At 43.2% G+C, this 60,948-nt stretch overlaps 1 protein-coding gene across 6 annotated transcripts; it reads left to right on the forward strand.

Annotated features, from left to right (window-relative positions):
* Positions 1–10,435: 10,435 nt before the first annotated feature.
* Positions 10,436–60,617, forward strand: INTS6L (integrator complex subunit 6 like). 6 transcript variants are annotated; one of them, XM_054388791.1, is made up of 19 exons: positions 10,436–10,546; positions 10,638–10,715; positions 31,188–31,337; positions 32,502–32,591; positions 32,901–33,084; positions 34,883–35,011; positions 37,696–37,859; positions 40,122–40,274; positions 42,053–42,185; positions 48,996–49,090; positions 51,638–51,853; positions 52,435–52,558; positions 53,152–53,294; positions 54,109–54,321; positions 55,352–55,367; positions 55,845–56,237; positions 58,961–59,054; positions 59,586–59,622; positions 60,379–60,617. In XM_054388791.1, exons 1-19 carry the CDS (start codon positions 10,436–10,438, stop codon positions 60,493–60,495), a joined length of 2,640 nt encoding a protein of 879 aa, XP_054244766.1. In that variant the 3' UTR covers positions 60,496–60,617. The 6 variants fall into 6 exon arrangements, with proteins under 6 accessions (XP_054244766.1, XP_054244765.1, XP_054244768.1 ...); XM_054388790.1 differs by lacking the exon at positions 60,379–60,617 and adding an exon at positions 49,844–49,954 and having other exon boundaries at positions 59,586–59,960; XM_054388793.1 differs by lacking the exon at positions 55,352–55,367 and having other exon boundaries at positions 54,109–54,211.
* The last annotated feature ends 331 nt before the right edge of the window (positions 60,618–60,948 follow it).

Raw genomic sequence — 60,948 nt, forward strand, 5'->3', positions numbered from 1 at the left:
TTAGAACTGTGCTTCTCTCTGTGCTTGTTTTCCTTCTGATCTACATTCCACTCCCCCCCAACTACTTTTCAAAGTGCTTTTCCTTTATCTTGCTCTCATATATCCATTCTCCTACCATTTTCATTTCTCTCCTGGCTGTGTTCCTTAATGTGTGAGCACTGAGCACAGAATCATAGAATGGTTTGGGTTGGAAAGGACCTTAAAGATCATCTAGTTCCAAACCCCCTGCCATGGGCAGGGACACCTCCCACTAGACCAGGTTGCTTAAGACCTTGTCCAACTCAAACACTTCCAGGGAGGGGGCAACAGAGCTGTGAGCTGAGCAGGAAGCTGCAAAGCATTGGCACTGAGATAGTAACCCTTGAAGGGCACAGTCCAGTATCCATTACTCTCTTCCCAGGAGAACCAGGTTCACAGGGGTGCCAAACAACTTAGGACCCCCCCTTGCCTTAGTGTGAGCATACCTCTTGCCTTAGATTTTTTGTTTGATGTGTTCCAAAGCTGAGGGTACAAGTGCTGTGGAAACCTTGACTTATCAGTAAACTCCTCACAAATTTTCACTGTGCTAGAGCCATGCTAGGCTTTTGTGGTCTTCCCCCTGGAGTTTTTAATCCTGTTTCATTTCTTACATTTAAGTGAAGTCTATGCTCAGCACTCATCACCCCCTGTCATGTCCTTTTCCCTTCCTACTTCTCTACCACTTTCTTGTCTTTTCTGCCTTGCTGCTGGATGCTAAAATGAGGGAAGAGGAGGAAAGGGGAGATTGCAGCAGCAAAGGGTAGAGCTGCTGAGGGGTTAGGGGAGAAGCTGTCCTTGGCTTGGGGATGATGTGGAGTGTGCATTGTGCAAGGCTGGAGAAGTGTTGGGGTGACAAATGAGCATGTTGTGACATGGGGGAAAGCTGGCACAAACTCCCAGTTCAGTTGGATTTTCTTTGCAAACACAATGAGTTTAGCTGAATAGGGAGTTCTTGAAGTTTGAAAATGTTCCTAATTCTGTTCTGAAACTGTTTGGAAGAGGATTGGCATTATTATAACCTTTAATAATTATAATAATAAAAGGCTGGGCATAATTGTACATGCTTGTCTTTTATAAATGTTGCATATAAAATCTTTCATTGCAGTTCCTAATTTTTTTTTTCTTTTGAACATGAAGCTGAGTGACTTCAGGGTGGAGTTTCTGGTTTTTCTTTTTGTTTGTTTGTTTTCCCTTGCTGTCTGAGGTAAATTGTTACTTTCACTTGGCCCTGGGGAGCCCGTGTTTGGTTGCCTTGTCTTGCCTTGTTTTTTTTCTAGATAGAACCAAATTATTATTGAGGAACTTTTTGACCTAGACTGGAAGACAGCTACATTTTCAACCCTTTGAGTATGAGCTACAGAGGCTTACAATAAAATACCAGACCACAGGATTACAATTTTCCTTGTTTTAACCTGAGCTTTGCACTTACCAGCTAATGCAATATTCTCTCTCTTCACAATTATAAGTGTGGTTGCTCTAGGGAAAATGAGGGGGAGAGTTGGATTGCAGAGCTCTGCCAGAAGCATCTCCTGCCTTGGAGGAAGCCTGCTAGGAGATGGAGAAGAGCTGAGCAGAAGAATGCAAGAGGACCGTTTGCTGCTTGTTGCCGACGTGCAACGCCCAGGCTCGCAGCTCAGTGCTGAGCAACAGAGACTGCTGCACCACTCCTGGGAACAGCCAGTGGCACACCCTTAGTGATGATGAAAAAAGCCACACACTCCATCATCTTGACTTGGTGTCTCCTCCTAGCTTTGGGAAAGCAGCTGGGTAAAAGTTTGAAACCCAAAAGTTTCACCTAAGCTACTGTGTTTATTTGCTGTTGCTCACACTGTCCCCCACGGACGTGTTTTAATGCCTTTTAAAATCTGTTTTCAGTCTCCACAGCCTCCTGAGGCACTGACAGCCACAAGGCAATTATAGGACAGTATGAAAGTGTACTTCCTTTTGGGTGTGTTTGTTTTAAACCTGCTGCTTAATGACTTAGTTGGATGCCCCCTCAGCTTTTGTACTGCAAGAGAAAGTGAACAATTATTCCGTGTGCACCTTCTCCACTCAGCATTTTAGGATGCTACCATTTTCCTCTGCAGATATCTTTTTTTTTTTTTTTCCCAACCTGAGGAGCTCTTGTCTATTTAATTTCTTCTCATAGTGAAGCTATTCTGTATCTCAAAAAAAGATAAATGTGGGCTTTTTTTTTTTTTAAACTCCTCTCTTTCCTCTCAGACCAAAGTGTCAAGGAAACGTTACACAGGAATGTCAGAGTTAAAAGATTCTTTGGTACCTCTTTGTGCCAAAATAATTAACTTCGGACTCTTGGAAATTGCCAAAAGCTTCTGAAAGGACGAGAAAACTTTGTCCTTGCAGCCCTGTCCAGTTTGAGGTTGCTTTCATATCCCAGACTAAGTGAGAGCATGCAGCAAGTAAAACAGGAGAATCGTCTGGATTTGAGGTTCTCCTTTGCTGCTAACAACCCTTCGAACTTAATACACAAAAACTGAGTTGAGTGCAAGGAAGTGACAAAATTGGGACCTAAGAGATCAGGAAGTTCAGTAATTCAGTCTGTACTGAGCAAGGCCAGCAGTGCTAAACAGGAACAAAGACAGCAAGTCCTGAGAGAGTGGAGTATTTTTTTCCTTAGTCCAGAACAAGCACAATAGCCTCTCCTCATGTAAACCTTAAGAGACAGAAGGGTAAAAGAGAGAAGACATTTTTATTTTCAATTTCTGGTATAAATACCTCATCTGAGAGAGGCAAATGCCTTCAGATCCAGGCATAAGCATTTACAGGGAACACCTTGCTGTCTTTTTTTTTTCAGCCTGACAAAGTCACGCAGCTCTTCCACCGTGTGCCCTTTGTTTTCCTACCCTGTCATGTTCGAGCTGACTCTTCAAGACTCTGCACACCTACTTCTTGCTTGCTGCTGTGTCTCAGCTCTTTGCATTTCCCATCTGGTTTGTGCTGCTGGCAGTGCTGCTCCTGCCATCACCTTTTTCCAAGCCACTGCAAAGCAAGCTGGGCTTGCAAGACAAGGTTGTGTCCTTGCCTAAGCTCTTCCTGCAAACTTGTTTGGGGTTTTTTTATTATTTTCCTTCCAAACACCTAGTAGATACCTCAGGAGATGAGCCTTCACTTCCTGTTCTTCATTATTTATCTTCACAGAATAAAATAAATATCAAAGAATGAAAGGATCTTTGTTTTATTCTCTTGTGCACTTGATTTTTGCTGAGTTTCCTTCTAACCTCAACAGTGCTGCTTGGGCTTTTCTCTCCTGTCCTGCCTTGCTGTCTTGTTACCACCCACTCATTAGATCATGTCTGAAATTAGCTTGCAAGAACTACAGGGCAGGGTTGATTTTTCTTGCCTCTTTAGTGAGGGCTTGGCACAGTTTTTAATAGTTTTGGGGAAATGGGTAAAAACAACAAGAAAAAAGCCCTTGTGCAGCTAGGGAATCCATGGTAGGAAGGAGGATACTGGTGAAAACCTTTAGCAGAGGCAGGGAAAGCTCTCATGGAGATTCTGCTCCAAGTAAATAATTCTGTCCACTTTTGTAACTTTCTGCAATGATAAATAGACATTAGGATGAAATTTTGGATTCCTTTTGGGGGAAAAATATCTGGTGAAAAATGCCTATGGTAAAATGCAACACTTTCATTGCACAGTGTTTGCTATGAGTAGTAGCTTCAAGGGGGGGGTTGGCAACTAAATGACAGTAAAATAAACAACTGGTGCCATGACAGTGTTCAGCTTCAGTGAGGTGATGATGCTGATCTGTTAAAATGATGTCAGGAATGTTAGCACTCATCCCTAAATAATAAATCAAATTTCCAGTTTGGAGTTGTTTAGCCTGAAAAGGAGAAGCCTGTGAGGGACTCTTATTAATGTTTGCAAATGTGATTGTCAGGACGAAGGGACCAGGCTCTTTTCAGTGTTGTCCTGTGATAGGACAAGGGGCAATGGATACAAACTGCAACCCAGGAAGTTCCACCTCAACATGAGGAAAAACTTCTTTGGTGTGAGGGTGCTGTGGCACTGGAGCAGGCTGCCCAGAAAGGTTGTGGAGCGTCCTTCTCTGGAGACTTTCAAACCCCACCTGGATGTGTTCCTGTGTGACCTGTCCTAGGTGATCCTGCTTTGGCAGAGATATTGGACTCTCTGATCTCCAGAGGCCCCTTCCAACCCCTTCTGTGATCCTATGAAATCAATTTTAGGTGCTCTCAGCACACACTTAATGTCCTACGGAGTGGTATGCCTCAATGTTTCGGACATTGTCCCTAATCTTTTTTGAGACAGGAGGTACCAGCAGGGCATAGTTGATGTTCCTGGTGGAGTTAAACCATGCTGAGGGCTAAAAAATGACTGAAATCAGCTGAAATCATAGGGCTGAGGCTCCCTGAGACTCATGGCAAAGTCTGGTCCGCTTTGGATCGGGCACAAGCAGGATGTGGAGTGCATGGTCAGGTTAGATAAACTCTCTGTGCGAGATACTTTGAACTCTGTAAGAGAGGATTTCTCTTGCAGGCAAGCCATGTATGTAGTAAAAAAAGAAAACACCCAAACAAGCCAAAAACGGTGTCCAGAAATGAAAGAGCCAAGCAGGACTTTCTCTTTATGGTGATCCCTGTCAGTTCAGAGCAGGTGCTCTTTGTCATGAAATAAATGCTGAGAGGTAATAGATGAAGCAGTGGTGACTTCTCAGTCCATGACACAGATCTGTGTACCCCAACCTAGGAAAATGACTTTCCTGAGCAGTCCCTGTTGGCTGCAATCTATTCAAAAGGTGTGGGTTTGGGTGTCACTTCTGGTGACAATAAACTCTGCTTATGACTCTTCCTCTCAGACACCCAGGCAGAAGGATGTAGTTTACTGCAGAAGAGGCAATTTTTTAGCGTGTCTTTGTATTTTACCTTGTAGAATGTCATAAAATCCAAATCTTGCTACTTTGTACATTGATGTAATTCATATTGTTGCTTTCCACACAAGTAACACTCTGGATGTTTTTAAATAATTTTTTTTTCCATAATGCCTTTCCTCCAAAGATCCCAAGCTGATCTGGCCCAGTTCCCAGGTACAGCTTAGCAACACTTAGCATAAGACCAGTAAAAGGAAGTAACAGGGAATTTCGTGCAGTTCTTGGCTGGCTCTCAATTCAAATGCACCTACAGGTCGGAGCATCCCCAGCTCTTGAGCCCCCACTTCCCGTGGCTGTGACTGCCTGGTGCAAGTCTCTCTTGTTTCAGCCAGAAATCCCTCTCCCTTTCCTTTCTTCCCTCCCCCAGAACAAGCTCTGCTATCTCCCAGATCTTATAAGAGAGAGATAATAAATCTTGATGTGGATGGGATATACAGGGTCTTTGGGCTGGAGGAGCCTCTGCATTAATCTGTTATTTGCTGTTTGGTTGGAAAGTTGCAGTAAGCTCAAGCACAAGCACACACTTTCAGTTTTGCATCTCCCTGCATCACTTTAATGTCTTTTCCTTCTCTTCATACTTGGAGTAACTCATCTCTCCAGTCTGCTAAATTTACCAAGGAAGGTTTCAGTTTCTTTTTCAGCAGTCAGAATGATTTTCAAACATTGATAGTGAATGTTGTTTCTCCTGGACTTTGAAACCAGCTCTTGTGTGGAAAGCCTTGCCTGTCTGGAAATTTGTTCCAGCGTGTTTTGCTGTTTAAAGTGCTGCTTTATGGATTCATTTTATGCCTCCTCAGAGACATTTTGTCAGATTTTTGTTTATCTGCTGTTACTGCAAAATGCTCCACCATCTTAGGCACCCAATCACTTCCTCAGCCCCTTTTCAGGGGACTTCAAAACAAAATGGAAATTAAACTGTGTCTTGTTACACAGACTGTGGTGATCTGGCTCTCACCTTTGGACCATGGGCAGTATTAGCTGTGCTCACATTAAAAAAGGTACTTCTGTACTGTGTACAACAAAGGGTTAATTCCTGTGTTGGGGTGAGGGAGAGCAAATCAGGCTGGCTGGACTCTGCTCCTTTGCTAGTAGGCCTCTTTTTAAAGTGCATGGAAGACATGAAAAATCTCAAGAGTTGCCTTGACATATTCCTGAGCATACAGCTTTCTCTCTTTTTTTGTGGTTAAATTTGACAGTTATAGTGGAGTATTTATGCACAGTCAATAAATCAGCAGAAAACCTGCTGCAGTCAGGGCATGTATCTGTAGTCTGTTCCTTATCCTTTAGCTGAAAATGGAATTCTTGAATTGGCTGAAGCCTGTGAAAAGGACTTCAGGTGCACATCTCTCCATGGGAGACTTACAACCAAGTCTGATGGCCCACAGTAATGTGGGATTTGCACCTCAGCTTGTCTTACTGTCCTCTAGACTGCAAGCTCAGACTCCTGAAAGGCAGTGGAAAAGCAAGTTTTGGATTAGGCTCCCAAACTCTCTCTTGTCTTTAGTGGAATGATTGCAGAAAGGAGGTGGAGCAAGTGGAAGGGGCTGAAATCCTGAGGAGGCGAGTTAGAATGTTGTGGCAGTTTGTGTGGCAGTTTTTACTGCAGTTACAAACTAGCAAAACAAAGAAAAAAACCCAAACCAAACCAACCAAACAAAAGCACTGCTGAGCAATATCCTGAAGAACACGGCTTCACTTTTTTATTTATTTATTTTCAGCCTGGCCTTTCTCTAGTGTCTGTCTTAAGAGCAGCTAACTGCTGATGAGTGAGAATATTTAGCCTTGATGCACCACACAACATCAAAGGATTTGAATTTGCTCAGCTCCTGCCATCTTGAGTATCAATCTCTGCATTCCTGCTCTGCCATATAGTTCGTAGAGCTGTGGAGAAGTTATTATTCAGCACAGTTTCTTCTTACCTGTCATACTGAAGTTCAGCTGTACACAAATGCATTATGTAAATAGGAGATTTCATCTTTCTGAAAGGGACAGTAGAGATCTGTGACTGGCTGAGAGCTAAACACTCCTGCATTCTCATTGTGGTACTGCAAACTGCAAGGCAAGTCCCTTAGCTCTGGTGGCAGCCCCTTTTTCTGTGTGATAGGGATAATACCTCCCAATACAGGATGGATCAATGAGTGTTTTTACAGTGATTTAGCAGTGACCATTTTTTGTTCTGGCTTGAAGCCTTCTAAATCAAGCAGGAAAGCCATCAGGGCAGCTATAGCACAAGCTCAAGATAGGGAGCCACAGAAGCAGGGGGAGGTTTGAAGGGTTTAGCTGTTCATCCAGATTTTAAGCAGATAATTTCTGACTAAGGTATCAAGTGTGGCCTAAATTTGGTGCCAAAGCTGACTTCCTTCAGTGCCTAGAGGAGCATGGCTAGTATCTTACAGGTATATTATATTACTTCTTCAGGTCAGAAAGCAGCTAGGTGAGGGGGAAAAAAGTAACAAATGAAGCAATATAAAAGAATTATTAAGAAGAAGGGAAAATTGTTAGAGCTAAAATCCTGTCAGAAGCAACAGTTTAAATCCTAAACTGTGCCAGGATGAGGAACAGAAACATAACTTACCAAGACAACAGGGAAAAATACCACTGATTTTTGGTCAGAAAGTGACTGAAATTGTTCTTCCAGAATAATGTTTCTTTTTACTGTGGGATAGAATATCTACACAGGAGCTATTTCAAAATATTTAATTAGAGGAGAACTTAATCTGTAGGAGCTGTTCTGATTAATTTCACCACAGAGACAACTTCTTTAACTATCGCAGTGGAAGAAATGAACATGAATGTAATTCCAATTAAAAAACAAGAAAAGTTTGAGCTTTATAGATGTAACAAATGCCTGCTGCCCTAGCTGCCAGGTAGTCTGCACTGCACACACAAGTTGTATGGAAGAGCGCTGAAGAAACACTGACTCTAGCTGCATTCATGCACAGTAGGCTGTCTGTCATGTCTGTTTTCAGGAATAATAATTTAAAAAAAAGTCTCATTAAACTAAATAAATGTCTTGCATTGTGCCCAGAAAATTGCTAGACTTCAGCTCTTGTGGTGTTCAGCAGGAGCAGGCTTCAAAAGCAAAACCTTCAACAGAGAAACTTGCCTGCTGCTGCCCTTAGAAAGGTCAGTCTCTGAAAGGGGAAACAAGAGAGTTTCATCTTGACCTTTAAATACTACGTTTGGATGTGAGAGAAGTGGCTTTTAGGTATCTGGTAGTCTTGAATTAAAAAAAAAATCAAAACAAAAAAACCCCCACCCCAAACAACTAAACATGTATAAAGATATGAACTCCTAGTTGGTTAGCATTTCATACAGCCTGACTCGAGGAAACTGTGGGACACAGGGCCTCTAGGCTGCCAGTTCAGTTTGGCTGAGGTCAGCTGGAGGCACAAGTTAGTGTCTGATCTCGTCTGGTTGATGTGAGAGAAATGCATAGGTAGCCCCGTCAAGTTCTCAGCACTGGGACCTAGAGGCATTAGCTGGCATCTTCTACCAACACTTTAGTTTCCATTCAGTCCTTATCAAGTCTGTTTGTGTCCAGGAGTTGCTTTCCCAGACTAACATGCAGCAGTACAAAAATAGGGTATCTGCACTTTTGTCTTACTCGAATCCCGCTTCTTTCAGTGCAGCTCCATTCATGTGCACTAATCACTCGGGTAAAAAATATTTATCTGTTTATCTCACCTGGCATTTCTGCTATGACTGTTGAAATTCTAAAGCCTTGATAACAGTTGCACTTGCACAGATGCAACTAATGGAGTGGGCCTGGAGAAACAGAATGAAGTCTCTCAGTCTGACAGTGGTTTTCTTTTTTGGTTTGTTTGTTTTTGTTTTCAAAATGAGCTGCTTTTCAACTATTAATTTATCCACTTTTGATTCATTAAATCATTTTATAATGCTATAAGGAAAATACTTGCAAAGCTAAAAATTATTGAAAAGACAAACTTCTTTCTAAAAGCAAAATAGAGGTTTGCCACTGTCCTGTACTCAGCTGTTGAGTTGTGGTGACAAAAAGAGACAAGTACATCCCTGAATGATGTGAATTTACATCTCTGATTCAATCAAGGTAGGTAATGGTATTTTTACATTCATAATGCTTTCTAATGGGGATTTTAGAATTCAGCTGTTGTCTTGTGAAACAACAGTATTGTCCAAACGCTTTACAAAAACAGTGAAAACTGAGACTGACTCTCTGCCTGCTGGTCAAATGAACGACAAAAACCACCTGTAAAAAGCTTTTTGAATGTAAAAGAGTTGGAAAATACTATCAGTTTCTTAATTATCCTTTTAAACGATGATTCATGTTGACAGTGCCACTTTTGTAGGTTTTTTTGGATTCGATTCTGGAAGCAAACAAGCATTCACGAGCAGACATAGTGCTAAATAGTTCTCCAGACTCGTTCCACTTATCCAGTTACAATCAGTAGTAGCTGCTCAGGCCTATGTGCATACAGGGGCCCAGGCCAGCCTGCTCAAGGGCTGAGGTTTTAAATCAGAGCAGGACACCTTGATCTCTTCTTTCAGTATGAGACTTTTTATTTCCACCCTCTTTTTTCACCTGAGTGGTAGGAAATAACGCAGGGGGTTATGTATATTCAGTTTTGCCACATTTACTTTGTTGTCACCCGGCCCTCATCCAGGTGGTGGGTGCCCTGGCAGCGCTTAAGGGCAGCGTTAACACCTAAAGCTAGCCGCTGCCCGGGGAGTGTATTACCTGACTGGGAAACAATCCTATACGGAGGGCTGGGGATTTAGTGCTTATGTGAAACCTCTGAAGACCAGAAACAGAGCGATTACATCACCAGGTGATTAGCAGAGCTGCTTCGCTCGGCTTTCCAGGGCCAGCCTACAGCTCCTGCCCACTCCCCTCAGGCCCCGCTGGGGCTCCCGGGCTGCCCAGGGCCATGTGGGGCGCTGCGCCTGGGCCGCAGCGAGGATAGGCCGCGGCGCGGGTATGAGACAGCAGCTCTAGCCTCTGCGCGGTAACTCAGCCCCAGGACTAACGCCGGTTACCGGGGGCACCGCAGAGGAAAGACGGCAGAACACGGGCCAGCACCGGACGCGGTCCCCACCCCAGCAGCCCCCGGAACAGGGCGGGGCGGCCCCTGGGGCGAGGGGCGGGGAACCCCGCAGAGGGGCGGGGCGGGGCGACAGGTGCGGCGCGCGCGCGGAGGGGTCGTTTGGAGGCACCTCCCCGCACCCCCCTGTCATGAATATGCAAATATGGGTATAATTGGCAGCCAATGGCGTGCGCGCTAGTCACATGGTGCTGGTGAAAGCTCGGGGAAGAGAAGTTGAGTCTCAGCGAACACAGCAGCTCAGTAGCGAGCCGCAAGGGCCGCAGCCGGAGCTAGCCGAGCCGAGCCGAGCCGAGCTGAGCCGAGCCTGGGCGGGTGGACAGGCGGCCGGCCAGGGGGAGTGAGTGAGCGAGCGAGCGTACGAGCTGCTCCCCCCCATTCACTCCTCCTCGCAGGGTGCCCGGCGGGCCGGGGCTCTGCCTGGACCATGCCGATCCTCCTTTTCCTCATAGACACGTCCGCCTCCATGAACCAGCGGGCGTATCTAGGCACCAGCTACCTGGACATAGCCAAGGGCGCCGTGGAGATCTTCATGAAGGTGAGTGTGGGGCCGGGAGAGGCCTCTGCTGCCGCCGTCCCCGGTCGTCCCCTTCGCTCGCTCACGCCGCTTCTCTCCGCTCTCTCCGCAGCTGCGGGCCCGCGACCCGGCCAGCCGCGGCGACAGGTACATGCTGGTTACCTTCGACGAGCCGCCTTACTGCATCAAGGTAATGCCCCCCCCACAGACCGGCGGCCGCCCCGGCACCCCAGCGGCCGTCGTGGCCCCTCCGCGGGGCCGCCTTTCGCGTGGCGGCGGCGCGGCGCAGCCCCCTCCGGCCCGGCGGCGGCAGCAGCAGCCTGTGAAGATGGCGGACATTTTGCTTTTGTATGGAGGAAAGAGGCTGAGGGCGCTGCTGAGATGGAGGAGGGGGGAAGGGAGGAGACGGACGGGAGCGTGATTCACCGCCCCGGCGTGCTGAGGGAGGCGGGCGGGCGGGCGGCTGCGCTCCGCCTCCCGAGCCGTTGCCCGCCTGCCTCCCCAGCCGTTGCTCACCCGCCTCCCGTGAAGCGGTGGCTCTGACGGAGGCCTCGCCTCAGGCCTCCGCCGCGGCCCCTCGCGTTGCTGTGTTCCACCCCCCCTGCCCCGTAAGCGGAGGTCTTGTTCCGGCCGGGCTGCGGGGTTAGGGCAGGCTGCGGAACCTTCGCCTGGTAGTGGCGGAGCAGGGGACGGCCACGGATCCCCCCCTGCCACTCTCCCCGCCGCTGCCGCCTCTGGCATGGCTCTGGTATTTGGACGGAGGCACCCGGGACCGTTTTGCGAGGCAAGAAGTGGCGGTGCGAGTGTTTGGGTTGAGGTTCGGTCCCCTCCTTCCCTCGGTGCTCTGCAGCCCCCACCGGTTTGGTGTATGGCGCTCGCCATTGCCCTTCGGGTGGGTATCTCCATGCAGGGTTGTGGTGAGCTGGACGTGGAGTCTGCCAGCCTGGATTCTTCTGCCCCTCTTTTGTCATTTCTGGAGGGTGAGGCAAGTAGGGCTGTGCCGTTCGTCACATCGAGTGTGCCACGAAGTTGTGGGACAAGGGAAAAGAAATGCTCTGGGTTCTGTGTCCCTGAAACTGTAGCCTTCAACTTATTGATGGAAACGCCAAATTTCGTTAAAGTAAATAAGCATGCCACAGAAGACATCGTGGTGATTGGAGCTTTAGAATCCTCCTGAATAGTCCTGGGTTAGGACTGTATTTCATATGACTAATACAGTAGTGGCCATAGTCGTTGGGCTTTTGACTCCTGCTCTGAAAGCTTAAGAGATTAATGTAAAAAATTCTTCCTGATCATCCCAGAGAGAAAAAGGGAATCCTCTAGATCCCGTAGCTAAAACTTCTGTAAGAGAAGTTGTACAGATAACTGTGCTCACTGATGCTGTCTATTTACATCTTTGATAACGAGGAAACTTAATTATCAAAGAATTATGAATCTTGGTTCCTTTCATCAGCTGTATATTTACACAGCTAAAAAGTATAGAATGCTCCTGAAGTGGCAGAAGTGATTTAGTGAGACAATGTTTGTTTGTTATTGCACCTTTTATTTCTTCAGGAGGTGTGGAAGTCATCCTGTTTCTGTGAGTTGAAAGCATCCTTCTTGAATTACAGAAACCTACTATCTGTCAAAAAACCTAGGTCTGTCTAGGAGGTTTTTTGTGGCCATTAATGCACATGTCCTTTGGCTGGATGCAAACCTCAAATCTTTGTTATGCCAGCATGAACTGCAGATTCTTCATGTGAAGGGTTTTTTTTTTCTCCTGCTTTTTGTCAATTATTTTACAAGTGGACCTAATGTTTGAGGAAGAAACCGTTCTACTGCAGTGAGATAGCATGCTGGTGATGTGATTAAAAAAATACTGGAGGTCTGTGTGGAAATGCAACAGGTTATTTATTACCACATATGTACTTAGTTTTGCTGAGCATGATCCTTATGTTTAATGAGCATCTGACTGTGTTCTTAGTAAATAGTAATCGAAATAAATGGAATTGGAGAGCTGGGCAAAAAGGAACCTAATGAGGTTTAACAAGGGTAAAGGCAGAGTCCTGCGTCTGGGAAGGAAGAATAAACTGCACCAGTACAGGTTAGGAGATGATCTGCTAGAGAGCAGCCCTGTGGAGAAGAACCTGGGAGTCCTGGAGGGCAGCAAGTTATCCATGGGACAGTAATGTGCCCTTGTGGCCAAGAGGGCCAATAGGATCCTGGGCTGCATTCAGAGGAGTGTGTCCAGCAGATCGAGGGAGGTTCTACTCCCCCTCTACTTTGCCCTGGTAAGGCCACACCTGGAATATTGCATCCAGTTCTGGGCTTCCCAGTTCAAGAAGGACAGGGATCTACTTGAGAAGAGTCCAAGGGAGGGCTACAAGGATGATGAAGGGACTGGAGCATTGGCTGATGAGGAAAGGTTGAGAGAACTGGGGCTTCTTAGTCTGGGGAGGAGAAGACTGAGAGGGGATCTAATAAAGGCATACAATTATATGAGGGGCTGGGTGTCAGGAGGAAGGGACAGCCTCTGCTCACTCATGCCTTGTGACAGGACAAGGGGCAGTGGATGTAAACTACAGCACAGGAAGTTCCACCTCAACATGAGGAAGAACTTCTTTACTGTAAGGGTCATGGAGCCCTGCAACAGGCTCCCCAGAGAGGTTGTGGAGTCTCCTTCTCTGAAGGCTTTCAAGCCCTGTCTGGATGTGTTCCTGTGGGACCTGTGCTGGATTCTATGGTCCTGCTCTGTCAGAGTTGGATTCAATGCTCTCCAGAGGTCCCTTCCAACCTCAAACATCCTGTGATACCTATTATAATATTCAGTCAGGTTTGACATACAGGCCAAAAGGAAAAAAAAAAAAGTTTTTGGGTTCTTGTAACTTGCTAATGTCTCCCCTTAGAAATTTGTGGTTTTTTTTTCTTCTTTACTATGCTGATTTTGTAAATTGGGCCTTCATCTTAAAATACTGTTTTCAAAACTGAGTAGCTTGTGTAGGAACAGGCTGCAGATCCAATAAATAGATGTTTATAATAATTATGATCACAATTTGAGTTCAGCTATTAGATAAAGACTTGATGGCACAAATTAATGTGATTAGGCTGTTATCCTGTCCCTTGAGCAGAGAAGGCCTCAGAGCAACCATGTGATTCTTCCCCTGGTTGAAGATCTGTTCCCAAGACCTTTTACTGGCATTTATGATGCCCCTCTGTTGTGTTTTCTGACAACCATAGTTGTGCTGGGAGAACTTTCTGGTCTAGGCCTGAGGCTGTATGCCTTAAACATACTTGTAAAAGAACTAAAACTTAGCTTCTGTGCAAGTGCTGCTGTAGTTAGATACTTTCTCTCTTGATTTAGAGGAGGCAAACTTGACCAGTGAATGTATTTTGCAATTCTGTTTTCCAAATATGTGCTGTAGCACCTGGTTTTGGTCAGTGGCTGCTTCATCCTCTTTGTTTTCTTTGATTTACACTAAGTTTATAATCTCACAGAAGGTTCTCAAGGTTTCCATTGAAGCTGTTGAGGAAAATAATGTCCTTGTGGTGTTGAGACCACCTAGGAAGTAGAGGTATGGGAAGTTCAGCCTGGAGCAGGGGTATGAGAGAGATGTGTGGTGTTCTTGTTTAAGAATTTGTTTACTTGTAGCCTTCAAGTGTTTTAAATAAACAGTGGTGGCTTTTTTATGATGGACAAGGGTACAAAAAAAAAATCACATCTACTGATATTATGCTAAGTAAAAGGATCCTGCTATTGCACAAATGATTTACTAAAATCTGTGCAAGTAAGAGGATGCTTTTGGAACTGGTTTTGGAACAGTCTTTTGTAGAGAGGGGTTGAAATTATTTACAAGACCTATGGCCCCTCTCCCAGTTGCTCCTGTTTTTAACTGACTGCTTGCAGCTCTCTGCTTGTGCCACTTTTAAAAAATGGGATTATTTAGTCTCTGGGTTAGCAGGGTGGCTCTGCAAAAAAGTCTGGTGGCATCACAGAAATGTATCTTAAAGAGGAGGCAGGACACTGTCTTGAGGAGGAGGAGGGGGCGGTGAGCTAGGGATGGTAGGAATCTCAGTTCCATTCTGGCAGCTGAAGGCCTTTGGAACCTCATCAGCTGCTTTGCTCCTGTTTGTTACATAATGTATAGATGGTGATTTGTGGCAGGAATTATGCAGCCATTTATGACTCCTGGTTTTCTTCCAAAATGCTCTCCCATAAAAGACAAATGTTCAGTATTTTAAAAGCATGTTATAAAATGCATAAACCTGCATTTGTCAAAACAAGGTGATCCTGTATAGGTCGATGGAAAGATACCTGTGAGATCTGTTGAGCGTTGGCTCCAACTTTTTGTTTTATAAACTAGGAGGGAAAAATAGTGTTATTTCATGAGGTGAGAATGTTCACCCTCATGTTTATAAAACCTTTTTCCTTCACTGTGTTTTCAGTTTAAAACTGTAGTAGGATGCTGTCCAGTGAGTGTGTATCATGTTAGTGGTATCAGCCACACTGAACTGAGCCAGTCCATTCTGATTTGGGGTATTTGGCAAGCTTGGGAAACTAGTGATACCTCTAGTAAAGTTTCTTTGTAACTGTTAGCCTGTGGCAGGTGTCTACTACAATTACAACACCAGTGCTTCAATCAATGTACTGAAGGAATTATTGTCCCGTGTGTATCCAGTGCTCTTGTGTGAGAAAAACTGGTTTAAGAGCAACCTCACTGTCTGGCACAGTATTTTATGTTCTTGACCTTCTAGCTAAGATAAATAAATTTTCTGATCTATGTATCTATCTATTTTCTGATGACTATGGTTCCTGATAAGTCCTTGTTTTGAGGACTTCATGTTCATCAATTTCCAGAGCTCCTTCCATCCCATCCTTGTTTTGGTGGTGCAGTGCCTCCATCCCTGTGTGCCAGCCCCACCCTTCCCATGGCTCTGCAAGCCCTGGCTGATGGCGAATGCCTGGTGAGGGGAGGTGAAAACAGGCCAAGCATGTTGCTGACAGCTCTGCAGAGCACTTTCCCAAGCTCTCACAGCTTGTGGTTCACAGACCTGTGCTGGCTGGGGCTTGGTATGGCACTCATGGTCTTCTGGAGCTTTTTCTATGTGTTTGCCCAGTTTCTTTGTTTGAAATCAAACACACTTTTAACATTTTTCTTTTTTTTTTATCTTAAATGTTTCTTTACATCTAAGCACATGATATAAATGGACTGTGTCTTAAGGCATGTTACTTGGTTGGGGTTTTCCCCCCCTCAAGTAGTGGTGCTAGAGAGAAAATAAGGGAAGAGGGAGAAGTGTTCTCACCTGCCCACTTCCCCCAAACTTTTCCAGTTTTCCAGTGACAAAGAGGGAGGAAGGTTCCAGCAAGATCTACCTGGATTTCTCTGTAAAGGCTGCACACACTAAAATCTTGGCCTAAAAAGAGGTTTTGGAAAGGAAAACAAGGTTTAGCTCTTTTATTGTTTGTTTTCCATTCCTGTTTTTTGTTAAATCTCACATTCTGCAGTTTGTGGTCTGCTTATGGATCTGTGCTGCAAATGGCAAGTTCTGGCCCAGAGGAAAAACCCAATGGTGGTCTTACGTGAATTTATTGATTAAGTGGATTGCCCTGTTTCCTTGTGACTGATAGCTGGCTGCTGGCAGTGACAGGATCTTTCCTCAGTGCTTGAGGAGTATTATTTATGACAGGGTCAAAGAAATAGGGCTTTTGTTTTATGTTCTTGTGAGACTGTAGTTTGACCTTCATAGGTGATCTGGCCACAAGTCAGAGAACTCAAGTTGTTTGTGCTGCTGAGTTTGATATTATTATGCCTTTTCATCTTTCTGGTTTGTATTATACTGAATGTAAGAGTCAGTAGTGACTGCACTATAAATAAGCTACCTGAATCTAGATATAAAAATACGGACAGAGCTGTCTGAGAAGTTGCTCAAAGTCCATACAATGAATGTGAAAAACTTTGCTGCTGGAGAAATGCAAACTAGAATTGGTAAGAAGGGTGCCACCAATTCTGTTGCTGTTCTCTGCTAGTCTGAACATATGCTTTAGTGGTGAAGAGCTCTCTTGTGGAAACAACCCTTCGTGATGGACTCTTAGCAACCTCTTCTGTTTCCCTGAAATTCTCATAAGGGGTTGAGCTTGCTGACCTTTGATTTTGCTGTTGGATTGGAATACCTTAGAGGCTGGAAGAAGAATTTGTAGAAAGCTCTTTTATGCATCTGTTGGAGTACTTGCTTATATGTAAATAATCTGTTCATTTATCATGCTAAAGCAGTGCTTCAGAACTGGGAGTTCATAAGGTCAGATCTGAGGAGAATAACTTTGGTGTCTCTCTTTTTTTAGTGATACAAAAGCTTTTGCCTGCTTTTTTTAGCTTCTCCTTTTGCTTAGAATCTGTACTGGTGTAGAATGCAACCGATTGCCACTGACTCTATAAAGGGAAGTGGCAAATGAATAGGCTGTGCTGCAAAACAGGTGCTGAATCTGTTTGTCTGTTTCTGGAAGAAATTGAATCGTAGCTCCTGACCCTAAGCTGCAGGGAGAAGGAGAAACCCAGCTGTGGAACCTTTTGGGTTTGAGGCAGAGACCTTGAGGAAAGCTGCCAGAGGTGATAAGAAATGCATTTGTGTTTTAACTTTTGTCAAGGAACACCACCTAGTGAGCTAACCTGTAGCAAATCCACTGAATAGTCTTACATTGATGAGGCTTTTACAGGAACCTTAGGACACCAAAGCCTCATCAGTTTTACATGTAAAGCATCTGGCTTCTGGCAAGTGCAAGCACTTAGTGGTCTGACCTGCACCATGGCAAAGGATGTTGGAACAGCTGGAAATGGGGTTGGAGGTTTACTAGCTGGTGATGAGGTATGCAGGCAGAATTTTGTGCAAGGCAGTGTGGTAGTTTTAGGCAGGTGCCCACCACAGGCACATAGCAGCTGAAGGGGCAGGAGGGAAGCTGATAGTGGAGCCATGCAAAGGGGGCAGAGAACTGAAGTAAATGGGAGAGGCCTAGCTTTCTCTGCAGCTATGCTGTAAATAATGTATGAACTTAGCAAGCTTATTAGCCAGGCATTATTGCAAGGATAAAAAAGCCCCACATGCAGAATGTAGTCCTGGAGGACTGCATGTAATGTAGGTAGGCTGTGCAGTGTTTGTTCTTGATAACTGATTCAGGAGACTATGGTCTGTGTCTTTTCAGTGAAGAGAGAGTTGTTCCTCTTTTGGTCTACGGATTTGGAGTCAGTCATAATGTTTTTATTTCTGAACATTAGCATCTTTCATTGCCTGTGAAGTGCTAAGGACACCTCTCCTCTGCTGTTGCAATGTATCTTCTGCTGTGATTGGCTTGAGTTTCGTCATGGAATTGGTATATTTTCAGAAGGCTGACTTTCAGCATAGATTACTGATGTGTGAAAAGCCAACAATTGCTCTTTCTCTGTTAAAGGCAGGAAAGAAACAGAAGTCACCTAATTGTTTAGGGAGCACTCATGCAAACCCTGATCTTTTAGTTCTTTCTAAGGATAAAACGTTTGTCAAATCCCCTCCCCACTAGTTTTTACCTGTTCCTTTCTATTTAACTGCCTTATCACTTAAATCATAGAAGGAAGGATGTGTGCTCTGTGTGTATGTCTGCAAAAAGGTCGATTTTTGGTACTGTTTTAGTTTTAATTAATCATTTCTTTTGGAACTGGGTAGTTAAATTGGACAGATAAAAGATTCTTGTTGGTGCAAATAGTAGGTTTGTATTTTATATACTGCAGTGCATGCTTCAATCTGAAAAAATAAAAAATGTTTTCCTGAAAACTGGAATTACCAGTTGCTATCCTTGTAGCAAGCATGCAATGAAGTATTGTAGCTCCTTTTAGCTTTTAATAGTACTAAATATGTTCCACTAGAAAGCATCCTTGAAAAAGCACATTCCCTTTCTTGAGAGATAAGACATTGGGTGGTGTAAAGCATGTTAAAATGCTTTTAAACAAGCATAAGCATGCTGGTCTTGCATCTTTCTCCCTGTCCTGAGTGACTGCTTTCTGTCTGCCTTTTGCTTGTGAGTTGGAGTGAACATCCTTTTGCAGGAACTGGTATGTTAAGGAGAAAGCGCTAAGGAATTTTGTGCATAATAATGTACCTTTGTCTTTCAAAAGACCAAACCAGGAGCAATCAGATTGACTCATTCCTCTAGAAGAAATGGTTTGTATTCTGAAATTGAGGTCTCTTGTACAAATTCAAGTTCATGCAAGAATGAAGTAATTTAAGTTTTTGGAAAGGGGTGGATTTTAAATGGAGGGGCAGCTTAGAAGTTAACTTCCTGGTAGATAAGGTGGTCCAAACTCTGCTTGCCTGTCATTTTTTCCTTAGTTTTTGAAGTTGGTTCAATACTTGAATTTGTGCTTTTACCTGTCATCTGACTTCAGGGGAAGGGAGAATCTGTGTTGGTAAGTTAATTCTTGATGAAAATGTTTTAACAGGTTCCATTTCTGCAGCAATCTGCAAACTGCAAGGTTGCTTTTTCATCTGAAGTATGTTGCTCCTTCATACCATTGATGAGATGACCAAGGCCTTGAATGGAAACCCACATCCGTTGTTCTTAGTCACTCTAGCAATTTATTTTATTTTAGGTCTTTATTTGATCTTGGACACATTCACAAATGTAAGCCCTTAAGACTACAGGATAAACTAGATAAAAGTAGATATATTTGCACTAAGAGGCTTAACTCATCCTGAGTGCAAAGTCGCTTTTATTTTAAAAATAGAAGCTTAAAATGTGAAATCAAACAGTTGAGTTGGATCTCCCTGGTTGTAGTTTTGTAGGGAGATGTTCTCTAGGAAGGTACTTGTGAGGTTTGTGATTCCTGCCACCTGTAATCTGTATTGGCTGCCTCCTCCACTTCAGCGTTAGCATTTGAGTTGCACACACAAGGGTTTTTTTTACAAGATTTCTACTTTGTTGCTATGTATGGAGGAAGGTCTAGGCCTTGTAGTGTAGCTAAAAACATGCACCTTCTGTGATACCTCTTTTGGGGGCACTCACTGCCTTGCTGTACCTTGCAGCTCCCTGCACATTTCACACTGAGGACCTGGCTGGCCTCACACTATACCCACACCAAGTCAGCAGGGTATGCAGACTGCCAGACCCTGCTCCAGCCCACCACGTCCCCAGCCTGTGAGCAAGGGCAGCACCAGGACAGGATGCCTGGCAGCAGCTGAAGGCACTGAGTGTTCTGACTCAACAGATGCAGATTTTCCCACAAAGCAGTTTAACTCCACCTCCCCCAATAGAACCCTACTAGCTCTACTGCTAACAGGCTATGAAGACCAATACTAATGCATTATTCTCACTTGTAAGCAGAGGATAGCAACACCAGCTTAACCACACTGTAGATCTTTGTTTTCAGTCAAATCAGTGATTCAACAACATTCATCTCATGAGGATTTGCAGTTTTTAATACCATTTTACACTTGGGAGTTTAAAACACATCTCTGTCTGAAAACACAGCCTAATCAACAGTCATTTTCACCTTTAAAAAAGCAAAATGAACTGAGTTTTGTAGCCTGGAATAACATTTACCACATCTAGTTCCCAAGCTAGGAATCACAGTAACTGGGTAAAAATGAGGTGGGTCCTTTAGTTACTTTAGGTCCTTATTACCTTAGCTGGTAGTAAGCAGTTCAAGTTTCAGAGATACTGTAAATGCCAGATCTTACACCAAAAGAAACTTTCTTTCAAACACTCTGCAAGGTGAACATATGGATCAATAAAAAAGTCTCCAGGCAAGCACAGATTCTGATCTGCACAATAACCAAGGCTCATTATAAGACTCATTGCTCTTTCCTTGGCACCTTACTAAAACTTTAACCCTAGAACATGCTGCTTATAGCTGAAACTGATTAGTACATACTACACTATTTTTCTGACTATTGTAAAATCAGTTAAGAAGAATGAAAAGCAAAAGATTCCTGCTCTATTTATTTAGGAGAAGCAGAACAAGATTTAAGTGGCACATTGTAAGAAGAAAAAAAATCAAGACTAAATCTACAGGATTGAATTACTTAAATACCAATCTGCTTTTAAAATTCATAACAGCAGCAACTGCTCTTTCCATTGATTTTATTTTTTTAGCCTATTATTAAAAAATCAGGGATGACAGAGGTGTTCAAAATGTAGAACGTGAAGAAGACAACTGCTTAAGACTGGAGACATCCAAAATCTCCTCACTGGGTCCTGGAGTCACACTGCTCCCCCCTCCAGAAGAACTCATCTTCAGAAGTCAAGTCACTTTTTCCCCTAGTTGATTCCAATTGTCTGAGGTATGGAAACACTGTAGGAGGCAGCACTCTGTGTTGTTTTTCCTTGTTCAGAACAAACTCAGATCATTCCTGCACCGCTGCTGCAAATCACAGCTCTTTCTGGCAAGCTGTTTTGAGAAACATGCAAGGCTGAATACTGTAGAAGTGTCCAATTACCTTTTTCCATTGTTAAAATGGGAGACAAGCAGCATTTAACATCCTATTAGGTTTTTCATGGGGTTTGAAGAGTAAACACACATTTTCAAGGTATCACAGAAGGTGCATGTTTTTAGCTACACTACAAAGCCAGGTTACAAGGTCTAGGCCTTCATAAACAGCAACAAAGTAGAAATCTGGGAATAAAAAACAAAACAAAAAAAACCCCTGTGTGTGCTACTCAAGTAACAACACTAAAGTGGAGGAGGCAGCCAATAAAGATTACAGGTGGCAGGAATCACAAACCTCGCAAGTACCTTCCTACAGAACATCTCCCTACAAAACTAGAGATGAAGCTGAGTTACTTTTGAACGGTGGGGCTCTGTGGGGAAGCTGTCTTGTAAAATAAAAACCCCTAACTATAACAATGCCACCAACTCCAACTTTTTCTTATTTTGTTTGAGTATTTTGTTTGCTTGGTTTTGCTTGGGGTGGGGTTTTTTTGGTTGTTGCTGAGGTTTTTTTGTTTTTCTTTTGCCTTTTTTTTCTTTGTCAGACTTGAAGGTGAAGTTGATGTTATTGGCTAGCTTTCCTAATTGAGGTTTCTGTTTGTGTTCCTTCAGTGAGTGTATCAATTTGTGATTTGAAGTTGATCTTCTGCCCCCCACCCACGCACACTTCCAACACAGCAGTGCCATTTCGGACCTGAAGTGAGGAAATCCGGTTAGGTGACCCCAGTCTAACTTTGTTACCTTGTTGAGATTCAAAATAAACTTGGCAATACATGTAGCATTTTGGTGTGCTGCACTAGTCCTGCTCTGTGCTCTTGGAAGGAGGGGGGAGGAATGTTACCACTTTCAAGATGAGTGTGGATCAGGCTGTGTTGTCTGAGCTCTGGGCTCCTTACAGCTGATTTTTCCCTCGCTTGATTCCCCAATATGTGCCATGAAGAGTCCCTTCTGCTGATAGCACAAACTCCATAACCACTTAGCTATTGCCTTCATTCCTTGTGACTCTTCCAACCATGCTGGGAGTAGGAGGGGCCAGGAGGCCAGTTGAAAAGTACATTTGATGGTTTGATGGGCACTATGGGTAAATGCAGATTTTTTTTTTGACTGATACCTCTGCATTTTACCTGTTTACCCTCTTGCCAGTGTTTTAGATGCACCTCTAATGGTGTTTCTAAAATGACCGTTGAACAGAACCATACAGCCTCTCACTTTGCTTACTGCAGATTGTATCATCACATCTGTGCTCCCTCTCCATTAGCTATTCTGTGAAACATGTTCTGGTTCAACTCTCTACTGAAATACCTGAGCTTGTGGAGGGTTTCTCAGAATCTGCTTTTTATATTGTGTTGTCTTCATTTAAAGAAGAATGCTTTTTGAAAGTGAGTGATACCATGGTCCCTTTAGCGTTTATACTTTCCATTCTTCAGGTGTAATCCTTTCATCCTTGGGCAACAAAAAGTGATGTTAGTGTAGCTGTCAAAACCCACCAAATATTGTTGAGCAAAAAGCTCAATCCAGAATTAGGTTAAAGCAGGAGCAGCAGGTAATAAATAAAAAGGTAGTGCAAGGATTTTTTTGTTGTTGTGTGTGGTTTTTTTTTTTCCTTTTTTGCTTGGTTTTGGTTATTATCACTTGATTCCAAGCATAGTTTCAGCTTTGAGCATTTCTGACATTTCTAACAGAGTGAAGGTATTGCTTCTCTAAAAATGCCAACATTTCCAGGTGGCCACAGCACTCATTTTGTAACTGGAGCTTAAGAGCCTTCCTACTAGTGTTTTCCATGGACACTATGCTTAAAGATTAATAAGAGTTGCTCTTACATAAACATAGTGAATTCTTCTTGATGGAAAGGCATCTCTGTATTTTGTTTAATGTCAAAGTTATCTTAAAAAGACAATGAGCCACATTGGTGTGGTTTGACTGACTTTGTTTCTTGAGGTGTGGTTGTTTATATTTTTGAGGTATCTTGGAAAAAAACCTTTGTTCCTTGTAATTGACTGCTTGTCAGTACCAGTTATGTTATCAACACGAGAATGCATTTCTGAGCTTGGCCACATTCATTAATAAATACTTCGGAAAGCAAGCTGGTCCAGTCTGTGTTATAAGTGAATTGGTCTTTGGTGCACCCTCAGGAGAACTCAGCTTAGAAATAGGCAGTTAAGGGGATCTCGGGTGTACCTCAGTTCACGTTGCAGACCTGCCTTGATGTGTAAGAACTGGGTTGCTTTTGGATGAAAGAAAGCTACATGCTCCCCAAGCACTGATTGGGGAGTCCATAAGTGTATGCCACAGGACAGCTATTCTGAAATAATGTGGCTGTCATCTCCTTAGAACCTACTGCCTTGGCTGTGCTGCACTGCTTGCTGGCCTAAACGTAACCAGTGCATGACACATTCTTCCTGCTTCCAAAGCTGTCTCCAGTGGTGTAGGAAAAAATAACTGGAGTGAGGAAAGACCTTGTGATGGAGGTGCATAGCCTGTCCCAGAGCTGTAGGAAAGAGAATTGTGATGCCTGGAAATGGGTGGAGGTGGAAGACAAGCAAGTGACAGCATTCTAGTAAAAATCTGGTGTCAGACTGTCTCAGCTATGTGGAATTAAAGAAATCACCTACTTCAGTGTCTTTCTAAAGATGTAACAAAGATACATTCTGAAGATGCATTAAAAAGATGCATTCTAAAGATGTCTTGAAAGAGTTTATGCTTCTCTGTCCTCTTGCAGACATGTTACCTGTATTAATCTTCTGTGACTGTTTTGTTTGAGACTGGAACAAATGTTTTTTAAAATAATAAATTATTTTTTTAATCCCCTTACTGAGGATTTAAAGAAGCACTTGACCTCACTAGGTTCCAGTTTGAGTATCTTACAAAACCAGCAGAAATAGAGGGAGGAACAATTCTTTTACTATTCACAACACTTCAGCCTCAAAATGCTAACCTGTTAGTAGTTCAAAAGTAAGGAGGGACCAAGTGATGGATGCTGTTTGAAGCTCTTCACTGTACTTGAATACTCTGTGGGCTTGTTGAGGAAAAGTGAAAAAGATGGCTTTTTGTTAGGCTGATCTCATAGCAAACAGCAGTTGAGCAACCAGGGTTTCTTTCTCTTGTGCCTGCAGTAGGGTCATAGCTAAGTTTTGCTCTGAAACTCTGTCCCCTCTTCTGCTTTGCAAAACCAGATTTCCTTGTGAAAAGCTAAAGATAGGCTCGCCTGGCTTGCTACCCAAGATGTATTTTTGTCTTTTCATCCATCCTTGCCTTAGAATCATTGATACAGCAAAGGTCAGGGGTAGCAGCTGTCTGTTTCAAACCTTCAGATAAAGCAAAGGGAGACTGGAAGAGTGGAGAATAAAACTAGTAATAAAAATGATTTACTGGGTGCTAGAGAACCTAACACATCACTGGCACTTGCACACAACTGGCTTGGTCCAACCAAACTTTTCCTTTCTTTTCCCCAGAAGGTTTGCATAAGAGCAGTGAAATCTGCTGATGTACCTCCGCCAGCACTCGCTAGTCTTCCAAATCCAGGACAGTACAGCTTGGATCCAAGCTGGCTCAGTGTGTTCAGCACTGCCCTGATAAGCTGATTGCAGGCCTGTGTGCCAGTATCATTCTGTACTGGAGGTATGCTAATCTCAGATATGAGAGGTGGGTGTTGTGATCCTGTCCAGTGCCAAGAACACAAAAGAATTGATCTTGTGAGTTTCTTTGCTAAGGGATGTTTGATACTGTGCAGTGATGGGACTGGTAGGTTGCAGAAAAGTAACTAGAGAGCACAGGTGCTGAAATGAGAGAAGAGTTATTCTGCAGCCAAGATACAGAGAGAACCTGAGGGTTCTGTTGCCTCAAAAATGGCATTTATAAGTATTTGGAGAGGAGTCAGTGTGTATCTCATTGAGTTACTCCTGCCCATTTGCACAGTGCAGACACGTTTCTGAGGAGGAAATTAATAGGTAATGTAGGCTGTGTGATGCTGACTTATTTTAGGACTTTCAGAAGTTAAGTAAAAGTACACACAATGTTTATAGCATGGTCAGTGCCTTTGTTCTAACTCTGCAACATTTCTAATCAGTAAATCTCTGAACATCAAATAAAAACCGTGAGGGTAGCCCACAGCATGTTTTGTACCAGCAAGCAGCATAACCCTGCCCTTCATGGGTAAGGGAGATACCTGGCACCTCCTTTTGCCCTTTGCTAAGCTGTGTCATAGCAAAACTGGGCTGACCACGATGGTCTTTGTGTTTGCTACAAGTCCTGTTCCCAGGTTGTTGAAGCTGGGGCAGCGAAGTTCCAGGTTGCAGAGGAGGATATTTCTTGCTGCAGATCCTGCTGAACACTGCTGGGGCTGTGTCAGGAGATTACAAAGAGGTGAAGCTATTTTGGCGTTTGAGAAGCAGCCTCTGATGCTGAAGGAGTCCAAAAGAGTATTTAATTTCCTGAGAAAAGAAACATCTGCTTGATTCTTACACAGACATGGAGAGGTTTGAGTGCTGATTGTGACATGTACAGTTGCCAGTGACCAGAAAGGTAACTTAAAAATTAACTGCTCTAATGATCTGGAAGGGAAAATGCTCTGCTGGTTCCACTGCCTTCAAACAGTACTTGGAAATTACATAGCAGGAGCAGTTTCAGATTTCAACAGCTGGATTTTTTTTTTTGTGGTCTTCTTACCTTATTTTTTCCAAATGGATGTCACTGACAACCTAGTATACCACAGGCATGTTATCCTGAACTGGTCTGGATTTTCCTAAGATGGGTGCATTTAAATAACAGCTTGAATTACTGGGAAACTCACACTTCAAACAAGTTGTAACATCTAAAAATCCAGTTCTTCTTTCTCAGGAAGCATTAGCAGAACTCTCAAAAATCTGTTTCAAGAAGTATGGAGTGCTTACTGTGACTGACTTGTGATTGGCATGCTAGATGGCAAATTATTTTCTTACTTGGAAGATTATTTTTAGTAATGTTATAATTTTTGAATCGGATCTGAAAGCAATCCAGTGAACAATAAACTCTACAGTTCTAGGTTTTGGCATGGCCTGTAGAAACACTAAAGATGAAGACTTGCAGCCTCAAAAGGGGCACCTCCCTGGATTCCATGGAGTTGGTGAAATCAGGAGAGACTGCTTTGGACCTGGCATTCTTGTGCTGAGTCTTCCCTTTTAGGCTGACCAAACTGCTAAGAATTGTTGGAACTGACCATGCTGCCTAAAAATGTGGTACTGGTTAAAGAACTCCACCCCAACGCACTAAAACCCAGTGAATCTGACTGTTAAGGGCAAGCTAAAACCCAATAAATCTGACAGTTAAGCTCTGGTGTATCTGAGATTATAACACATACAGTGCTATTCAGCATCCTTGTTGGTGACACAGACAGTGGGATCAAAGCACCCTCAGTATCTTTGCCAGTGACACCAAGCTCTGATGTGCTCAGCGTGCTGGAAGGAAGGGACATCAGCCACAGGGACTTGGACAGGTTGGAGAGATGGGCCCAAGCCAGTTGCATGAAGTTCAGCAAAGCCCAGTGCAAGGTCTTGCACCTGTGTTGGGATAGTCCCAAGCATGACTACAGTCCAGATGATGAGTGCATTTAGAGCAGCCCTGCAGGGAAAGACTTGGGGTGCTGGTGGATGGGACACTTAACGTGAGTTGGAAATGTGCACTGGCAGCCCAAATAGCCAGCAGGGTCCTGGCTGCATCAAAAATGTGAACCAGCAGAAAAAAATACTTCTTTTTAATTAAATATGTTATGTTTTCAGTGGGATTTGCTTGCACAGACTGAAGCTAGGAGCTGGAAGGTAGTATGCTGCTTCCAAATTTCAGGGGTTTTTAGGATGGTGTCCAAAGCTTGCAGTTGTCAACACAGAAGGCTAAATGACACTGCAGTTTTGCCTGTTCTTGGCATGAGCAAACGGGGTGAGATTTCTGCTTACAGTACTTGTTTTCTTCCCAGCTATCTTCCAAAGTCTCTTGGTATGTGCATACAGACTCTGAAATGGTTTGTTCACATAAATTATCAAAGGAGTCTAGTAACATAGTGGCAAGACAGCTCAGATTGCTATTAATATATTCTGGTCATTAAAGTGACTAAGTAGGAATGTAATACTGAAAATGATGAAAAATTAGTGTTCATAAGCAACTCAAATAATTAATGTTTAGTCCTGACTTCATAAATACTGACTTGTAGAGGAGACACAGCTTTTGTAGAGTAGGTTTGTGTTTAGTCCTCTAAGGTGGTACGGTTTTGGTTGGGTTTTTAGATTGGTAGGGGTTTGGGGATTTTTTTTTTTTGATCTTTCATGTTTCTGCTGGCAAACGGAAGTAGTGCTACATAAAAGTAGTGCTTTTTCCTAAGCAGCCTTAGTGGCAGTATTTTGAATTTAGGAAGGATTATTATTTAATCACTTTAAAGTGCTTTCTTGAACTCATCATGTATATACACTGTACTACTTTTATTTTGACATCCTACTGGACATATGGAGAGGAGAATACATTAGAGTTCTTGAGGGCTTCAGTTTCTGTCCTTGAAATAAATATTTAATTACAGACATTGGTTAGGGTCTTTCTGGAAAAAAGGCAGTTTCCCCAGAAGTAGACCATCTTGTTGTCAGTTTTGGTGTATTTGATTTAAAAAGCTTGTTTGAGGGTAAGCGAGAGAATATAGTACACTTAATTAATCAGACTTTGGGGTATGGAGTTAGGAAATCTTGTGTTTGCTGCCCTTATTCACTTAATGAGAAATTCTTCACTATTGTTATTTAAAAGGTGCAGCTCTCCTCAGATTTATATTCCAAGATCCTATGAGAGCCTTTAAGATGAAAAATAATTTTCTTCAAAGACAAACCAGTGGTGATCAGCTGCTCCTTGTACCTTCAGCTTGCTTGGTTCTGCATGGGTGAAATGGCCACATGCTTTGCAGGCAGTTGACCATGCTACAGTAGGAGCTGGAAGCCAAGGAAGTGTCTTCGGAAAACAGCAGAATCTCCAAGTATCAGTGAAGCTTGTAACTTTATTTTACAAAGAAATACCCTTAAATTCATTAGAGCTCAAAATAAGAGTTTCAGGCATAGGAAAAGTTGCCTTGTAAATGTTTTATTTGTGCTTTTGCAACAAATTAACTCAGTCTGGTCTGGAAAATGCTTCTGGGTGCTTGCAGCCCAGAAAGCAAACCATGCCCTGGGCTACATCAAGAGAAGCATGGGCAGTAGGTCAAGGGAGGTGATTCTCTACCTCTAGTCTGCTCTCATGAGAGACCCCATCTGCACTGCTGTGTCCAACTCTGGGGTCCCTAGCAGGGCCATGAAGATGATCAGATGGTTGGAACACCTCCCTTACGAGGACCTGCTGAGAAAGTTGGAGTTCTTCAGCTTTGAGAAGGGAAGGCTCCAGCAGCCTTCCAGTATTTAAAGGAGGCCTATAGGAAAGCTCTTTATCAGGGAGTGTAGTGACAGGATGAGAAACAATGGCTTTGAACTGAAAGACAGTACATTTAGATTAGATATGAGGAAGAAATTATTTACAGTGATGGTGGTGAGACACTGGAACAGGTTGCCCAGGGAGGGTGTGGACACCACCTCCCTGGAAGTGTTCAGGGCCAGGTTGGATGAAACTCTGAGCATCCTGCTGTAGTGGGAAGTGTACCTGCCCATGGCAGGGGAGTTGGAGCTAGATGATCTTCAAGGTCCCTTCTAACCCAAACCATTCTGTGAAAACACTTTCTGAACTCCAGCTTGGCTGTTCCCAAGAAGCTGGGCTGTCTGTTAGGTGTTTGACCCAGAAAAAATGAAGTGGTTTCATCTATGTCTAAGGGTTCATAAAATGAATAGAAAACTATTTTTTTTGTAGTTGTCTACTTTTAATTGTTTTAAGGTGAACTTTTTCAGGATAATACAAATCATCTTGTTGGGATTTGGTGTTCTTTTTACTCTGAAGAAGGTCATTAACTAAGTCACTTTTAATCCAAAGCAATGACCCTGGGCTTGTACTTCATTCTTGCCTTCAGCCAAGAGCAAATGTGAGGAGCTGCCATGGCTCAGCTGATGAGATGCTGCAGTTGTGAGGGGATGTTGATGGTGTTTTGCTTGAGAACTAAGTTGTTCTTTTGAGCTTCAAGTACTGTTTGATGATAGAGGTGGGCCAGTCCTGCTTAAAAGTCTTTTCTGTCTTTGCCTCATTGCAGTTACCTCTTTCTCTCCCTTGCTGTAATCTAAAGCTTGACAGACTGGTTCAGAGAGCTAAACTTGAGCAAAAACTGTTTTTGTTGAATTTCCTTGGGATAATTCCTCATTCTGAAAAGAATCCTTCTTGGCTTAGGCCTGAGAACTCAGCAGGGACACTGATCACAGTCACAGAATTGTTTCAGTTGGACAAGACCTTTAAGATCATGAAGTCCATCCATCAACCTAAGACCACCATGGCCATTAAACCACATCCCAGTGTGCCACATCCACGCATTCCTTGAACACCTCCAGAGACAGTGACTCTACCACCTCCCTTGGGCAGCCTGTTCCAGTGCCTGACCACTCTTTCAGTGAAGAAAAGAATCTTATTTCCTTCCTTTTTACCCCATTCTTGTATTCATTTGTGGCTCTAAACTTGTAAAGTCCTACAACCATTTCTGCAGCCCACAGCATGTCTTAGAAATTGGCTTTTAAGGTAAAGGAAAACTCTGTTCTTTCAGGCTCTTGCAAGCTGTGGCACAGCCAGCAGGTGGTTGCTGCTGAACCTAGTGCACTGTGGAGAAAAGAACCTGCTCAGAAGTTGTCCCAGCAAAAGTCAGAGTGTCTGAAATGATTCTGTCTTTGTGTAACTAAGATTCCTTGTGGAACATGGGAACTCCTCCAGTGCCAGATGATGGTGTGCCTGGGTGAATAACTGCTCACTTGCTGCAAGAGTGGTTTTAGACAGTGAGACGTGATAGCAAAGCTGATAACTGTGTGAATGTCTGGGGCTTTCAAGCTTTGCTTGTTCTAGTTGAGGCAGCTAAACTCCTACACTGATTCCTTGTGGGCTGAAACAGTTCCTGAACCCTGCACCATCCCATTCCTTGAGAGAATGGTATGTGAATCACAACTGCTTACCATGGGATCCCCTCTCAGCCTTCTCCTCTCCAGACTAAGCACCCCTACTTCTCTCAGTCTTTCTTCATAGGAGAGATGTTCAAGTCCCTTCATCATCCTTGTAGCCTCCTTTGGACTCCTTCCAGTTCCCTGTCCCTCTTGAACTGGAGAGCCCAGAACCGAACATAATGCTCCAAGTCTGGTCTTACCAGAGCAGAGTAGAGGGCAAGGAGAACTTCCCTTGACCTGCTGGTCACACTCTTTTTTTTTTTTTTTTTTTTTTTTTAATGCACTCAGGAGATCATTGGTGTTTCTTGCCACAAGGGTACGTGGCTGTCCTATGGTGTAACAGTGTGAGAGCTGAAATCCCCCTCCCACACTGACAATAACCAGGTTAGCTCAGTCTGGAAGCAAATGAAGCTGTTTTACAGGCAAAACTACAATCTATGATGAAATGCAATGAATATGTGCAAATATACACTATTCACAACATTTACAAATATGTACAATCAACAGAAAAGCACAACTAAGCCCTCTGGCCTCCCTTCCCCTCAAGGGGCTGTGCTTCCCCAAGGGGCCTCCCCCCTCCCAGCCAGAAGGACTCCCCTGGCAGAAGGCAGAGAGTCAAGAAGCAGAGAGGCTGTTAGACTTAGCTTGTCAAGGTCAGTGTGTTATCTTCAGCCAGGAGAGAGAAGAAGCAGGCAGACTGAGAGAAGATGGACTGCAAGAGTGCCCCACTGTCCCCTATCTTGTTTTGAGTAGTGATTCCTAAACATTTCTCTCTCTCCAATGGAAGTGTTTAGAATAACCCAGTAGTGATTTATTTACATTCTTTCACTTTCTCTGCTCGAGCTTTGTGAAGAAAAATTAAAAAAAGACAGTCTTAAAACCATCACACGTGGACAACTTGCTGTCCACCAGGTCTCCCAGGTCCTTCTTTGTGGAGCTGGTTTCTAGCTGGTCAGCCCCTAATCTGTACTGGTGTATGGTGGTGTTTCTCCCCAGAACATGGATTAGGTGTGTGTAGCATGTAAATGACACAGCATATCCATTACTTAGGAGTACAATCTGATTTTTCTTGGGAAGGGAGATAAAGGACAGCCTGCTGTTGATTGCAGTTGGTTGCTAAAATAACTAATAAGTCTTTTTTTTGTTTGTTTGTTTGTTTGTTTTCTGTTGCAGGCTGGGTGGAAGGAAAACCATGCAACCTTTATGAATGAACTGAAAAACCTTCAGGCTTCAGGACTAACAACCCTTGGTCAGGCACTCAGGTCATCATTTGACTTGTTAAATCTCAACAGATTAGTGTCTGGAATAGACAACTATGGACAGGTAACAAATCTCTTTACAAACTGCCATTTTTTTTTTTAATTTTTATAGGCTTTCTGAAATTCTTAGTTGGGGGAGGAATTTGGAGGGGGTTCAAGTTTGTTCTTGCATTTTACTGTCTGTTTTTAAAGTTTTGGATGGCTGTGTGTTTAATCTTGAACTGTGAGCTTTTGTTTTCCTTCTTTCTTATATTCCACACTGCACAGATGGAATGCTAGCAGTTTTTTCCTTGCTGAACTGCAAAGAAAGGAGGAGAGTACATGACCCCAACTGCAGATACTTGATGGCTGTCTGGGAGGCTTCATGTTGAGTGGCAGCACACTGCAGTTTTATGTTGTCTGCAGTTCATGTCCTGACTTCCCTTCTCTCACATTGGAAAAATCCAGTTAAAGTGATTCTGGATTTCCCCACTGTTGCCATGAAATACTGCTTCAGGGGGTGTGTATTAGTGCATAGAGCAGCACATAGAATCATTGAGGTAGGAAAAGACCTCTGAGATCAAGTCCAACCATCAGCCCAACAAGCCATAGAATCATATTGGATTGGAAGGAGCCTCCAAAGGTCATCTAGTCCCAAGATCCCTGCAGAGAGCAGGGACGTCCTTCACAAGACCAGGTTGCTCAGAGCCTTGTCAAGCCTGCCCTTGAATATCTCCAGGAATGGAGTCTCAGTTACCTCTCTGGGCTCCACCCTCATAGTGCAGAACTTGTTCCTAATATCCAATCCAAATCTGTTCTTCTCTAATTTCAGACCACTGCCCCTCATCTGGTCACAGCAAGCCCTTGTAAAAAGTCTCTCCCAGCTTTCTTGTAGCGCCCTTCAGGTACTGGAAGGCTGCTCTAAGGTCTTCCTGGAGCCTTCCCTTCTCCAGCTTGAACAGACCCAATTCCCTCAGCCTATCCTCATAGCAGAGGTGTTGCAGCCCCCTGACCATTTTTTTTGGTCCACCTTTAGAGGTCCTTTCCAACCCAAACTGTTCTATGATTGTGACAAAAGGGGTTTTGAAAATGAGATGAATATGGTTGCTTTTTATCTTCTGCTTTATGGCTCCACCCTACTGAAAGAAAAATCCCAGGATTATTTGGAAAGGTTGCTCATCTTACTGTTTGCTTTATAATGACAAAAATCTAAGCCTCTAAGTTAAGGTTGCTGTGCTTTCATCTCTAGGGAAGGAATCCATTCTTTTTGGAGCCATCGATTTTGATTACCATCACAGACGGAAACAAACTGACAAATACGGCTGGAGTTCAAGAGGAGGTAAACTTGGTTCCATTCTTTCCAGTTACTGCCTTGCAAGTTGACTCTAATGCTGAGATTTGTATTCATGTTTCTTTTCCTGCTAATAGGACTTATGCTTCATCAACCTGTTTTATTCTAGAGAACAGAAAGTAGCTATGCTGCCATTGCCTAGCCCCTAAATTAATGGTTCACATTGTTTCTGGACCGGAATGTCCGGATACATTAGTGGATAGGAGAGGAATGGGGTCTATTAGAGAGTAATGAAAAAAATTTTTGAGTATTGGTTTGTCAAAGGCTTGAAAATAATCTAAAATTTCTCTTCACCAGCTCCATCTTCCTTTGAACTCTCCTTTGCCTGGAAGTGAACTAACCAAAGAACCATTTCGTTGGGATCAAAGGCTGTTTGCTCTAGTGCTGCGTTTGCCAGGAGCTGCATCTGCTGAACCAGAGCAGCTTGGGAGTGTGCCTACTGATGAATCTGCCATCACACAGATGTGTGAGGTTACAGGAGGTAAGAGGATGCTACTTTGCTGCGCATCACGTTTGATATTTGCCTTACAGGATATCTTTTGCTTCCACCACCTCCCTGGGCAACCTGATCCAGTGTCTCACCACCCTCATGTGGAAGAACTTCTTCCTAACATCCAACCTGAATCTACCCATTTTTATTTTTGCTCCATTCCTCCTAGTCCTGTCAGTTTCTGACACCCTAAAAAGTCCCTCCCCAGCTTTCTTGTAGCCCCCCTCAGATACTGGAAGATACTTGGGGAAAGACCCAAGAAGGTGCCTCAGAGCCTTCTCTTCTCTAAACTGAACTCTCTCAGCCTATCCTCATAGCAGAGGAGCTCCAGCCCTCTGCTCATCCTCGTGGCCCTTCTCTGGGCACCTTCCAGCACCTCCAGATCTTTCCTGTAATAGAGGCTCCAGAACTGGACACAGTACTCCAGGTGGGGTCTCACCAGAGCAGAGTAGAGGGGGAGAATCACCTTCTTTGACGTGCTGGCTGTGCTTCTCTTGATGCAGCCCAGGATGTGACTGGCTTTCTGGGCTGTGGTCCCTTCCAACCCTAACAATTCTATGATTCGACGTCACCTCTTGCTGTTTTCTCCATCTGAATTACTCAATGTCTGTGTGAATCTGTGGGGTGCTTTTGGAGCTTGTTTTCCAGTAGCACAGGAGACCTTTAAAATAAAACCATATCCCTATTTCCTATTTTCCAGATGTGGGAAAATTTTCTTAATGCAGCAGTAGGAAGGATTGGAAAATCTTAGGTTTTCCTTCCAGAAATGGGCTTTTCTCAGTCATGAGATTTGTTATTTAAATGTTGAATTGAGTGGGACAGGTATTACTGAGATGTTAATTCCATTGCAGGGCAAGGAGGCTAAATTAGGTCTTAAAAGAATTAATTCTGGAGCCTCTTTGAGATGTTCATCAGAATTTTTTTTAATTGGTGTTTTCAAAAAATACTGTGTGGGAGGGGCAAGTTTGGGAGCATATAGGAGCTGGCAAGGTAGGGGCAGACAAAGCAGGTAGATTACAAGGGGTTGGAGCACGTCTGCTATGAAGACAGGCTGATGGAACTGGGGTTTTTCAGCCTGGAGAAGAGGAGGCTCTGGGGAGACCTAACAGCAGCCTGCCAGTACCTGAAGGGGGCTACAGGAAGGATGGAGAGAGACTATTTGCAAAGGCCTCCAGGGACAGGACCAGGGGCAATGGCTTCAAACTAGAGAAAAGCAGGTTTAGATTGGATGTTAGGAACAAGTTCTTTACTATGAGGGTAGTGGAACATGTTGCCCAGGGAGATGGTTGAAGCCCCTTCAGGGCGAGGCTCAACAAGGCCCTGGGCAGCCTGATCTAGTTGGGGATGTCCCTGCTGACTGCAGGGAGATTGGACTGGATGACCTTTGGAGGTCCCTTCTGGCCTGGACCATTCGATGATTCCACAAACACATGGTGAAATCACATGTTCTTAAGGGTGTTTATAAACTTGGCCCTGGACCAGCCTGATCTAGGCCTCTTTTAACTGAGTGAAAACTCAGTGGATTTGTTTATGTTGTGTTGGTTTTGGTTTGGGGATTTGGTTAGTTTGTTTGGTTTTGGTGTTGTGGGTTTTTTTTTTTTTTCATCTCCTGTTCCTGGTATTGCATTTGAAAAGTAATTTGCCTTTTACATGAACTTGTCCGAAGTTTGTTGCTATTATTTTGGCTAAAAGCCTTGGCAGTGTAACTTGTGTAATAAAAACCCTTCCTTAATGAAGATTACTCAAAACTTGCTTTCCTGTTTTATTTGTTTTTTCCCCCCTTGCACAGGTCGTTCTTACTGCGTTCGGACACAGAGAATGTTGAATCAATGTTTAGAATCTCTAGTTCAAAAAGTCCAAAGTGGAGTTGTTATTAACTTTGAAAAGTCAGGACCAGACCCAGCTCCTGTTGGAGAAGGTACAGTAACTGGATTGATTTTCTCCTAATGTTCAGTGGAAATGTTTTGCATGCGTGAGTCTTTGGTGTCCTTCCTGCCAGCTTTTCACTGTACTGTCCAGAATGCATCAAAGTACTGAATGTTGTGTCCAGTTTTGGGCACCTCAGTACATGAGAGATGTGGAGGTGCTGGAGCCAGTGCAGAGGGCAAAGAAGCTGGGGAAGGGCCTGGAGGATGAATCTGATGAAGAGAGACTGAAGGAGCTGGGGATGGTTAGTTTGAAAAAGTGGAGGCTGAAGGGAGACCTCATTGCTGTCTACAACAACCTGAAAGGAGGTTGTAGGGAGGCTTCTGCTGGTCTCTTCTCTCAGGTAATTAGTGATAGAACAAGAGGGAATGGCCTCAAGCTGCTACTGGGTGGGTTTAGACTGGACATTAGGAAACTTTTTTTTCTTCCCAGCAAGAGTGGTCAGGGATTGGAATGTGCTGCCCAGGGAGGTAGTGGACTCGCCAGCCCGGGATGTGTTCAGGGGTCATTTGGATGTGGTACTTGGGGCTGTGGTTTAGGGCTGAGCCTTGTAGAATAGGGTTCTGGGTTGGACTTGGTGATCCTGAGGTTTTCTTCCAACCTGAAATTTTCTGTAATTCTATGAATTGCCTCATCCATATTAAAAACTAAAGTGATAAATCTTACGTGCTTCAGTGATGGAGTTTTGGTATCTCTTTAAATACCCGCAAATCATCATGGATCTGCTTTTGAACAGTTGGATGTTTATTTATGTTTAGTCCTGTCTTTATGTTCTCAGAAGTGTTGGTTTGATCCTTGATAAGTTAAATAGTGCCATATTTGCACAGATCTGTGTGAATGATGAACCTCCTTGCTAGCTCTCCTCTCATTTTCTCACCTTTTTTGGGGGGACTGAGAAAACTGCTTCCTGAAAATACTAAAGTTTGAATTAGAGTTGTCAATTCTTGGTTTTAAAATAAATCCATTACTAGTGTTTTTTAAACACTTAAAAGTCATCTTTATGCTTAATTTTCTGGACATTTTCATTCTGTGAATTGATCACAACGCTAAGTTTTCAGTTGTGTGTATGTGTTAATAGCTGCAAGAGAAAAGCTGTCTGTAAAGAGCAAGGAGTTATTTTTCTAGCTGCAAATGATGTGCATAACAGAGAGGAGGAAAATGCATTCCTGCTGTGGAGCATTTGTTCAGGTTTGCAGAAATTCATGGCTTAAATGGAGAGAGAGAGCTGAGCAGTTCATAGTTAGGAAATGAGGATCTTCATGGAATGTCAAAAACTTAATAGCTTTTAGGATCCCCTTAGCATCCTGGCATAGTCCTACATTCATTTTTTAATCACTTTTTTCGTGCTGTATATGTGTGTATATATATATTTCCCCTCCTTTTAGTTACTTAAATGTCACTTTATTTGAAGGCTTTGCTCTAATGCTGTGCAGGACAGCACCTCAGCAAATCCCTGTCTCTGTGTTGGCCTAAATGTTGTCCTGTGTGACGAAAGAGCTGGTGAAACCTAGGTTTTTCAATTTTTATCACACTTACAGAGCGGATACAAATGGAGAAAAATATTGAGACTTTCCCTCTTTACATGAATCGAGAAAGTCCTAAACTAGACAGAAATAAAAAAATCACTGTCTGCGTATGTAAAGAAAAAACAAACTGATATGCACCTGAAAAGCGTTTTGCATGATGTTCTTGGGCAGGGGTCTAGTGCAAGGGAAAATGGCTTTAAAATGAAGATGATTGTTGAAATGGGTGATCTCTGCTGTGAGCAGCCTGAGAGGAGATCTTATTAATAGAAGATCTCTATAAATACCTGAAGGGTGGGTGTCAAGAAGGGGCCAGGTTTTTTTCAGTGGTGTTGTGTGATAGGACCTAGGACCAGGAGCAATAGACACAAACTGGAACACAGGAAATTCCACTTCAACATGAGCAAAAAAAAAATCTTCACTGTGAGGGTGCTGGAGCCCTGGAGCAGGCTGTCCCAGAGGTGGAATCTCCTCTGGAGAATTTCAAGACCTTGATATTCAGTGGTCCCTTCCAATCCCTACCATTCCATGATTCTTTGTCCTCAAGTGTGGAGGGGAGTCTTGTGCTTGTACACTGCAGTGGCCTGCTGGAGAAAATTGATCTTTCCAGTCAGCAAGTGAGGTTTAAGTGATCAGTGAATTTTTCTAATGAGAAATGTGGCAAGAGCTGTTCCTGCAAGATGAATCTGACTTTTCCATGACACATCTCTCCAGTTTCAGTTTTCACTCATGGTAGCATCAGTCAGTGAGCTTTGCATGCCTTGTGGAAGGACTGTAAATGTTAGTCTTTACAGGTGCAACAGAACTAAAAGTGGTAGACTTGCTGTCACCTCTCATCGAAGTACAAAGCTTAAGCAAATGCTATTTTCCATCATATGTGAGTGTGCCTTGCTGCACTAATTATCTAATGGCTGTGCCACAGGAGCAGAGGGGCAGATGTGGGCAGATGTTAGCATAGTTTCTTAGATGATTGCTGTCTTGCATTTTGATGTGTGAGGGTTTCCAACCACTGATGTAAAGATCTATATGTCTTTAAAACAACTGTCCTGTGACACCCCTTGGGGAAATTCTCTTGGGAGATAAATGCATGAATGTAGCTTCTTGGGTTTTTTATTTCCTTTGTTGTTCTTATTTTGCTTTCTTTAAATTTTAGATGGACTTGTTGACCCATCCAGGCCCATCAATTCATTTGCTTCTCAACCGTGGCATAGTTGTCATAAACTCATTTATGTGCGACCTAACCCTAAAACAGGGGTTCCTGTTGGGCACTGGCCCATCCCAGAGTCTTTTTGGCCTGATCAGAATTCACCAACACTGGTAAGTAAAAGAAGAACTGAAAAGGGCATTCTACACCTAATTAAAGAGCCTGAAAATGAATAGTAGAGTAGTTAAAGCTTTAACTTTCTCTGTGAGAAAGCTGGGGAGGGATGGTTTACAAAAGGTTGTAGAAAGGGTTTGAAACTAGAAGAGATTTAGGTTGGAAACTTGGAAGTTCTTTACCATGAGGGTGGTGAAACACTGGAACAGGTTGTCCCAGGAGGTGGTGGAATCCCCATCCCTAGAGACATTCAGAGTTAGGCTTGATGGGACTCTGAGCAACCTGCTGTACTTGTGGATGTCCCTGTTCACTGGAGGGAGGGTGGAGTAGATGACCTTTAGAGGTCCCTTAAAACCCAATGTCTTCCATGCATATCCCCATCCCTGAAGATACTCAACATGAGGGCTCTGGATGACCTGTTCCTAGGGGAGGATCTAAATGACCTTTGAAGGTCCCTTCTAACCCAATGCATTCCTTGATTCTATGACTTAGCTTTTAAGTACCCCTTTTAAAGCAATTTGTAACATTGAATGGTGTAATCTAATGTAGATGCTGTAGCTGTGGTGGGTTTTGCATCTGGGAGGTTTATTCTCAGCTATATGGTTATTTCCTTTGGTAAATGGTTTTTAAAAGATTACAAAATTGAACTATAAATTATTTCACCTCCCACAAGTCATTGTGATCCTTATGAATTTTAATCAAAGCTTTATAGAATCATAGAATTGTCAGGGTTGGAAGAGACCTCAAGGATCATCCAGTTCCAACCCCCCTGCCATGGACAGGGACACCTCACACCAGAGCAGGTTGCCCAGAGCCACATCCAGCCTGGCCTTAAAACCTTCCAGGGATGAGGCTTCCACCACCTCCCTGGGCAACCTGTGCCAGTGTCTCACCACCCTCATGGGGAAGAACTTCTTCCTAACATCCAATCTGAATCTACCCATTTACAGGTTGGTTTTTTTTTTATTCCCCTAGTCCTGTCACTTCCTGACACCCTAAGAAGTCCCTTCCCACCTTTCTTGTAGTTCCCTTCAGATACTGGAAGGCCACAAGAAGGTCTCATGGGAGCCTTCTCTTCTTCAGACTGAACAGCCCCAACTCTCTCAGACTGTTCTCTTAGGAGAGGAGCTCCAGCCCTCTGCTCATCCTCGTGGCCCTTTTCTGGACACCTTCCAGCATCTCCAGATCTTTCCTGTATTTGGGGCTCCAGAACTGGACACAGTACTCTGGGTGGGTCTCACCAGAGTGGAGCAGAGGGGGTGAGAATCACCTCCCTTGCCCTGCTGGCTATGCTTCTCCTGATGCAGCCCAGGATGTGATTTGTTCTCTGAGCTGCAAGTGCTCACTGCTGGCTCCTGTTGAGCTTCTCATCCCCCAGCACCCCCAAGGCCTTTTCTTCAGGGCTGCTCTCAAGGCAGTCCATGCCCAGCCTATACTGGTGCTTGGGATTGCCCTGACCCAGATGCAGGATCTTGCACTTTTGTCTTGTTGAACCTCATGAGGTTGGCTTGTGCCCTCCTCTTCAGCCTGTCAAGGTTTATTTGGGGAAAAACAAACAAACATACTTGGTTTTGATAGAAATCAGCCAATTTTTTTTTCTGCTTAGTATTCTTCACATATGGTCTCTTCCTTCATGAGCAGTAAGAATTAAAACTGAAACAGGAGAGTTACCCCCTTCAGAAAATGAGGGAAAAGCAGCACTTGTTTCTCCTTCTTACTGAAATGATCATACACTTGGCATGGCTTGCTCTAAGGATGTCTCTTTGTTCAGCATGTTCTCTTTCTCTGCCATGCAAGTATTCAAGTTTCCCACCCCCCAAAGATTCAAGAGTGAAAAAACCCAGACTTGGCAGGGAGTATCTTGAGATACACTTTGTGAAAGTGAGCAGAGTTTCACATCTGTACCTCTGGAAAGAGCAAGCTGGGAAGCAGAGCTGAGTTGTTTTTTTTTTTTTTTTTTTGTTCTTAAACCTGTCTGTGATTGGCATGGAGGTTTTAAAATACCAAACCAGAGGATATTAACCATCTTTTGGTGGGAAGAATGTATGTGTGTATGACTTTTCTTTTTTAAATGAGAGAATGACTTCATCTATATTGTGGGAGCTTGTGTCCTGTTGTCTTTTAAAGGAAAACTGTTAGAAACACAGAGTTTAAGCCTATTGGATGGTAGAGTACATATGTATGAACCTTAAGGTCATTTATTTGTCACCCTAAATGCCAGACAATTGATAATGTTGGTTATTTGTTTTCCTTCATTTCAGCCTCCACGCACAGCTCACCCTGTTGTGAGGTTCTCCTGTGTTGATTGTGAGCCAATGGTAATAGACAAGCTTCCTTTTGACAAATATGAGCTTGAGCCTTCACCCTTAACACAGTATATCCTGGAAAGAAAGTCTCCCCATACCTGCTGGCAGGTATTTGCCCTTTATTTGAATCTAGACATGTAATGGATGTCCTAAGGTCTTTGTAAGCCTGGAGAATTGAGGTCTGGTTGCAGACTGCATTTGATGAGAAGAAACATGTCAAGGTTTCAGTTACCTTCTTTCTAATAGAATTATCAGGAGTCAGAATGAGTGTTCCCTCTACAGGCTTTGTAATCTCATTTAATTCTCTTTCTAGGTCCCTCTCATTTTGCTGAGAAATGTGTCCTGCAGGTTCCATTTTCAGCTAAACTGAAATTCTCTCTAGGCTTCCATTTGCTTACAGGGGAAAACTAGCACTAGTTTCCATCATCTTACTTAATATTAACAGCTGCAAATAATTCCACTAGATGGGTGAGACTGCTAATGGGAATTGAATGGAAGCTGTTGATCTTGTTGGCTAGATTGGCCTTGAAGAGGTCAAAGTTCTGGTACTGAAATTCTTTGTTACATGCTCCTTTTGTGAAATTTTTTCTGGATAAGTGGCTTGTTTCTGTATCCCCTACAGAATAAGGTGTGGAATTCCCTTCTCAGTGGGGTTCTTGCACAGCAGAGATTGTGTACACCACAAGTCTGCCAGGTCTGATACTTTGGCTGGAAAGGTGGAGGTGTCTCTTGCAGGTTTCTGTTGCCCTAACAAATCCTGAAAATGCATAATGAGAAAGAAAAAAAAATTATTTTCAATAAACTAATGTCAGGAATGTTCTTTAAGCATTCATAGGTACATTATTTACTTGGGTTATTAAAATGACTCTGCTGTCTTTCAAAAACTGCTTTTCTTCTGCCAGCCACACGACTTTACAAACTAGGCGAAAGAAACTCATTGTCATAACTATGGAACAAACCCTGGTCCTTGGGCTCTGAGGAAAAAAGGGGAAAACAGGGCTTAGGTTTTGGTTAGTGGGGGGGAAGCTGGGGTTTGGTTAGAAGTGGGTTGCTTTGACTGTCCCAACAAGAATACATAGCATCTTTATCCAGCTGAAATAGTTGTTACCATCTATTGCTTTGCAAGGTTAATACCCTCATACACACCCACTTCTAAATGAAAACCAAATCAAAAAGTCAATGTTTAAGAATATTGGTGCTTGGCATTTAATTAAAAGGCATTTCTTGAATATTTGTTTTGGTTGGCTTAATTTCTGTGCTTTAAAAGTTTTAGATTTCTTTCAGTGGTACTTCAAATTCAGTCACTTGAAATTTTAGTCATTTAAATTCAGTCCTCATTTAAAATTTTAGCTATTTCCTGAGTCAGAGAGCTTAATTTCAAATAGACTGCTTTTTAACATACCTTCAACAGATGTCCCCTGACCTATTTTTCTGAGGAAGAATTTTTTCATCGTGAGGGTGACAGAACACTGGATCAGGCTGCCCAGGGTGGGTTGTGAAGTCTCCCTCTCTGGAATTATTCAAAACCTGTCTGGATGTGTTCCTGTCTGGTATAGATGATCCTGCTCTGGCAGGGGCGTTCTGTGGTTTTTTTTTTTTTTCTTTCTAATGATTTCAGAAGCTTTTCAGAGCATTATCTCAAGGTAGCTTCACTAAAACTTAAGAGCATTCCCATGCTGAGTGAGGCTACACTAAGTGTTACACATCTCAGTTTTGTGGTTGGGGATGTATAAGTGTATGATCGTCTTGATCTGTGCAGCCTCAGACTTTGCCTGTCTTTGGTAATTTTCTGCCTTAATGCAACTGGATTCAGATTGATGTTTAGTTTTGAAATGCCCCATGCTTCATTTTCTTCTAACAGAGTGATCTCTCTTCTTCTTTGTCAGGTATTTGTGAGCAGCAGTGGCAAATACAGCGAACTCGGCCATCCGTTCGGGTATTTAAAAGCAAGCACTACTTTAACCTGTGTAAACCTCTTTGTGATGCCTTACAACTATCCTGTTTTACTTCCCTTGTTAGGTAGGTAACACATTTACATTGGACTGCCAATGCAGCTACTTCAGAGTAAAAGAAAAGCAGTAATGGTTGGTGTTCTGCCTTTAGTTTGAGACGTTATAAAATAATGGAGATCAGAGAGTAGAGAATGTTGCAAACTCTTTGGGAGGAGAGGATTTTCATACCCCCTCTCCCTTTTTTTCTCTCCAGCAGAGGAGGAGAGCTACCTGCTTCCAGTGCATGTTTGATGCTGTTCACCTCCTAGACACGTAGCCTCTTCCTTAACCTGGAGTAAGCTTCAACCTCCGTTCTTTTCCCTCATTTAGGGTGTGGTGTATCCAGGTTTTGCAGTTGCTCTCAGAGCAGCTCATTTTTGACTGGAAGATCAGATGCAGTGTGTCATGGGTGTTGGGAAGAGGGAATTCCCTGTTGCAGTTTAGAGCACTAAGAAGGACCTGAGCAGTGAAAGAGTCTGCATTTCTTCCCTACCCAAAGGACCAGTGATTTTTTGTTGTTGTTGTTGTTGTTTGGTTATTTTTTGTGGTTTTTTTCCCCCAATCCCACAATGGAATTACTTTCTACAGAAAAGGTGGTATAAGAAGGTGCTGTGTGAATAACTGCTGTAATAATGGTGGCTGTTAGGCTTATGGCATTAAGGTAATGGCAGATAGAAGAGTTTCCTGGGTGCTGCTAACCCTTTTAGTTGCTGATGCTGTAAGGTTGTTTTTTTTTTTTTTTTTTTGTTCTGTTATTTTGTGGATGTGTTTATTGATCTAGAATAACAGTGGAGATCAAGAGAATTAACATTGACTGTTACAGTCTTATGCAGGACTTTGCATTTCTAAACAAAAACAAAAAACACAGTAGACATCAGGAATGCTTTTTCATAATCCTGGTTATAACCAAAGAAAAGAAACTCATGTTTGCTGATAATTTGGATGTGTCTGTCTTAGTCATCCATGTAACCTAACAAATATCTCATGGTGTGCAAATAGAATACCTTGAAGTAGAGTTTCTGCAAGTCTGTGGCTCCTGAACTGCTGCAGCTGACCCATTAGCTGAAAAGCCATCACTGATACTAAAGGAATGTCCTTGTTCATTTTGAGGTTGAGGTTTTCAGTTCTGCTAGCAGCTCTTGCCTTACCCCTGCCTTTTTTTTGCAGGGGTATAAAGCTCCTCCTACTCTTTGGAGAAAGGCAATTTTCAGTATGCAGTTTGCTCAGCTGCTATCCCACATCTTGAATTTCTGAAGGCTGTTTAAAGGAAAATGCAGCCCTTCTGTGTTGTCTGAATTGTAGAGAAGAAGTTTTCTCTAGGACACAAATGCTGTGCATTCCATATTGCTAACACAAACATGTACACAAAGTGTGATGTTCAGATCTTGTTCCAGGACTTTGTTTATTTATCCTTGGTCTGTGAGGCAAGGTGGAATTAAGTTGTGTGGAATAAACAGAAAATGCCAAAGCAAATCTGGCCCTTCTACTTAGCAGTACAGAAAATGACTTAAGATGATAAGCAGCATGCCTGTTAAATTACTTGTGAGTGTTTCCAACCCCACTGACTCTGTTTATTGGTAGGTAGGTGCTGTTTCTGGTTTGAAGCATTCCCCCCTGTGTCTCTTAATGCCAGTGGTTCAGCAGAGCATGACTTTGTGTGTAAGCCCAACCTTTCATTACTCTAGCCTGTTTCAGAAAGGGTGCATGAACTTCCAAGCCCAGGAGAAGTCTGCTCTTCAGCCACTACCTCTGATACCAGTGCAGTTCTAGTGGCCATTGCCCTACTTGGACAATGTTGTATTGGAGGACGGGGACTTACCTTGGGACAGTACAGTGGATAATCACTCTCCCTTCCTTCTTGGTGCCTCCTACACACCAAGCCAAACCCACTGTCTTTGTCAGGTGTTCTGTGTGCTCAACCTTAGATAGCAAGATGCTCTGCGGAGACCTTGTTGTGGCCTTCCAGTATCTCAAGGGGGCCTACAAGAAAGCTGGGGAGAGACTTTTTAGGGTGTCAGGTAATGATAGGGTTAGGGGAATGGGGGGAAAAAAGCAGAAATGAGTAGATTCAGATTGGATGTTAGGAAGAAGCTCTTCCCCATGAGGGTGGTGAGAGACTGGCACAGGCTGCCCAGGGAGGTGGTGGAAGCCTCATCCCTGGAGGTTTTTGCAGCCAGGCTGAATGTGGCTGTGAGCAACCTGCTGTAGTGTGAGGTGTCCCTGTCCATGGCAGGGGGGTTGGAACTGGCTGATCCTTGAGGTCCCTTCCAACCCTGACAATTCTATGATTCTTTGCTTAAGAATTCTTTTTCATGCATTTTTGTTTTCCTCCTGCATTTTTGAGCAGGGAAAGGTTTACTTCTCTTTTTGGAAGATAATGTAAGAGCTCCAAAACACAAACAGGACAGGTCTGCATGAACAAGCTTGTAGATGATACCTGAGCAAACTGAAACAAGTTGTAGTGGGCCATGACTGAAGGAGATAAATTATACCACATCCTAGAGATTTGGTGATTTTTTTTTTTCTCTGTCACTTTCTGCAGGAGTGGATTTGTGAATGCTGTAGTCTGCCCTAGCTTGTAATTTAATGGGTCTGCTTTTAGTATCTGAAGGAGAGGAGGCAATTAATGAGACTTCATAGAACAGTCATGCTGCAATTCATATTAACCCAACTGTTAACTGTGATAAATTGGTTGTCTGACAGAAGTCCTGGTTTCTATCTCTTTTACTGAGGTAAGAGAAACCATGTGGGATGTGCCATTGCAGCTAAGCAGATCCTTTTTGCTCTCATGGGAAAGGCTCTAGAGAGACATCATGACTAGCTTGGGGGTCATGGATTGCTCTGAGAACTGAGGAGGTGGGGTGCAGTTCTTGCCTTTTTTTGTGTGCTCAGAGTGAGGCAGACTTGTGAAGACAACTTCACAGACAGATGCTGTCATGCTTTGCTCACACATCATAGAAGTTTTCCCTCAAAGGGTTGTTGCCTGTGACTGGTACTGGCAAAGCTATTGTGTTTCAGATGTTATTATGTTTAAAAACAGTTGTACAGCCAAGATCCTAAAGTAAAAGTCCAACAAGAGCAAGGTTAGCAAAGATGAGGTGTGCTTCTAAATGCTCCTGCCTTGCCTGAGAGCTTACCTTGGCTGGTCTTAGCTGTCTGAGTAGGGGAGGACAGGTGCTGCTGGGCAATAGGAGGCATTATTTATTGGGAGTGTCAGCAGAAAGCAGTGGTGAAACAGCCCTCATGGAAACACCATGGGAAGGTGGTTAATACTCTGTGGGTCTAAAGGATGAACATTTAGAAAATGGCTGCCCATGAAGAACTGCAACATGGACAGTTTCCTTTGATGCTTTCACAGCTGCTTGAGAAAAACTGCAAGTCATGATTTGATGTTTTAGAAACTAAGGGCTGTCTTTCTCACCAGTGTGAGCAGAGCATGCTTGGGCTCTGGGAGGGAGAGCCAAAGCATGTTATACCAGTGGAAAAAGAAGGCTGGAATACTTTTTTTAATGGTGGATAATATTTTACATTCTAGTGCCTTGGGTTTGTCTAGATTGCCTGCAGGGAAGCATTCTCCTTTCTGTGAATGTGAAATCATGAGTCTCTGCTGCTTACACCAAAGCCTGTTAGTGCAGAGTCATTAAAAAATTCAGAGAAGTACAGGAGACAAGAGGTGGTGGTGGTGTACTTGCTCAGGTAGAATTTGAATGGTAATACAAAAAAACAAAAATGTGAAGTTTTTTTACTTTGGGTTACAGGGTGCAAGCTGTCTCTCACAAGCAGGCTGTTGTCACATGAACTGTTCTTGGGATTAGGCTCCAGCTGAAATACTAAAATTATCTGCTGACCATTCTTTCTCTTGTGCTCTTGTGTTTTTTTTGTTTTTTTTTTTTCACTGAGCTTGAAAGTGCATCAAGCCCCCTTATGTGTTACCGAGTGTTAAAAGATGTGGTTTGGTATCCTGCTTGTCACAATTGGGTTGTTCTGTACCTCCATCTGAAGTGGACTTTGCAACAGTTTTAAATTCCCTGGTCTGTCTGTAGTTTTACCTGATCTCTTGAATTGTTGCAGCCTTGTAGTCCATTCCTAGTGGTTTTTAATAGCATGTTCCCAATTACTCAGTGCTTGTATCATCCTCTGAGTTTAGAAGCAAAAGGAATTCTGCATCAAGTGGACCATACAGAAAGCAATAGCTACAAATGAATAGATTGGATTAAAACTAACTCCCTTCAGTACTTTTTGGATTTTATCTATGAAAGTTTGGGATTTGATCTATAATAAAGACACAGTTAACTGGGTTACTCTTTGGTTGCTTATTGATGTAAGTTATGATGTGCAGCACAGGGCACCAAGGGTAATTTCAAGTGCCTGTGTTGCAGTCTGCCAACAGTGTCTGTCTCAAACTCTCATGATAGAGGCAGGTAAGATGCTGATGGTGGTGTTGCCTTTGGAACTTGGGGCTGTGTTAACCACTATGACTGTCTTCCTTTTAGAGGTTAGTGGTTGGTGCAGTGAGTTTGTGTTGTGGGGAAGCTCTCATTTTAAATAGGCAGGTCTTTGCTGGAGCTCTTCTTTGATTTCATGGTATCACAGCATGGCAGGGGTTGGAAGAGACCTCTGAAGACCATCTAGTCCAACCCCAGTGCTAGGGTAGGATCACCCAGACTAAATCACACAGGAACATGTCTAGGTGGGTTTGGAGTGCTTTCCAGGGAAGGAGAATCCACAAAATCTCTGGGCAGCCTGGTCCAGGGCTCTGCCACCCTCAGATTGAAGATTTTTTTCCTTATATTTACATGTTTCAGTTTGTGTCCGTTGCTCCTTGTCCTGTTGCTGGACAGTGCTGAAAAAAGTCTGGCTCCATCCTCCTGACCTCTGATTGATCAGCACTGATGAGACCTCTCCCTCAGTCTCCTCTTCTTCAGGCTATAAAGGTCTCTCTGCCTCTCCTTGTAAGAGATGTTCCAGTGCCCTCAGTGTCTTAGTGGTTCTATACTGGACTCGCCAGTAGTTCTTTGTCTCTCTTAAACTGGGGAGCCCAGAACTGAACTCAATATTCTAGACTGAGGCCTCACGAGGGCTGAGTAGAGAGGGATGGCCAAGGTCAGGGGAGGTGGCTCTCCTCCTGCTGTCACAGACTGCTGCCATGCTGTGGGGTAAGGGTCAGAGTTGGCTCCCCAAGGTGCACTCTGACCATCCATGCTGCTGGAGAGCAGCTGTGAAGCCCAACTGCAGAGCTTCTGTGCTGCTACAGTGCAGGGAGTCACAGTCATAAAGTGCTGATAAAAGGGTTGAAGGGTCAAGCTGTACTCAAAACCAACTCACGGACTTTAAACTGTTAGGACATACTGGAACAGCAGACATTTTACATCTTAATTTTGGATTTGTTATGGGTTTTTCCTCTGGTTTTGTCTGTTGTGAGAGGGATAAAGTATAACTTCCATTTTGCTGGAAAAATAGGTGTACAAGATAAGAGTGGATGCTATTTTTTTCTTTGCCCTATGCCATGACATCATCACAGGTTCTTTTGGGTAATAGTGCATGTCATATATTGAGATTTTGAGTGGAGTTACAACTTGTCCTCTCAAACTCCACCCCACTTCCCTTCAGGCCAGGAGAGAAGAAGGAACATCCCTAGTGTGGTTGTTGTGTGTGATTCAGAATTTAAATTGGAAAATACCTGTAACCGAGTGTGGGGTGACTATGGGAACTTGGAAAATTGTATCTTAACATCTGATCGTTTTGAGATGAATACTATGCAAATTAAATTTTCTTCTTCAAGTAGATCTTCCTGAAAACCCAATCAGGGTAAAACAATTCCCTTGCTGCATCTCTTTTGCACCCCTCTTTTGTGCATCCCTGGCTGCTGCAGCTGTCCCCAGTAATTTTTGGGACATCCCTTTCTTCAGTCCTGCACATCCTTGCATTAGCCTCACTTTGCCAGCATGCTACAGCCCTGCTAAGGAGAAACTTGAGTTTGCTAATTGGTGATTTCAAATGATCAGTTGCAGGATTCTGCATTCGTTTTGGATGTTTAGAGATCACTGCTTCTAGTGTGCACAGCAAATAGGTACATGCTTGAACTCTGTGATTCCTAAACAGCACCATGCACACCTTTCATATGAGCAAGGCATTTCTAAAACCCTAACCAAAGGAAGCAATCTGTCTGTTTGCCCCTCTCTTAAAGGGCAGCAGGATTTGTAGCTGATTATTTTCTCTCATCTGTATCTGTGGGAGAGTTTGCTGCTGTGGCATGAGGCAGGCAGTGTGGCTGGAGGTGCACCCCTTCTCTGCCAAGGGCAGCTGCTGCTGGTGTCAGCAGAATCCACCAAAGTTGATCAAAGGGTTTCCTTGCTCTGATATTTTTATTTTCTTCCCTTTTTTTTCCTTTAATACCTAAGAATGTTTTTACTGGAGACCATACAGGCTGAACAAAAGAAAGCTGGGTTGAAGATGGAAATTGAGTCCAATGACTGTTGTTTGGTTTAATCAGATACAGGGAGTCCCTGTTGATGCAAGAGAGAGGCAAGGGAGGTGAAACTCTTTAACAGGTGGATCTGTTGCACCTTCTATGCTGCTAGTAGTTGTGTGCAGTATTTAAGTCTGGTGTACTCTGTAAGTTTGACTATAATGAGGTCTTGCTCTGGATTGTCTACTGCAGATAGGATTGGGAATTCACAATCCTTCAAACCTAAGGCTAAGACCAGTTTTGTTGGGGCAGCCCCAATGGGAGGTGGGTGGAGGGAAGAGAAAAGGGAGGGGAGACCTGGCAGGTTGACTTTTGGATGATGGTCTGGGATTGTATCAATGAAACCTTTTCTTGTTTTCCTTGTTGCAGATGATTTGTTTAAGGTTCACAAACTTAAGCCAAATCTGAAGTGGCGACAGGCTTTTGACAACTACTTAAAAACAATGCCTCCTTACTACTTACTGGTATGTTCCTTTCCTCATTTCATCCTCCTGGGTATAAAAGGCTGGTGTGCCCAGAGTCCTGTGCATCATACCTCTTCCTAGTAAATTTTGTTTACATACTGAATGATGACCTTTTTAGGTGGTAAACATTTTGCTTTGCAGAGGTATGTAGATCAGGTCTAACACTTGAAAAAAACCCATAATTTCTAGTAATACTGAGTTGTAGTTACTGTATTAACATATTCTATGTGGCTTCTGTTCATTAAAGATTAAATAACTTTGATCTAAAGTTCTTTGGATTGCTCAGAGAACTCAAATTGGGCATTATTTTCATAACTTGCTAAGGAACATGCAGAACTGTTTACTAATGTGGATGAAAGGCTACAACTTGGGAAGCTTGATACCAAGAGAGCTGGCTGGGCCAAAGAAAGGGTGGGGGGAGGCACTGTGTCACCTTCTACATGTAGCTTGGACAATGCACCTCAATATGGACTTGCATCATCCCGGCTATTCTGGTACCGAAGCCTTTGAGTGGAGATTGCCAGGGGCACCACACTGTGTGGTGTCTTGGTAATGTGGCATAATGTCCATTGTGAGCTAGTTAGCCTGCCAAACTCATGTCACATGTTATCTGAATAGACTGGAATTTTAGTGGCCAAAAGTGGAAAAGCTAGAGCACTGCTCCATGTGCCTTAGCTTCCTGTAATTGAGCTGATAAATTCTTCTTTTTAAAGACTTATTCTCTTACTATTGTGTATTTTGTTTTCCTTATAGCCATTAAAGAAAGCCCTAAGGATGATGGGAGCTCCAAATCTGATATCAGATAATTTAGATTGTGGACTTAGTTACAGTGTTATCTCTTACCTTAAAAAACTCAGCCAACAGGTAGTATTGATAAAACCTTTGCAATTAGAAGTGCGTTGATGCTTTAGTTTGTGGTACTCTGATGCTGAAGCAGTGAATCCCTGGGGGAGTTGCTATGGGGGTGCAGTACTGATCCTAACTGAGGATGGTTGAGCGTTCCCACTGCCAGCAGGGATCAGTCCAGAGGGCTTCTCCAGCCAGTGTTTGTGCCTTCTGTAAGCAGTGGAGAGGAGTGTGAAGGAGGTTTCTTCAGCTCTGTTTTAATTCTGTTAGATCTTTACACTCCAAAGATTATCACTGATTGGATTTATGACTGCCATTGTTCTTCACAGCTGAAGTCAGAGGCTTGCTTCCAGTCTCTTATTTCCATGTGTGCCTTGGCAATGTGTCTGTTCCCCAAAAAAACCCCAAAAACCAAACCCAAAAGTGTGTGGCTGTAAAATCACAGCTTCCTGCTTCCTTCAGGTCACATCCATTCCATGTGTTAAGCATGACCTGGTGGGAAAGAGTCTTTTCTGTAGCATTTTTTTCTGTCTGTCAGGAATGCCATTGCAGGTGTCACTGTCTGAAAGCCACGCCTCCTTAGCATGAGTGGTTCTTACAACAGCACTTGAATATCTAGAAGTCAGTGGGGAAGCAGTGCAACTTTTAAAATCACACAGAAAAAAGACATTAAAAAAATTCCTCCACCTTAAAGAATGCACAAAATCCTGTTCCAAAAGAAAAAAAAAAGCCTCTGTATGACTGAGCATCTATTAGACATGAAACTTCCTTGGGGCATTTTGGTAACTTAAATAATGCAAATTTGCATATCATTATCTGCAGTATAGAGTTGGAATGGCTTGAGATGGCTACTGTGGTTTTCACAGACATTCTCAGCACTTGCAATAGCTTTTAATGGGTTGGATGTGTTAGAAGCTTCTGTGTTAGGGACAAGCAATTCCAGAACTCTGCTCCTGCTGGCCTTGTTTACAGAGTTTCCCTAGACATAATGAAGCAAACTCTGCAGAGGATCAGTTCTGGGGTGAAGTGGGTTGCAATCTCTGTGGGTTTTGATTGGTTGGGATTTTTTTTTTTTGAGGTATTGCAAGTGGGTAAAAAAAGAAATCTTATTTTGAATACAGTTAAAGCTTAATAGAGTAAAATCTCTAGCTATAATCAATTTGTGCTAATTGAGGAAATGCTATGTGTTTAGAAACTTGCCAGTGGAGCAAATTTCTGTTCTTTTAACACTTCTCATTTATCTTACTGCAAGCAGAGTGCAAGCTTTAGTTCATAGGTTGTTTCAAAAAGAAAATCCAAACTATAGCCAAGTAAGTGTGTTGGTTTAGCTGCAACTTTACAGTAGCCTAAGGCATCCTGCTTTCCTTTTTTTTTTTTTTCTTCCCCCCCCAAGGTGATTCTTCAGGGACACAAGAGTCACAGACTTGCAGCAAAATCAGGGATATTCACAGATTTCCTGACATATAAATTTAGTTACACTGGCTAAATATGTTTTTCCCATATGCTATAGCACGTTAGGATTTCTTTCTGCTTGAGATCTAATCCATGTAATCCAATCTATCCCTGGGTAGGTGGTTCTCCCATTTGTTGAGTAGTTGGGAACTAAATTAGTAGTTTTATTCTGTGACTGTACTATGTGTTTTGTACTGGCAATCTGCAATGCCTGCTGATTCTTTAACTCGTGGTGTGATTCCATTTTAGACAAAAATAGAGTCGGAACGGATAATAGGTTCAGTGGGTAAGAAAGTTCCACAAGAAATTGGAATAAAAGTGAAAAATCACTCCAGTGGCCTCTCCTTGGTACACAGTAGGGATTTTAAGCAACTGCTGCAAGGGATCACTGGGGAATCTCCACTGAGGCTGGCGGAAATGAATGTTAAAGAATTTGCTGGCTTCCACATCGGACTTTTAAACAAGGTAAACAGCATACAGGGAGCGTGTGTGACTGAGCACTTGATCTCCTCTGTTTCAACTGATCACTTTTGTGGATCTGGTGTTGAAGGAGGAAGTAGCTTCACTGAGTTGTGAAGGCTGGATGAGGCTTTGAGAAACCTGGTCTAGTGGGAGGTGTCCCTGCCCATGGCACGGGGGGTTGGAACTAGATGATCTTTTAAGGTCCCTTCCACCCCAAACCATTTTGTGGTTCTATCAGTGCAGCGCAGACATAAACACTAAGAATAAGAAATATTTTTACACTTGCTTTTGGAACACTGAAAGTATCAGTAAATGAAGATGACTGTCTTCTAAGTGACAGCTAGTGTTGTTCATCCAGGAATTAGCATGCTTAAGTCTTAATAGAGCTGAAAGAGCTAATGCTGAATAAGATCTTGTTGAAGGAAAGTCATTGAGGCTGCTGTATCCAGTTATGAAGCTCTGAAGTTATCTCAGAATAATTTTTTGGCTATATTTAACATGGTTTCAGTGCACAGAAGAATTTCTCTGTGTGAGAGAACTGATGGGCTGACTGAAGGTTCTTTGTCTTGTTACCACCACCCCAGGATCTGAAGCCACAGGCATTCAGGAATGCATACGATATTCCTCGTCGCAGTCTTTTGGACCAGCTCACTAGAATGAGAACCAACCTCCTGAAAACACATAGGCTCATCTTGGGGCAGGATGAAGGTAAGTAGGCACTGGTGAGCAGCAGTTTGCAGGGAGTACAGCTATATTTTAATTTCCTAAAGCAGTGTTTTGTGTCCTGGGTGTGGGAGCAGAAGCAGACATAACATCATTTGAGACAGTCAGTGCTCTTTTCTTGACCCTGAAGGGGAAAGAAAGAGACTTTTGCTTTTTGTCATGCAAAATGTCATGCTTGCTTTGAATTGGAAAAACAGCTTTGATGGGAGAGCTTTCCTGTATCCTAAAGTTCAGTAGAAATGGGGTTTTTTCTTACTGTTGTGGGTTTGGTTTTCTTTATAGTGATGGTGCCTCAGAGTAGGGAAGGCTTATTTTAGTTTACCCTTTTTAGGTGCTGGTGGTCTAAATGCAGTTGCTACTGGCATTGGAATTAAACTTGCTTGGTTTTCATTCTTGTACCAATGAAACTCACTTCTTGTTAGCCTTATTTCTGACATAGCTTTCAGCTCTTGTTTCGTAATAGAAAGTGGGTAGTTGTGTCTAGTTCTCAAATGCTAACACTTGCCATCAAAGTGTGTCAGGTTGGTATTGCCTCAGTTTTCAAGTGGACTAAATTAAGCTCCCTGATTCTGTTGCAGACTGCCTTCATAGTGTTCCTGTTGCACAAATGGGAAATTACCAGGAATACCTAAAAATGATGCCTTCACCCCTTCGGGAGATTGACCCAGACCAACCAAAAAGACTTCATACGTTTGGCAATCCATTTAAACAGGATAAGAAGGTAGGAGGAGCCACATTGTCTACTGTATATTTTTAATGTGTTTTGAAATAATCTGAGTAGAATTTCTCTCCCATGACTGCAGTATGTTGCTAACTGTCATGTAGAGAGCAGTGCTGCCTTTCTTGTGGTCCAAGAGAAGCCTGTAAAGAATTGTGCTGATAAACAGAGTGGCACTGGCCTTTGGTTACAGTGTAGAATCAGAGTGGTTTGGGTTGGAAAGGACCTCCAAAGGTCATCCAGTCCAACTCCTCTGCTGTCAGCAGGGATGTCCTCCACTAAATCAGGTTGCTCAGAGCCTTGTTGAGCCTCACCTTGAATATCTCCAGGGACAGGGCCTCAACTACCTCCCTGGGCAACCTGTTCCAGTGTTAAACCACCCTCCTGATAAAGAACTTGTTCCTAACATCTGACCTAAATCTACTTTTCTTTCATTTCAAACCATTGCCCTTCATCCTATCTCTGCAGGCCTTTGCAATCAGTCCTTCTGCAGCCTTCTTGCAGGCCCCTTTCAGGTGCTGGAAGGCTTCTATTAGGTCTCCCCAGAACCCTCTCTTCTCCAGGCTGAATAACCCTAAGTCCCTCAGCCTGTCCTCATAGGAGAGGAGTTGCAGGCCCACAGTCATCTTCAGCGTCTCCTCTGGCCCTGCTCCATCAGGTCCATGTCCTTTCTGTGTTGAGGGCTCTGGAGCTACATCAGGTTTCTCTGAGAGCTGTCAAGTGTTTTGAAAGCCACCTGTGTTTTGACAGAAGGACTCTATCAATCAAAGAGTTTCCATTCTATAAAATTAATAATTTTTTTTTTTTTGCCTTTCAGGGTATGATGATAGATGAAGCAGATGAATTTGTTGCTGGACCTCAGAATAAGATCAAGCGTCCTGGAGAGCTCAACACTCCAGCGTCTCTGAAGAGAAGGCGTAGCATGTCCCCCCTGCTGAGACGGCCACAGTCACCTGTGGTCACCAACCATGTTGGGGGGAAGGGGCCACCATCTGCTGCTGGATCCCCATCATATCTGAACCTCAAAGGTGTCCCAGCAAATAAAGGTATAGTGGTACAGTGGTCGCAAGTGGGAATATCTGTGTTTGCTGCAGGAGTGGTCAGGCACTGGAACAGGCTGCCCAGGGAGGTGGTAGAGTCACCATCCCTGGAGGTGTACAAGAGACCTATGGAAATGGCATTGTGAGACATGGGTTAGTGGCCGTGGTGGTGTTAACAGTTGGACTTGATGATCTTAGAGGTCTCATCCAACCAGAACAATTCTGTGATTGTATGGGAAATGGCCTGAAATTGTGCCAGGGGAGGTTTAGATTGGATATTAGGGGGGGGAGGGGGGGAATTACTCTTTTCTTAAAGAAGCAGCTCTCTGATTTCTAAGCTGATTCATAAAGGGTGTATGAGCATGTATGTATGCTTTGGTGTCATGCAGCACTGCTTCCTTTGTCAGCCTAGATAAATAGGCTGCTGCTATAGATCATGAAGTCTGGAATTAAAAAGATTAATAATTTTGAACTATTTAAAAAAAAAAAAATCACTGAAATATTTCACCCAGATGGTTTGGAGCTAGCAAGGACTTCAAGTCAGCTTTTAGTTCTCATTTGTGTCTTCTGTGTTGGGGAAGGAAAGTTGTCGTATGATTACACTTGGATCTTCTACAAAAACTTTATTTTCTTACCCACCTATTCATAGAATCACAGAATGGTAGGGGTTGGATCTCTCTGGAGATCATTCGGTCCAACCCCCCTGTCAAAGCAGGATCACTTAAGGCAGGTCACCCAGGAACACATCCAGATGGGGCTTGAAAGTCTCCAGAGAAGGAGACCACAGCCTCTCTGGGCAGCCTGCTCCAGGGCTTCAGGACCCTTGCAGCAAAGTTGTTTTTCCTCATGTTGAGGTGGAACCACCTGGATTCCAGTTTGTATCCGTTGCCCTTTGTCCTATCACAGGACACCAGTGAAACGAGCCTGGCCCCTTCTTGACACTCATCCTTCAGATATTTATAAACATTGATCAGATCCCCTCTCAGTCTTCTCCAGGCTAAACAGCCCTAGGTCTTTCAGCCTTTGCTTATCACACGTTCCAGTCCCTTCATCACCCTTTGTTGGACACTCTTTGGTATATCCCTGTCCTTCTTGACCTGGGGAATACACCAGATGTGGCCAGGGTATAGGGCACAGTACAGGGAAAGTTAGACCTGCTTGGGATACTTTCAACATCCTTGTAGCCCTATTGCAGCAAATGGAGTCAGAAGAAAACTCTGTTAGCTGGGCTTTGGGGAAGGAAGGGAAATACCAGTTTACTTTTAGAAGTCATAACACTGCAATAGGAATGTAGAAAATGGTGACTTCATGATAGTGATGTGAGATGCTAAGAGTCCAGAGGGGGAAGTCTTTCCTTGGTCACCTCAAAGGTTGAAGGAATGCACTGGAGAGTTGTTCAACAGTGTCAGGTCACTACACAGTACTTGAAAGGAGGAAGGGTACAGAACTGCTTCCTTTTGGGGTTTTGCTGCTGCAGTCATGCACCAGTAAGATACATGTTTTTAATTTGCAGATACCAACAACAGTGTTGTCCAAGATGGCAATGGAGAGAAGAAAGCAGAAAACTGTCAGCCACTGGAAAAGCAAATTGATGGCTTACCTGTGCAGATGGCTCCTTCAGTTCCAGCTGCTGTGGGAGAGGATGAAACATTACCCAATGACTTAGACTCTCTACCTGTTGAATTCAATTGTTTAAGTGAGGATGGCTTGGATCATAAACCTGCTACCAACGCAGTAACTCAAGGAGCTCTCAATTACAGCGTGGCTGGAGATGACCAAAAACGAGGGATGGCGTCAGCTTCTGAGTCTGTGCCAAATTCCTTTAAAATAACACCCATGATGTTGGAGGGTAACAATGCTGATATCAAAATTAAAGTGATGAAAGAGGTTCGCAAGCCTGGAAGAAGTAAGTCTTGGGTTTTTTGATTAGCGTGTTGTAGATGGTGCTGGAGGGAAGGCTTCTTGAAATGAGCTATTTTCAATATGCCTGCAGCTTCAGGTTTTGAATAATTTGAGTGTGAGTAATGGAGGGACAAAAAAAAAAGAATCAAAAAAGGCAGGTGAGTTGGAATTTAGACAGCAGTGTTTAGGAAGTTGAGTGCCAAGTGGCATTGTTTGTCCTTGGAGACTGCTGTAAGAGGTACCCTCTGAAAGCACCTGTCAGAAGTTTTGTTTCTGTAGCCCTAGGAAGGTGTGATGATGGAGTAGTACTAGGCAGATCTTGCCTTGTGCTGTGCTGCTCCTTGCATATGCATGGGCTGCTTTGTTGCTTTGTGTCCATGAAAGCTTCCTTTGGAGGGCAAGGGCATGTGCAGCTACAAGGGTGCAGCCTGGAATATGTTTGAAAGGGAATCTTAATAATTACTTCATTATTATATTAGTTACTTTAATTTTTACAAGACACTGATGTGAGTAATGGAATGCTGCTGTAAGGAAACTGTAAGAACTGAAGATTAAAAATAACTTTTTTGCCTATATGGTTTGATCACTCCCAAAATTTGATGTTGTGAGGAAAAGCAGCTTGTCTACTCAGCTTTTGTTGAATGTTTTGCCTGTACTTGTATACAGGATCAAAACCAAAATCCTAACCTGAAACTCCAGCTCATGTCTGTGCTGTAAGATTTGCCTTGGCCATAATCTTACTTTTTTTTCCTAAATTACAGTGTCCTTAATGTAGTTTGTGTCCAAGTGAATTAGATCTACATATTAAACTACTGCATGTCTTTGTAACACTATCAAGTGCCAGGAATTAGCATAATGGAGTATTCTTAACTCTTGATCTTGTATTGCTTTCCTGAAACTTAACATTTCCTTGAGGCACACACAGTCATTGTGGCAGACTGGAGAAGAGAAGACTCCAAGGGGACCTTCCAGCTGCCTTCCAGCACCTGAGGGGAACCTACAGGAAGGCTGGAGAGGGACTTTTTACAAGAGTGTCCATGGATAGGACAAGGGGAAATGGATTTAAATTGAAGGAGAATACGTTTAGGTTGGATCCTAGGAAGAAATTCCTCATTATGAGAGTGGGAAGACTCTGGAATGGATTGTCCAGAGAGGCTGTGGATACCCCCTCCCTGGAGATGTTCAAGGCCAGGTTGGATGGGGCCTTGAGTAACCTGGGCTAATTGAGAGGCATCCCTGGATGCCCATGGCAGAGAGGTTGGATTATATGATCTCTAAGGTCTCTTCCAGCCTAGGCCATTCTATGATTCTATGACTGAGACTGATGGGCAATGAAGGAATCTTTATTTTCCTCTTTTAAGATATTTAAAAGCATTCTACTGGGGTGTACCTTTGCAAAGTGGACTCATCTAATTTTATACCAGTGAATACTGATGTAGAGTACAACAGTCCCATGTTCAGTGAGTCTTGCTGCAGAGTTCAGGGAGTCATCAAATTAAAAAACCTAACTAGTAGTAGGTTAAACACATGCACACATTCACAGCTCTGACCTTATGTCTTCTCTGTACCTGACAGGACCACAGATATCCTCATCCTGGGTTCAACTACTGAAAATGACTGACACAATGCCATTTTCAACCTGGTTTCTAATTCCATGTGCCCAGTTGATTCTTTTGTGCACTGGGCATGTACTTTGTACCAAGAAGACAGTCCTGTTTCATTGTGCTCACACTAAGCATTAATAATTTGTCTGAGAAAGGACAGCTGTGGGTTAAAACAGGCCTTGGTGGTCCTGTGTGCATACTAACTGCTAATCACAGAATGTTAGGGCACTGTGTTCATTTAGACAATGTGCCCTTGTGGCCAAGAAGGCCAACAGGATCCTGGAGTGCATTAAAAAGTGTCTAACAGATTGAGGGAGGTTCTCCTCACTCTACTCTGCCCTAGTGAGACCTCACCTGGAATATTGCATCCAGTTCTGAGCTCCCCAGTTAGAGAGGGACAGGGATCAGCTTGAGAAAGTCCAAGGGAGGGCTACCAGGATGATGAAGGGACTGGAGAACTGCCTGATGAGGAGAGGCTGAGAGCCCTGGGGGTTCTTAGTCTGGAGAGAAGACTGAGAGGGGATCTGATCAGTGCCTATCAATATCTGAGGGCTGGGGTTCAGGAAGGAAGGGACCGGAACAGCCTCTGCTCACCTGTGCCCTGTGATAAGACAAAGGGCAATGAATATAAACTCCAGCACAGAAGGTTCCACCTCAATATGAGGAAGAACTTCTTCACTGGGATGGTCACAGAGCCCTGGAACAGGCTTCCCAGAGAGGTTGTGGAGTCTCCTTCTCTGGAGACTTTCCAGCCCTGTCTGGATGTGTTCCTGTGTGACCCGTGCTGGATTCTCTGGTCCTGCTCTGGCAGGGGGTTGGACTCAGATCTCCAGAGGTCCCTTCCAACCTCTAATATCCTGTGATCCTGAGATAAGAGGCTTTTCCACCTAGCCTGCATTTTTCTGGCTGCTGGTCTGAAAGAGAGCTTAGTTCTTTGGTGCCATGTGAGTACCAGACCATCAGTGTCACTTCAAATTATTGGTGTCACCTGCTTTCTGTGCACACACGTGTGCAACTGGACTTTTTTGGCTGTTAAGATTGATTGGAAATGTCATTTGCAATATTTATTTTTCAATATATAGTTGAATTTTTACTTACGTGGTTTTTTTTCTTATTTTTCTAGACTATGAAAAAATTTTCTCTCTCCTTGAGGAGGTGCAAGGACCCATGGAAATTCGGAAGTATTTCATTGAATTTGCTATCAAGGAAGCAGCAAGGTTTGTATAGATATAAATGACTTGGGAGTTAGAAATTAGATTTTAATTTAGTTCATGGTAGTAAATCATAAACTTTTCCAGTACTAATACTTTCTGTTGTACTTTTTGATTATATTTCAATTGTGATAGTTGCTTCAGTGCTCAAAATACCATAATATTTTTATGGAGTCATTGGTCTTTGCTTAAAGTTTAAATGTGAAAGAGAGAGATGGGTACCCAAAGTTTGGGGAGGTGGGTGGCTGGTGAAAGACCAAGCCAAAATTTGGGGAGGTGGAGTGCTATCTTCCGAAATTTTGGGGTGGTCTTTAATGGATTGTTACTAAAAACCAACCCAAAATTCGGGTAAATTGGAGGAGAGTGGCTGTGTTAAATTTTCTAGCCATTCTAATGCCAGAAACTGAGCAAGCTCTTCCATGCTGGAAAGAGAACCTCTGGGCATGTGACTTCTCATGGCCAAACAGTCTTGGGTTGTTAAATTGGATTTTCTGGAAGAAAAAAAACCTACCCTTCCTCTCCCTTTTTCTTCCTTAGGTTTAAAAAACGGGTCTTAATACAACACTTAGAGAGAATACTAGAGGAGCTAGAGTTCAGCAGCCTACCCAACAGAGTTAACCATGTCAACAGCAGATAATAATGTACCAGCCAGACAGATATGGACCAGGAAGGAGTTTGCTGTGCCACAGAAGAGTGGAAGAGGACGTGGCTGCTGCCCTCACCGTCTTGGCAGCCAAGTGATTTTACTGTCACAGTCTGAGAAGAAGCAATGGAGCTTTAACTTTAAGAACCTCTATCGGCAGAAGCTGGGCTATAACCTAAAGGATTTGCTATGAAAGGTGTGGCTTTTTTACCTGTGGAGGGTGCTATTTGCTCAACAGGCTGAAGAGAGAAAGAGGAGAGAAAAAAAAAAATAACCATTGCTGCCCCTCCTGCAGGTGATGAGAATTTTACTGGTTTGAAGGCTGCCGTTAGAGGTTTACGTGCTGTAGGCAGCAGGTTGCACTAAAATGGGGCACTGTCAAATGCACACACTGTCTGCATCGTGGAGAGAGAGAGAGAGCCCAAAAAATAAAATAAAATAATAAAAAAACCAAACCTTCCCAGAAACACCTGCACTGGTAAAATTGCATGTTGCCACCACAGAGACAAGGGTGTCTTGTTCCCGAGAACTGCTTAGCCATGCCTTTTAAACTTGAGATTCAGTGTAGCTTGAGAGTTAAAGAAACTGCTGTTGTGTTAATGAAAGCTAAAGACAGCCCTGTGACTGTTACCACCTGATGGTCACTAAACAATCTACCTCAGACTCTCTTCTGTTTTGTCTGCAGACATTATGAAAGTGCACCTGAGGCTTCCCAGGTCCCCGACTTCAGTTCTCTTTCATCCTGTGAGGAGGACGGAGATTCTTCAGGTGGCCTTGGCACACGCTGTGCTTTGGAAGCACTAAAAGGAAAATGCTTTTTAAAAAAACAAACACACACAAAAACCCCACAAACAAAACAAAAAAAACCAACAACAACCCTGTATTTTAAAAAAAAAATGTTCATACAAAAGAGATTATTTTCAACAGTATTGTTACCAGATCACTAATTTGATATTTTAACTGTATAAAAAAAAGATTTTTTTTTTTGGAACATGTGTAAATATATATATATATATAAAAAAAAATAAACCCTTTTATTAATTTTTAAGAAGTGCCAATCTGAGGAGTCTGTAGTGGGCAGTGCTGAGTTCCTCCCAATTGTCTGTTCCCGATGAGACTGCTCCTTGTTTTTTGTGAAACCAGTGAGTAGTGTAGCTCTGCTGCAGCTGAACCTGATCTGCATGCCCTCAAACATTGCTTGTGGTGGGAGCTGCAGAATGTGTATTTGTACCCTAGAGCACCTGCCCCAGCACTCAG

This window comes from Indicator indicator, chromosome 17 (genome assembly GCF_027791375.1).
Source record: "Indicator indicator isolate 239-I01 chromosome 17, UM_Iind_1.1, whole genome shotgun sequence".
Classification (NCBI taxonomy): domain Eukaryota; kingdom Metazoa; phylum Chordata; class Aves; order Piciformes; family Indicatoridae; genus Indicator; species Indicator indicator.

Excerpts from the sequence above, each read along its gene's own strand:
- INTS6L (XM_054388789.1), top strand. The coding sequence starts at position 10,436 with ATGCCGATCCTCCTTTTCCTCATAGACACGTCCGCCTCCATGAACCAG. Across the intron at positions 31,338-32,501 it reads GAATAGACAACTATGGACAG|GGAAGGAATCCATTCTTTTT; the intron begins GTAACAAATCTC and ends TTTCATCTCTAG. Across the intron at positions 40,275-42,052 it reads CTCCCCATACCTGCTGGCAG|GTATTTGTGAGCAGCAGTGG; the intron begins GTATTTGCCCTT and ends CTTCTTTGTCAG.